Source organism: Palaemon carinicauda, chromosome 11, assembly GCF_036898095.1.
Source record: "Palaemon carinicauda isolate YSFRI2023 chromosome 11, ASM3689809v2, whole genome shotgun sequence".
In the NCBI taxonomy this organism is placed as follows: domain Eukaryota; kingdom Metazoa; phylum Arthropoda; class Malacostraca; order Decapoda; family Palaemonidae; genus Palaemon; species Palaemon carinicauda.
In genome coordinates this window covers 9,733,164-9,805,252 of record NC_090735.1, presented here as the reverse complement: position 1 = coordinate 9,805,252, position 72,089 = coordinate 9,733,164, and positions in this window count along the sequence as shown.

Sequence of the window (72,089 nt, the reverse complement as noted above, 5' to 3'; positions counted from 1 at the left end):
TCTAGTGTCTCTGGCTGTAGCAACCTCAGCGTCTGCTCAGCCATTCTGCGTTTGGTCTTCTTTGGCGGACGAACGTGAGAAGATGCAGACAAGTACCCCTCAGGGTTACCCATTGGGGCATCCCTCCGGGGTGAACCCAGAAACTAACTTCGGCTATGTTCTGCTGGCAGCGCCCGATGCCGACCTTCAGCCTGGGCTTGCCCAGTGTGCTGAAGGGAAGCAGAGCACACTGCCTGGAGGTCTGCCTCCAGGTGTCGGGCAACCTTCCTGTTCGCGAGAAGGGCGCCCTTCGCCAGCTGCAGCTGGGCAGCCTTCCCATTTGCGGGAGAGCCTCCCTCCTCAAGCCCCAGGTTTTGAACAACTCCTGTTTGCGCGATAGATGATAGATAGATATATATATAGATAGATAGATAGATAGATAGATAGGTATAGTAAAGACCTCAGGTTTGTATGGTTAGGAAAAATACAAATTTATCATGTTTAAAGAATAGGGTTGATATGAATGCACCAATCAAATATAATACAGTTTCAGATAATTATTAAAGTTTAACTGTTTTTTTTTTCACAAACTTTGGTTATTAGTAATGTTCTTCCTTCAGATGTTCTTGTTAATTACACCACAGCATGGTCAAGATTAATGTTCAAAAGTGTCTGTTATCTTGATCTCTAAAGATGAAGTTGAATATGCCAGTTATTGTAATGGATAATCCTAAAAAGTGACACTTAAGTATTGAATTAAATATCAACAGTTTAGTTATGACTTGGTAAAAAAAAATTGGAGTAACGATATTTTTCTTTTCTTTCAGAAGCGTTTATTTACCTGCACATTTGAAAACCAAATAGCATTGTCGGTAAACAAAAAAAACTTTATAGTGGGCAACCTGATTCCCCTATTAATATGAGAAGGAGAGGGAAGCTAATGGAACACTGATGCCGCAAGATTGAATTATCCATATCCAAATCAAAGCTGATAAGAGGGATGGAGGCTGTAATATTTAATTGACATCAGTTTAAAGATAAGTTAAAATTTTCATTACTTAAGTTTTTCAAAAGTTGATACCTTGGTTAGGTTACAGAGAAGGTAATAAATATTTATGGAAGGTAGCTTATAGTGATGAGCATATACTACAGTATCTGAAAAAGTCCAGTATTGCTGAACTTCCCTTGAAAGTTAGACTATTCTCAAATTATATTTTGGTGAGAAGGTCATAGATTTTTTGTTATTATTATGTATTATTAGTTTGTTCCTTAACCAAAATACAAACCACGCTATTTACATTGGGTTTACCTTTTAGCGCAGCTGAAATGACGAGCCAATAGTTTTAACAAGGGTTAATTACCCCCGCGCTAGTTAGCGGGGGGTAGGGGAAGGGTAGCTTGCTACCCCTCCCCCCCCCCCCACACACACCGGTGACTTGCTTCACTTCACTTTTGGCTCGGCGATGAACAGACGCGTCTGTCCATCGTCCTCGTTGACAGCCTTTAATCTTTTTTCTGCTTTTTCTTTACTACAGCTTGTGTGCGTGTTTGAAGTTGGCTGCCTTATATTATCTTTGCTATGCGTACGTGCCCTGGTGTTGCCGGCCGCCCTTGTGGGACCTTTATGTCGGCCTTGGATACGGATCCTCACACCCTTTGTCCTCAGTGTCGGGGCCGACGGTGTGACCAGGAAAACATGTGTAGTGAGTGTAGGGAGTGGTCTGCCTCCCAGTGGGAGAGGTTTGGTCGCCGGCGTAAGAAGAAGTCCAAGAGAGACCGTTCTCCTTCGGGGGTTGCCTTGAAGGAGGAAGGTTCTCGGGACTCTTCTTTCGCCGCCCAAACCTCCTCCGAAGCTCCCCCTCGTCCGGCTCCTAAGGAGAGTCGGCCGAGTGGTAGCGCAGGCCATAGTTCTGTTTCCCGACCTTGGGTGGGGGGAGAGGGTGTCGCCTCCCATAGCGGGGTGGTTCCCCCTCCTCCTCCGGGGGAGGTTGTTGATAATTCATTGTCTAATGATGATCTCTTACAGATTTGGGCTTCCCTGGGAGGGCTTGCCCTCCAGAGTTGCCTTGATTGACCTTGTCTCGTTGGGGGCCGCCGTTAAGCAGTCGCCGGTGGTAAGCAGAGGTAGACCCTCTGTCTATCGTCGACGTCGTGGTGGCAGAGGCCTCCGACGTGGCAGGCCAATCCTCTGCAGGTGCAGTGGAGGATGATGGTGCTGACGGCTCTCCTCCCCCTTCCGGACATCCTTCGAAGGGGGAAGTGAGTCCTACGGGCTCTTCTGCTGTTCAGCTTCCCTCTAAGGGAAGTGCTTTGACTGAGACTCCACTTCGGAGGACTGATGGTCCTGATGATCTTCCCCGTGGCCGCCTTCGCCATAAGGCTCACCGTCCGCTGCGTCTCAAGGGCCTCCCTTCCCCTTATAAGAGGGTTAAGAGGCGCCTTTTTGGATCCTCTTCTCCGAAGGGGACTCTCCTCGTCGTACTCAGCCTACAGCTCCTGCTCCTTTGGATCTCTCTGCAGACCGTTCTCCTACTCCTGCTAGAACTTCACCTTCTGGGGAACTCGTCACCCGACGGGCAACGGTCCCTTCGGGGCAAAGGGATTCTTCCCTTTCACGTGCAGTGTTAGCGCACAGGCGCTCTCCTGCTCGTCAGCGCTCTCCTGCTCGTCAGCATTCTCCTGCTCGTCAGCGCTCTCCTGCTCGTCAGCGCTCTCCGGCTCATCACTGCTCTCCTGCTCGTCAATGATCTCCTGCTCGTCAGCTCTCACCTGTTCGCCGGCGCTCTCCTGATATTCGCCCTCCTCGTCAGCGTTCTCCGGAGGACATCCTACATCCTGTGGTTCCTGAAGAGCGCTTAGCGTGCCAGCATTCTCCTGCTCGCCCTTCTGCAGTGTTAGCGCACAGGCGCTCTCCTGCTCGTCAGCGCTCTTCTGAGCGTCAACGCTCTCCAGTTCGTCAGCGCTCTTTTGAGGATCATCGCCCGCCTGCTCGCCAGCGCTCCCCTGTGGTCTCTGATCATCCTGCAGTCCCTGTTGGACACCCTGCACGCCATCAGTCTCCTGAGCTTTCTCGCGATCCTCATCCTGTGTCTACGCAACATCGTCCGCGTTCTCCAGCGCGTGTTTCAAAAGCACATGTTCGCCCACGCGCCTACGATCCTCCTGTTCCTGTTCGTGAACACGCCGCGCCACCTGTTCCTTCACAGGATCTCATGCGTCGCCCCCTTACTCGCCAGCGATCACCTGCTCGCCAGTGTTCACAGACGATCCTAGTATCGCCTGTTCGTCAGCGTTCTCCTACGCGTCAACGATCACCTGTTTATCGGCGATCTCCGGACCGCCCGCGTGATTTACAACCTGCGCGCACGTGTTCTCCTACGCGTCGTCGACTGGAGGTTCGGGAAGGACATGGTTTGCCATGTACTAGCTCGCCATGGCGCGATCATTCATCTGCGTGTCCTGCGCGCTATCGCTCGCCAGCGCGTCACCATGCGACAACGTGCCATCGCTCACCTGCGCGTCAGCGTTCGCCAGCTCACCACTGATCGCCTGCTGATCTACGCCGCCAGCGACCTTCCTCGCCCACGCGGCAACGTGTTCCCTCGCCATCGTGCCAACGCATTCGTTCGCCGACTTTGCCACGCGCTCGTTCTCCTGTAGACCCTCGAGCCCACTCGCCTGCGCGCCCGCGCAACCACTCGCCTGCGCGCCCGCGCAACCGCTCGCCTGCGCGCCCGCGCAACCGCGCGACCGCTCGCCTGCGCGCCCGCGCGATCACTCGCCCGCGCGACCGCTCGCCTGCGTGCCCACGCGATCATCCGCCTGCGCGACCGCTCGCCCTCGCGCGACCATCGTTCGGCGCGAATTTCGCAGCCAGTGGTAGCAGCAGGAGCGCGTGTTCCTAGACAGCGCTCGGGATCGCCCCCATCCAAACGCAGGACTGTAGTGCAGGACAAGGAAGACACTGCGGAGAGGTTAGTGCATCGTTCTTCCCCTCCTTCTTTTCAGGCAGGTACTGTGGTGTCCACTCCAAAGGATCGCCCGATCCCTTTCCCTCCAGCGAAGATTTCGGACTCTGTGTCCGTGGAGCAACAGACTTGGTTTGGTCCTCTGATGCGAGCGTTAGTGAGGGTGATGAAACCAGCACTCGTTGATCAGGGCAACAAACCAACGGCTGCCGCTGAAGAGAAAGAGAGGAGTGGACTTCGTGGTGACTTCCCCCAGGGCGAAGTTGGTTCCCAAGAGGTCTGTCGTGAAGCTCCCTTCTCCTGCTCGAGTGCTTTCTCCTTCTCCCGTGGACGAAGCCTTTCCGTCCTCGGGTGAGTCCAGTGAAGCGGTAGTCTTTCCCTTGGCACCAAGGGGGGAGACTTCGTTTCATGGAGGAGAGTCGTCTCGCGAGGAAGGGGCTCCTCGAACCTCTTTGTTGGGATCCTGTATCCCTCCCAGGAGGGAATCCAAAGACTCCAAAACCGTCCCGAAATCATCTTTGAGGATTCGCCAGGAACCTGCGGCTCCCCGGGGAACGTCCACGCTTCACCCCAGGAAGAGATTCCGGGGACAGGAGACTTAGCTGCCAGCCCGCAAGGAGGAGATCAGCAGGAATCCGAACATGCCTTCTGGCAGGTCCTGAGCCTGATAAGGCAACTTAACGGGCTTATGGACCCCGAGATCGCCCCCCATGAAGGCAGGGACACTATCTTAGATGAAGTGTTTGACGTTCAGAAGGCCCCTAAGTCTAGTGCGGCTCTGTCCTGGTCTCGGGGTCTGAAGAGTGCTAGAGCTAGGGCCAACGCTCAGCTCGCGATTCTTGCCTCCTCCAGTCGTTCCTCTGCCGGGAACAAGCTCATCCCTCCTCCTCGTCTCCAGCAGAGGAGGTATTTTGAGATATTGGGTGAGTCCAGCCTCGCTCTTCCCCTCCATCACTCCGTGGAGGAGCTGGCGAAGGGAGTTCCCCTTGAGAAGCTCTCTGCCAGGCAGGTGTCGTTCTCGGCGGCAGAGATCCTTAGCCATGAAAAGGTCGCTAAGTGTGCCATGCAGGCCACTTCGTGGCTGGACTTCTGGCTAGGAACTCTGGGCATCCTATTGCGCTCGGAGGATTTGTCCAAGGAGACCAATAGGAAGGCCCTGGAGACCTACTTACTCTCGGGCACCCGCTCCATCGAGTTTTTGGCGCACCAGGTTACCACCCTGTGGGCCAACTCGGTGTTGAAGCGGCGCGATGCTGTGGCCAAGAGATTCCATCCGAAGGTCCCCGCCGTGGATGTGTGTAGGCTCAGACATGCTTCCCTTCTGGGGGAGAACCTGTTTGAGCCTCAGGACATGGAGCGAACGGCTGAGCGGTGGAGGAAATCCAGCACGGACTCCCTCCTCCATAGGGCCCTTACAGCTCAGCCCTATAAGCCTCCAGCTCCGCCGCAACAGCAGCAGCAGCCTTGTAAGGCTCCGAAACAGGCACCGGCAGTTAAGAAGGTGGTGTCTAAGCCCCAGCCCTTTCCAGCCAAGGTCAAGAGGGGCGGTAAGTCCTCCAGGGGAGGCAAGACTCCTAGGGATGGCGGCCGCGGCCGCAAGCCCTAGGGGTGGCAGTCCCCCTGCGTGTCCACCTGTGGGGGGATGCCTTCAGCGTTGCGTCCGCAGGTGGCAGCAACACGGGGCCGATGCTTGGATGGTCTCAGTGATCGGCCAAGGCTATCGCGTCCCGTTCACATCTCCACCTCCCCTGACAGCAAATCCAGTGTCGTTGAGCTCCTATGCCACGGGATCGGCAAAGGGGCTGGGCCTTCGGGCCGAAGTCGAGACCATGCTCGAGAAGGGTGCTCTCCAGGAGGTCGTCGACGGCTCCCCAGACTTCTTCAGTCGACTCTTTCTTGTAAAGAAGGCGTCTGGAGGCTGGAGACCTGTCATCGACCTCTCAGCTCTGAACGGGTTTGTCAAGCAAACCCGGTTCAGCATGGAGACAGCAGACACGGTCAGACTTGCGGTGAGACCACAAGACTTCATGTGCACACTGGATCTAAAGAACGAGTACTTCCAGATCCCAATCCATCCGTCTTCCAGGACGTACCTGAGATTCTGCCTAGACGACAAGATCTACCAGTTCAAGGTGCTGTGTTTCGGTCTCTCCACAGCTCCTCAGGTGTTCACCAGAGTGTTCACCCTGATTTCATCTTGGGCGCACAGGAACGGCATTCGTCTCCTTCGTTATCTGGACGATTGGCTGATCCTAGCAGACTTGGAGTCGACCCTTCTTCGGCACCGAGACAGGCTTCTGGATCTTTGCCAGGATCTGGGGATTGTGGTAAACCTCAAGAAGTCCTCTCTGCAGCCGTCCCAACGACTGGTTTATCTAGGCATGCTAATAGACACCAATCTCCACAAAGCCTTTCCATCAGACGACCGGATAGCAAGGCTGAGGAGGGTGGCGGAACCCTTCCTCAGGCGAGAAGAGCTCCCCGCCCAGTCGTGGTTGCGTTCTTAGGTCACCTATCCTCCCTGGCTCGTCTGGTTTCAAACAACCGTCTCAGGATGAGATCCCTACAGTGGCGGCTCAAGTCCCGGTGGAATCAAGGATCCGATTTTCCGGACATTCTGATCCCAATGGGGTGTTTGGAACAGACGGACTTGCGGTGGTGGCTGGTCGACGAGAACCTGCGGAAGGGAGCGAGTCTTCTTGTCGTCCCCCCGGAATTGACTCTGTTTTCGGACGCGTCAAAAGAAGGGTGGGGGGCGCACATTCTGAACCAGAGGGCCTCAGGCCTTTGGTCAGAATCAGAATAGTGCCTACACATCAACCTGCTAGAATTGAAGGCCGTCTTTCTGGCTCTTCAGCAGTTCCAACGGTCCCTGGCGGGTCACTCCGTGGTGGTGATGAGTGACAACACCACGGTAGTGGCTTATATCAACAAGCAGGGAGGCACTTTTTCGCAGCAGCTATCCCATCTTGCAGTAGAGACTCTGAGGTGGACCGAAATCAACTCTATAACACTATCAGCTCGCTTCATTCCTGGCAAGAGGAATGTGCTCGCCGACAGTCTGAGCAGGGCCTCGCAGATAGTGAGTACCGAGTGGTCTTTGGATCCTCAGATAGCCAACAAAGTCCTGACTTTGTGGGGTTCCCCGACTGTGGACTTGTTCGCGACAGCATTGAACTTCAAGCTGCCCCTGTACTGCTCCCCAGTTCCGGACCCCAAGGCACTCTGGCAAGATGCTTTCCAACAACGGTGTCACAACATCGACGTGTACGCCTTCCCACCGTTCTGTCTGATGAGAGGGTGCTCAACAGGACCAGACTATCGGCCAACTGTTCGATGACTGGTAGCTCCGCTATGGCATCACGCGGAATGGTTCCTGGACCTTCTGCAGCTCCTGATGGAGCTCCCGAGGGAACTTCCTCCATGACACGAGCTTCTCAGACAACCCCACTCCGGCGTCCCTCACAAGGCCGTAGCCTCGCTTCGGCTTCACGCCTGGAGACTATCCAGCGTCTCCTCGCGGACAGAGGTTTTTTCAACAGGTTGCGGAGAGAATGTCTCGGCACCTGCGAAGGTCCTCTGAGGGAGTCTACCAAGCAAATTGGAGAGTCTTTTGTGGTTGGTGTCGTGGGAGGGATATCTCTCCACTCGATGCCACTATTCCAGCAATAGCGGACTTCCTCGTTTATCTGCGGGAAGAAATGCGCCTTTCTGTCTCGGCAGTGAAGGGCTATCGCTCAGCCTTAAGCTTGGCCTTCAGGCTGAAGGGCGTGGATATTTCTTCATCGCTAGAACTCTCTTTACTCATACGTAGCTATGAGCTTACCTGCCCCCAGTCGGAAGTGAGACCTCCTCCTTGGAACGTGGTTAGAGTCCTCAGGACTCTTAAGAGACCTCCCTTCGAACCATTACGCCAGGCCTCCGATCACCACCTGTCTTGGAAGACGGCTTTCCTACTCGCTTTGGCTTCCGCCAAGCGGGTTAGTGAACTTTATGGTCTCTCGTACGACATCGCCCATTCAAGGGGATGGGGGGAGGTAACGTTCAGGTTCGTCCCTGAGTTTGTTGCCAAGACTCAGAATCCTGGAGTGCCGGATCTTCGCTTCGACTCTTTCAGGATCGCGAGTCTCCGTTCTGTAACAAGCGACCCAGACCAGCTGCTACTATGTCCAGTGAGGTGTCTGAGGCACTACTTGGAGAGAACGGCTGCAGTCCGTCCTCAAGTGCGAGCTTTGTTTGTGAGCACAGGCAGGACTAAGAGGAGGGTCACCAGGAACACCATCTCAGCCTGGATTCGAAGGGTTATCCACCATGCCTTGAATCCAGACCCTCCTCCGTCACGTTGCCCTCGGGCACACGATGTCAGGGGTATTGCTACATCCCTGGCCTTCAAGAGAAACTTCTCTGTGACGCAGGTACTTCAAGCTGGGGTCTGGAAGCGTCAGATGACCTTCACAGACCACTACCTGCAAGAGGTGACCCACAGGAGCCTCGATACGTTTTCTATCGGCCCTGTGGTGGCTGCACAACAGCTGGTCTAACCTCAGGCTCCTTTTTGGACAAGTAGCAGTAGGTTGAGGGCGTTGTTACCCGGTCTTAGTCTGTGTGATTGAAAGAGTATGTCTGACCCTTACTTCTTTCTTCATTCTCCCCTCTCTTGGGGAAGCAGCATCCTGGTCCTCGCATAGCTGACCTCGACCTCTGCAGGTAACCCATGCTTCTTTGTGCTCCTAGTATTAAGCTTAATACTGTTGCGTCCCCCATACCCTGACGAGGTGGTATTGGGAACGTCCTATCCTAGATTCCTATCTAAAGGTCTCAAGGTCAACTTCATAGGACGAGTCACACTTCTCCACACACTGCTTATGTAGGCCACTCGTTCCTAGCGATGCTAGGAACTTGTGAGGTGCAGGGGCTCCTTTTCTCTAGTGCTGCTTACTGAGGGATTGAGCCCCCGGGCAAGCTGAAGTCAGTAAGGCTGGGGACTTTCCACCCTTCCTAAGGGGTAAGTCACCCAATGTAAATAGTGTGGTTTGTATTTCGGTTACGGAACAAATGACAAATTCGAAGATAATTTGTATTTTTCCTAACCATACAAACCTTAGCTATTTACACATGTGTGCCTGCCATCCCTGACCCCTAAGTCAAGTCCTACCTCTAAGTGAAGTGAAGCAAGTCACCGTTGTGTGTGTGTGTGGGGGGGGGGGTAGCAAGCTACCCTTCCCCTACCCCCCGCTAACTAGCGTGGGGGGTAATTAACCCTCGTTAAAACTATTGGCTCGTCATTTCAGCTGCGCTAAAAGGTAAACCCAATATAAATAGCTAAGGTTTGTGTGGTCAGGAAAAATGCAAATAATCTTCGAATTTGTCATTTTTAAATATAAAACTTACCTGCTGGTTATATAATGGCTAAAGTCCCCGATGCCCTCGGCAGAAAATTCAAAATCTCTTGCGCAGCTTAGCGCATATAAGCCAGGTGTACCCCAGCGCCCTCGCGGTACCACAGGTAGAACTATACTCAACCAATTCAGATTTTCTCTGCCGCCATAGCTGGCTGAACTATTGGAAATTCTCTCTTGTTTTCTTACTGTGTTTGGACGTTATTTGGTGATGTATTAACGTTTTTGAGTTTTGGCTTTCGCATATTTGTTTTATTTGATCTGTGATCACGTATTTATAACTTAAAAGGTAGGGTTGAAAGGTTTTTCAACCTATTTTAAACCTCACGAAAGCATAGGGGCGAAATGTAAACATTTCGACCATTGATGACATCACAGCCTCTTCCGTAGGCTAAAAGTCTGTCTTGCCTTTTACAAAGAATATAAGTGATTATGCTTTTAGAGTTTTTAAATATTTAACTTAGCCGGTGAATATATAATAGCTGCAACTCTGTTGCTCGACAGACACATACATAAAAAAACTCGCGAGCGATCGCTATGCAGGTTGCGGGTGTGCCCACCAGCGCCAACTGTCGGCCAGATACCACGCTCGGATGTAAACAAAACCTTCAATTTCTTCTCTGTCGACGTGTCGACAAGACGTACTTTTACTCGCTGTTGAACCTGGAGTTTTTCCCATCATATTTGGTGAAGTACTTTAATTTGGTTTGAGCTTTCGCAGTACAGGTGTTTTTCTTCAAATAAATCCTTGAACTCGTTTTTGGATAGATTTAATTTTTGATGACAAAGAGAGTATGGACTTTCTTTGACTTTTAAATGGCCGACCCTTCCCTTAGACGGAAGTGTGTTTAGGCTTTTAGCAATTATCTTATCACGTTATAAATTAATTATAGATTTTCCTCTATATTTTATATCTCACCGCCTTTATTAGGCCTCTTCGATTAACTTTCCATTTATAATAAACAAAAATAAATTTTAATGATTTGTTTATATGCGACCTTTCCTGAGAGTAGGCGGTCCTAACTTGGAAACCGAAGTTAAACAACGTTGAGCCCTTTCAATCGTAAATAGCTTTTAAAGAGCTAATGATTTAAAACTTTTTAAATGAATATTTTTTAATAGATATTTTATGAAAGATTTTCTTTGAATAGTCTTCGTACTGTTTCAAAGATGAACTAACGTTTAGTTTATTTATGCTACGCAGTTTGCGCTCTATCGTTACGATAGAGAGAGAGAGTATCACGGTTTCACTTTGCAGAAAGAGTAAATCGATTCTGACGTTTTGTTCATTCTTCTTTCAAAGCTTAAATGTTTTAAATTCTATTTTAAAGGAACTTTTTAATTGAAAAACCTTTCAGTTTTTTCCTTTGGTCAAATAACATGTTTTTTTGACGAAACGTAAGTGGGCTCTTCTCTTAGGTGCGAAATCAAGAGAGAGAGAGAGAGAAAGATAGAGACGGAGGGAGAGAGAGGAGAGAAAACGTTCCGTTCAAGCGGGTAACGTTGTTCTCGAGTTACTCTCGTCCCTAGTCTCTGTACAGGGAGAAAAGATAAAACGTTTTTAGTTTTTTATTCTCGTCCCCAGGCAATGTACGGTGAGAGATTGAAAACGTAGTTTTGAATGAACTAGTGTTTAGTCTCTTCCCCAGCCACTGAATTTTTTATCTTAAAATATGTTTACTGTTTTTTGCTGGTATTAATGTGCTTGCTTTATACGACTGATTTCGCAATTACTACCTTTTGATGAGGGTAGAATTGCGTGCTTCAGGTAGAAATCAGTAAAAGTTTCGATTTCAGTGAAATAAGTGCAAACAGGAAATCGTAGTGATAAAGTGATATTGCGCAAAGTGTTATCAGTGTTGCGACCGAGGGTTCGTCTGTTCGTGCCTGTCGTTCGCCTAGTCCGGGACCTCTTGCAAGCTCCCAAGCCCAGGGGAGAAGTAATGTCGTACGACTTATGGGTTCGAGAGGCCTTGATCAGCGAACAGACGTTCCCTCTATGGTATCGGGTGTATCTTACCAAGATCACCCCTACCATAAGGCGAGAGAGACGATTTTCTCCTCGTCATCCGAAGGCTTTTCGCATAAGAAACCTGAAACAAGGTTTCGAGGCCCTTAAGCGAAAGTCAGTCCTTTCAGGACAGGTCCAGCGTCCTGGTTGTAGCCATTAGGACAGCTCTGACCCTATGCAGTCATCGGAAGACTGCTCGCCGCCTAACAAAAGCGTAACACAGACTCCGAGAGTCTTTTTGTTGGCAAGGTTTTGCGGTCACAGACGTTACCCTCGTCTCTTACCGCAACCATTTCCGTTGATCCTAAAGGGGTTGTACGGCAAGACATGCAGAATAAGCTTGCCTCCCTTATGGAAGACTATTCTGCCGATAAGTCCGTTGAGCCTAGCCGTTTATCTCATCGAGATCCTGGCTTTCAGCCACCCTAACGTTCCTTTGTGCGTCCTGTTGACGTTGGCGTAGCTAAGTCACGTCAGTCAGGTTGTTTAGAACCACACTCGATGCGGTCTCGTGTGGATTTTCAGCCACATTTGGACGTTAGGCCACTTGCTGATGCTCCTGTTGACGTTCAGGACGTTCGCTAACAATCGGAGTTGACTTGTTTTGACGCTGAGCGTCAACCTCCGCATTCTAGAGTTGTTTTGACTGCTCAGTCTAGGCGGTCAAAGCAATCTCGAGTGGACGCTGTGCGTCCTCACGCACCTGTTGTTGTTGACAGTTCACAGACTGTCAAGCAGTTACATGACGTTGCGTCCTGGTCTCTCGCACCTGTTGTTGTTGACAGTTCACAGACTGTCAAGCAGTTACATGACGTTGCGTCCTGGTCCGCTACTAATGCATCAGTGCGTGTGGACTCTGCTTGTAAAGCATTGCCACCACGGTAGGTCTCTCCCTTGCTTGAGACTCAGCTATTATCGGACAAGGTTCCTTCAGATGAGGAAGTTGCTGTTCCCCCTCCTACTGATATTCCCTTGAGGACTCTGTCAGACGGAGAGGAGCCTAAAGCTGCTTAGCCCTCTATGGACTTTAAATAAATCATGCTGATTTTTAAGGATCTTTGTCCGGATCTTTTTGTAACTGCTGCTCCTCGTTCGCCTAAACGTCAGAGCTTACACTAGGCCTAGCTACTTCGAAGCCGTTGTTTTATAAGCTAGTGCTCTCTCGCTCTCCTAGAGAGCTTTACGTTTGCTAGGCGACTGGTTTATCACCAGGAGGAGTTTGGGGGATACAGCCTTTGCTTTCCCTTCTTTTAAACTGGCTTATAGAGCGAGAGTCTGTTATGACACGAGAGAAGTTCTCGGCTTGGGAGTTCCTGCCTCTGCCCAGATAGACTTCTCAAACCTCATAGACTCTCCCTGGCGCCTGGCCATGAGACGCTCCAAGATTTTACAGGTCAACTTCACAGCTGTTTTCGAGCCTTTGAAGTTTTGCTGTACAATTATGTCATGCATAAACAAGGCTTTCAGGGATGGCTCCAATGATCTGACAGCCACGTTCTCTGCAGGAACAAGTCCCTCAGGGATGGCTCCATGATTTGGCAGCCATGTTCTCTGCAGGAGTACGTAAGAGGCAAGTGCGCTCAATGTGTTCATTGTCAAGACAAACTTCACGATGAAGTCTTCCAGGCTGTCTTGACAGCATTTATGGAAGGCGACTGGATGGTCTCTCTCGACCTTCAGGAGGCATACTTCCACATTCCTATACACCCGGATTCCCAACCGTTTCTGAGGTTTGTTTACAGGAATGTGGGGTACCAGTTTCGAGCTATCGGGGATCCGAGCCTCCCTGTACTTGGACGACTAGCTTCTCAGAGCATCGTCCAGCCTTCGCTGTCTGCAGGATCTACATTGGACGTTGAGTCTGGCCAGGGAGTTGGGACTTGTGGTCAACCTAAAAGTCCCAACTGATCCCATCCCAGATTATTCTATTTTTGGGGATGGAGATTCGCAGTCAAGCCCTGCTCGAAGTCCAACTAATGCTGAAAAGAAAACGTTTATTCAGTCAGGAGTTGGAACAGTCTCGTAGGGACTCTCTCATCCCTGGAGCAGTTTGTCTCACTAGGGAGACTACCCCTTCTGCCTCTCCGGTTCCATCTAGCCTCTCACTGGAACTAGGACAAGACATTAGAGACGGTATCATTCCCAGTCTCCGAACCAATAAAGGCATGCCTGAAATGGTGGGACAGCAATATCAGTCTGAGAGAGGGACTATCCCTAGCAGTCAAGAACCCAAACCACGTGTTGTCCTCAGACGCGTCGGGTTTGGGTTGGGTGCGACCCTGGACGGTCGGGAATGCGCTGGTCTGTGGACCTCAAGTCAGAAGAGCATGCACATCAACGGCAAGGAGCTATTAGCAGTCCACTTGGCCTTGATGATATTAGGAAGCGTCTTCGAAACTAAGTGGTAGAGGTCAACTCAGACAACACCACAACTTTGGCGTACATCTCCAAGCAAGGAGGCACACACTCCTTCACGCTGCTCGAGATCGCAAGGGACCTTCTCTTATGGTCTAGAATTCGAGGCATCTCCCTGTTGACGAGATTCATCCAGGGGGACTTGAACGTCTTGGCAGACTGTCTCAGTCGGAGGGGTCAGGTGATACCCACGGAATGGACCCTCCACAAGGACGTGGGCAAGAGTCTTTGGGCTTCTTGGGGTCAACCAACCATAGACCTCTTTGCCTCCTCGTTGACCAAAAGGTTACCAATCTTTTGCTCTCCAGTCCTAGATTCAGAAGCAATCTACATAGACGCGTTTCTACTGGATTGGTCTTTTATGGACTTATATGCATTCCCACCATTCAAGATAGTCAACAAGGTACTGCAGAAGTTCGCCTCTCACGGAGGGACAAGGTTGACGTTGGTTGCTACCCTCTGGCCCGCGAGAGAGTGGTTCACCGAGGTACTTCAATGGCTGGTAGACTTTCCAAGAAGTCTTCCTCTAAGGGTAGATCTGTTACGTCAGCCCCACGTAAAGAATGTCCATCAAAGCCTCCCCGCTCTTCGTCTGACTTCCTTCACCCTATCGAAAGTCTCTCAAGAGCTAGAGGTTTTTCGAAGGAGGCAGTCAGTGCGATTGCAAGAGCTAGGAGAGCTTCTACCATTAGAGTATACCAGTCGAAGTGGGAAGTCTTTCGAGACTGGTGCAAGTCAGCATCTGTGTCCTCGTCCAGTAACTCTGTAGCCCAAATCGCAGATTTTCTTTTACATCTGAGAAAGGTTCGCTCCCTTTCAGCTCCCACGATTAAGGGCTACAGGAGCATGTTGGCTTCGGTCTTTCGACATAGAGGCTTAGATCTTTCCAACAATAAAGATCTCCAAGATCTCCTTAAGTCTTTCGAGACCTCTAAGGAACGTCGTTTGGCAACTCCTGGATGGAACTTAGACGTGGTCCTAAGGTTCCTCATGTCAGACAGGTTTGAGCCATTACATTCAGCCTCCCTGAAGGATCTCACCCTCAAGACACTTTTCCTAGTGTGCTTGGCTTCGGCTAAAAGGGTCAGTGAACTTCATGCCTTCAGTAAGAACATCGGCTTTTCTACAGAAAAAAGCCACTTGTTCACTTCAACTTGGTTTCCTGGCCAAAAATGAACTGCCTTCTCGTCCTTGGCCTAAATCTTTTGATATTCCTTGCTTATCAGAGATCGTAGGCAACGAACTGGAAAGAGTATTATGTCCTGTTAGAGCTCTTAAGTTCGATTTAGCTCGTACTAAGTCATTACGAGGGAAATCTGAGGCATTATGGTGCTCAGTTAAGAAACCTTCATTGCCTATGTCAAAGAATTCTTTGTCATATTTTATCAGATTTTTTTAATACGAGAAGCTCATTCTCACTTGAATGAGGAAGACCGATGTTTGCTTAAGGTTAAGACGCACGAAGTTAGAGATATAGCAACCTCCGTGGCCTTCAAGCAAAATAAATCTCTGCAAAGTATTATGGACGCGACTTCTTGGAGAAACAAGTCAGTGTTCGCGTCATTTTACTTAAAAGATGTCCAGACTCTTTACGAGGACTGCTACACACTGGGTCCATTCGTTGCAGCGAATGCAGTAGTGGGTGAGGGTTCTACCACTACACTTCCCTAATTCCAATATCCTTTTAATCTGTCTCTTGAAATGTTTTTAATATTGTTTTATGGGTTGTTCGGAAGGCTAAGAAGCCTTTCGCATCCTGATTGATTTGGCGGGTGGTCAAAGTCATTTCTTGAGAGCGCCCAGATTAGGGGTTTGATGAGGTCCTGTTGTATGGGTTGCAGCCCTTGATACTTCAGCTCCTGGGAGTCTGTCAGCATCCTAAGAGGATCGCTGGGCTCCGTGAGGAAGACAGACTTACAAGGCAGAGTAATCGTCTAAGTCAACTTCCTCACCAGGTACCTATTTATTTTGGTTTTGTTATATTGATAACTGCCAAAATGAAAAAACTCTTAGCTTATACGCTGTAAACATAATTAACTCTGGTCTCTACCCACCTCCTTGGGTGTGAATCAGCTATTATATATTCACCGGCTAAGTTAAATATTTAAAAATGATATTTTAATTATAAAATAAATTTTTGAATATACTTACCCGGTGAATATATAAATTAAATGACCCTCCCTTCCTCCCCAATAGAGACGCAGTGGGATGAGAAGAAATTGAAGGTTTTGTTTACATCCGAGAGTGGTATCTGGCCGACAGTTGGCGCTGGTGGGCACACCCGCAACCTGCATAGCGATCGCTCGCGAGTTTTTTTATGTATGTTTCTGTCGAGCAACAGAGTTGCAGCTATTATATATTCACCGGGTAAGTATATTCAAAAATTTATTTTATAATTAAAATATTTTAAGTTATAAATTAAATTAAAGGAATTATTTTGAGAAAATTTTATCCTTTTAATATTTTTCTTTAGATAATCTTCGATCTGTTTGCAAAGATTAGCTACCGTTCAGTTTATTTTTGTTACGCAATAATCAGTATCGTTACGATGTTACATATACTGTACAGTATTGTAGCGATTTCATGAATAGTACTTTCTTCTTACTTCCCAAGTCTTTAATTGGATTTTATAAAAGGAACATTTTCTTTTGCTATTAATTGGTCCTTTCAGTATTTTCCCTTAGTCAGAGATTAAAGGAAGTTACAGTTCAGTTTGTTTTATACGATGCAGTATTCTTTACATTCGTCGTAGCGCACGATTCTATGTATCGTTGTTGCTTTGGTGGTTTTCGGAATACCTGTACTAAATTGTTCGTATATTATTTATAGATGTTTCAATGATGCGAGTGATGATTCATCTTTTATTGGAACCCCTTAATTTAAGGGTTTATTTTAATTTATAATTATTATATCTATTAAGGTAGTATTTGATATTTAATATTTTGTTACATTTATATGGGATTCGGTACTTTTGCTTTCCCATTCAAACAATTGTCCAGTGACAGAATTATAAGTCTCTCCCTACAGAGTTCATTTCCTTTGAGAGAGTGTATACGTTGGCTTTCAGGTACAGTAATTATGAAACTATCTTTGTGCCAAAGAGTAAAGTGCAAATTTTTTAGTGATAAATTGTGCAGTGAATTTTATTCAGTGGAGAGTTCTTCTATTCGGACCTGTCGTTATCCTAGCCTTAGACCTCTGTCGAGCTCCCGGACCCAGGGGAGAAGTTAAGTCAAACGGCAAAAGGAATCGAGAGGGTAACCAGGCGTTAGAGTCTTTTAGACCCGAACTGAAGTCCTCTCGAGCGTTTTCTGTCGATCTCCAGAACGCTCACCCTCGCTATAGATAAAGCGAGGTATTAGTGTTTTCAAAGGCGCTAAGCTGAAAACAAAATTAGATTTGTTCTGCATGTGTTACGTTTCATGCGGCGCAGACGCAGTGCCGCCACCCCACCTAATGGGTGTCGTCTCTCGACAGTGGCTAGCGCTATGGTTCGACGAAGATAATGCTTAATACGTTTCGCCTAAGGGTTATCCTTGATCTTTGTAGTTAGGCATGAAACAGCATCTATCTTCGTTTATGCAGTCTTTTCAGCCTGCCGTTAACAGTGCGGTTGGGTGTCTCGATTCCAGTCTTTGACTCGGACGCACAGGCGTCGTGTCTTTAATGGTGAGGACTCATTGTCGCACAGGCGGCCTACCAACCGCAATGTTCAATGGTGGGGGAAATTGGATGCTTTACTTCGACTGCTCAACGCAAACCGACGGCTCATAGCACCTAGTATCAGTCTATACAGACGCACTGTCATTCGTCAGGCAGCAGAGCCGGCGAAGCGTCATCGGAACGGTGCGGCAGCGGAAACGGAACGTCGACGGAATGGAGCAAAGCCCCACGTCAGTGTGGACGCTTCAGCGTCAGTGTAGACACTTTCATTGTCAGTATGGACACTTCAGCGTCAGTATGGACGCTTCAGCACCAGGGTGGACGCTTCAGCGCTAGTGTGGGTGCTTCAGCATCAGTGTGGACGCTTCAGCGTCGGGGTGAACGCTTCGCTACCTATGACTATAGACTTTGATGTCTACTTGACCATGAACGTCTAGTGTTAAGTTATTGTTGCTCCAGGCGCTATATTAAGAAATAAATCTTAACTAGAAAGATATTATATTCTCGGACCAAGGCCTGCTGGGCTAACTCTTGGTTGTGAGAACTAGAATTAAAACCTCTAAGTATTGAGGTCTGAATTCAGAATCATAAGGAGTGGATTCCTAAGAATCAAGACTTCTCTTCCTAGGATAGAGATTGTAAAAGGAAGAGAATAACTTTCAGAAACTCATGAGAATTTTTCTAAAGAGTTTTCCTCATATATTTTACCTGCTGCTCCTCGTTTCGACTTCAGAGTTTTCGCTAGTTGAGTTGATGGTGTCGCTATTTATTTAATTTTATTTGTATTACAAGCCAGCTACAACCCTAATTGGGAAAGCAAGATGCTTTAACCCAAAGGGCTCTTTTAGGGAACGATGGCCTCGTAAATTAATGGTAAAATAAAGTAATGAATTAACATTAAATCATTCTCAGGAAAATAACAAACCTTACTGTAGAGATTGATACAGCGCTTGCAGCTGCTACAACAGAAAGGGCATTAAGGCCTTTATGAGAATAGAATGTAAAAGTATATCTCCCACCACGGGCAGATCTTTTATGTTTTATGTTTTTAAACCGCTCTTGTTAGTGACTCGTAAACATAGCGCAGTGCTCTGGAGGAGGTGTTTGTTCGTTTTCACCTTGCCCCTAGTCCTGTATCTCTAACTTACGTTCCAACCCTTGGGAGAAGGAAGGTCGGTAGGCTGAGGTTCTTCGCGGACCTTGTGCATTAAACGTTTGTTCCGCCGAGCGATATTGTTGATGCAGTCCAAGACGGTCTCTCTCCACTTTGGAATGATGAAGTAATGCTCTTTTCTTCGCCTATGATTCAGTTCGTCATCACTATGGTATCATGGATCTTATAACTGTTTTCTGCATACAGTATTAGAATGCAGTTCCCTGACGAGAATAACATTCTACATTTTCTCTGTCTACCAGACTAGGTAGTTCTTCGTCATGTATGCACGCGAACAGAACTTAGCTTCGCAGCAGTCGTGTTTTGATGCTTGAACAGGAAGCAATCGAGTGTGTTTTTTCTTCCGCGAGAGAAGCAGAAGTCAGACAAGTCACATACAATCCTAGCTCTTCCTCTGGATTCTGACTCACTTTCAGGGAGGAAGGACTTTGTCCTCATGGAAGGACGCATAACCTAGAATTGGTAGTCACCAATCAATTTTTCCAAGACCTTTCAGGAGTCGTACGTTTTCTATTAACTTATCCTGCAGTATCTAACGTTCGCTGGAAGTTTTTTTCTTTTCGGAAGAAGGCGACATGTCAGCACCAGAATCGTGTAAGACACATAGTTCTTCAGGGGAAAAGGTGCTCAGTTTGCTTCTGTTCACACTTCTTCTCCTTCCCCAGTTTGGAGAAAGGTCTATTACTATCTTCTGAGGTCTAGCGACTACTGTTGACGGTATCTCACAGCATTGGATACGTTCAGTTCGCGCACAAGGCGAGCTTGAAATGTCATAGGGACTCTCCCAGGGCGCTCACAGGACTGCGGTTGATGTTCTCTCCCAGCCTTCGCCCGTGCTTGAGTTGGCGCACTTGCTACCCCGTGAGTGTAGATTCGGTCTGAGCTAAAAGAGGTCTATTTCATCTGTGTTTAGCGTTTACGATTCTCGGGGGAAGAAAATTTTCTCCTAAAGAGTCTAAGGACTACCATAGATCAAAGAAATGGTTTTCCGATTAGTGTCAGAAGGCATAGTTCTCCTATGCTTAGTAACGCTTCCTCGCATAGATATGCTCGTGTTACGAGAAGCGTTAGAGCGGGTGCTTGTAGCAGTCTGGTGTCTCTCTTACGGCAGACGTCATGCAGACACAGACGCAAGTTCTGGTCTCTCCCTCACGCAGTCCCAGACGCAGACACCAGTCTGGTCGTATGTTGGACGCTAACAGTCAAAGTTGATCCTTTCAACAAGTTGTCCCATTTTTGCGGTCTGCGGGACGCGTGATTATCACTCATGCGGACGCATCCTACACGTGGTGAACTCTCGGCAATCAGTTCCGTCTTTCCGTCAATGACCGGACGCGATGCTGTCGCCTCCACGCAGCACGCTGTAGATTTACAACAAGCGGGGCACACACACAGCGCTGTACCCACACGACAAGGTGAATGCATACAACACGCTGGCACCTTACGGAAATGCAACCACATATGACATTATGGTCGCATGCTAGACGCATACAGTCAAGTCTTTTTCTCACAGCAGTTTAACCAGACTATTGTCTCTCCTTCGCGTCTCTCTGGCCTCGCAGCTAACGCTCCCTCTTGTCAAGCTTTGGCTTTAAGTTTGTTGAACACTCGCTGATTACACACGAATCAGGTCTTAACCTCACAGCATGAGGTACACGTGGTTGACGCTTCTTTTCAACAAGCCTAGTTTTAATATCGGTTTCTTGCGACCGTTATGGACGAGTTTTGGGAGGCGGTTCTAGATCCCGATTCTTTCTCACGACATGTTGAGTGTAGGCAGCATGCTGGAACCGTTCTGGACTCATGCTGGGACCATGCTGGGTGCATGCTGGAAGCATGTCTTTAGTCCTTTTCCCCGTGTCAGGTTCACGAACGTTTTATGTTAAACCATCAAGCTTTAGGTCTAGCTGCCTTCAGTATTTCGGAAAACCCCTAAGATCTAGAGGGTTGTTCGAAGGAGACAGCTGAGGCTTTCGCTTGTACAAAGGTCATTTGCCTCAAGGTTTTCCAACCCAATTAGAGTGCTTTATGGAGTGGTGTAGAGCTAGAGCCAGCTCTTCATTGGGTAACTCTAACACAAGTGGCCTATTTTTTCTTAGACCTTAGAAGAAAACACATTTTCTTCCCTCCTCGACCATCAAAGGGTACAGGAGTATGCGGGCATCTGTCTTCAGACGCAGAAGATTGGTTCTATCAAATAGAGACTTTATAGATCATCTCAGATCATTTGAGAGGACTTGGAGGCATCAGCAAGATGCTCCAGCCTGAAATTTAGGGTTCGTTTCTGGAGCTTCGCTGTAGTGACAGATGCGACCCTTTACACTTGGTTTCTTTTTAAGGCCTAACTTTGGAGACTTTCTGAATAAGTCTACCATAGTTGAGAGTCAGTGAAGTTCACTCTTTTAGCAAGAACACGGACTTCACATTGGTTAAGCCATAGGTACCTTGCAACCTGGATTCTTGGTCATTAATAAACATCTTTCTCATCCATAGCCTAAATCTTTAGGGATCACTATTCTCTCGAATTTGGTTTGTGATGGGCTGAGAAGAGTTTTTTGCCCGATTAAAATGATGAAGTTTTATTGGGACAAGAACAAAGAAGTTAAGAGTCTATTCATAACTCTTAGGTGCATGGTCAAGAAGCCTGTGCTATCCATGTCTAAACATTCTGTTATCTCGTATAGACTTTGATTACAAAGTTTCTTCCACACGGTTGGGTGACAGATCATAAGATGTTGAAAGAGTAAAGACTCACGAAGTTAGAGCTGTAGAAACTTCTGTAATTTTTAAACTAAACTGTTCTTTGCAAAGCATCGCGTATACAGTCTTGTGAAGGGGTAATCTTGTATTCGCCTTGCATTACTTTTACCGTGTCCAGTCTCTTTATGAAGACGTCTACGTTTTGGGATCACTTGCAACAACGAGTGCAGTAGTAGGTGAAACATTCTCCACTACATTTCCCTAAATTCCTAGTACCCCTGTTCTTCTCTTGGAACTGTTATATATATTTTTATGATTGTACGTGAAGATTGGTCGGCAATCTTCCGCAATCTTTGACCTAGTCAGGTGGTCATTTTGTTCCTAGAGAGCGCCCGGAACAAGGTATTAGTTGAGGTCCTGTCATGTTATAGGTTGTTGTACCGTTTGACAACTCCTAGAGATCATCAGCCACGAGTGGATCACCGGATCTCCTAAGGATAGCAGACAAAATGAGGCAGAGCATTGCTGTCAGCTTCCTTATCAGGTTAGAACCACTTAAGTTGTTTATGTAACTCTTAAGTGAATTTCCAATTATGCAGCTGTCTCTGACCGCCACCAATGGGTGTCAATCAGCCATTATATAACCAGCTGGTAAGTTTTATATTTAGAAATGATATTTTCATAATAAAATAGATTTTTTAATATACTTATTTAAAAATGATATTTCATAATAAAATAAATTTTTGAATATACTTATTTAAAAATGATATTTTCATAATAAAATAAATTTTTGAATATACTTACCCGCTGGTTATATAAGTTTTAGACCCATCCTCCTCCCCTCTATAGACCATGGGGCATGGAAAATCTGAATTGGTTGAGTATAGTTCTACCTGTGGTACCGCGAGGGCGCTGGGGTACACCTGGCTTATATGCGCTAAGCTGCGCAAGAGATTTTGAATTTTCTGTCGAGGGACTATAGCCATTATATAACCAGCGGGTAAGTATATTCAAAAATTTATTTTATTATGAAAATATAATTTTATGACTAATATTCCTATTAGTGTTGTAGTAGGTGATGTAAGATTAGATAGTCTACTTTTATTGGTCATGGAATTTAAACATTCTGCCTGAGGGCCATTGTATGATACTTGTCAAATAATTGATAATTGTAATATTGCCTTTAAATTCATAACATTTCATCAAAAAAAGAATAATATAGATTATTTGCAAGTCTAATACTGTATTTGACTCCCCATATACCCAAAAATTATTCAGAAACTGATTTGACATGGGACCCTTCGTTTGATGTTTGAGGCAATTCCAGCTGCTTGATTACTATAACAGAATTTTCCTTCCAACACTGAAGTATAACTATTTCTTTCAATAGACCTAAACTTCCAAATTCAATGGAAAATAGCATATGCCAATCAATTTACCAAATCCTTTTTCAAGTTAGTTCTTTCATAATCTTTATTATTTCACCCAACACCGAAAGTTAGCAAGTTGAATTATATAGAACAGGTTTAAACAGAAATGATTTAGTCTAGTTAAAGTTTTAAATGTACAAATTTATATAATCTGTAATATATAAGTTATAAGGGAAGTTTACCATGTTCCATGCATTCGCCATACATGGATTTTATGCTTGCAGGAAGAAAATTATTTAAATTTTCAGGATATAGTGGAGTTCTACTTTACATTCTTACTGTATAAATGATGTTTTATCAAGAGTGACAATGGAGGTACCATGCAAAGTGTTACAAATATAGATGTAGGATAACTTTTTCCTGAGAAATTTGCACTGCTTCTTTTTCGGATAAGAAGGAATAAAAAATTTTCAATCATCACTATGTTACCTTCAGCAAAGCCATTTTCGTACAGTCAGGTGCATGAATTTTAATTTGGAGTCTTTCATCTTTATACTTATGTATTTATTCATAAGAGATGAAAGATATATAAAATGAAAATGGCAATTAAATTAGGCTGCTACATTTTTTTAGTCTCAATGGTAGGTATTTAGAAAAGTACTTCAAAATACTGGTCCTAATAGCTTATATTAAGGGGAAGATGTTTAGATTAAGTCTGATTGCTAGAGCTTAGTTAGTTTTTTTTTTTTTTTTTTTTTTGAGTAGTTAGTTGTGTATGTTACAGGAAATTATATTAGGTAAACATTATAATGCACCGTAAATTAAATTTGTTCCGTAACTGAAATATAAACCACGCTATTTACATGGGGGTAATTACTTCGGCGTAGCTGAATGACGAGCCATAAGAATTTTAACGAGGGTTTACTACCCCTCCGCTAGTTAGCGGGGGTTAGGGAGGGGTAGCCTGCTACCCCTCCCCCTCACACACACACCGGTGAAAGGCCCACTTTACTTTTGGCTCGGATGGCGATCGGATGTCTCCGCTCCCATCCTCACTTGACGGCCATTATTGTTTTGTCTTTTTAACTTACCTTTTCTTATACTTAATATATTTAAACATTATTGATGTTTATATATATTTTTGTGTATAGAAAATAGTAAGTTTCCTTTGCTTTCGGTGTTGTGCGGTGTGTGTTGTGTACATCTACGAGAGTGATCGCCGGCTTAGCCAGGCCACCACGATTCTCTTCTTGATCACGGCCGTTCACTCCTAGGCCACCATGGTTGCCTTCGTGGAGTACGGCCCCTCTCTTGAGGTCGTTCACCTCTTACTCCATACTACGCCTACGATAGCTTCTCAGCCGAGTCGCTATTTCGTTTTATTTGTCTCTATTATTTTTATGAATATAATTGTATTTTTAACTTTTCAGCTCGGGGGTCGGTGATCCTTGGAACATTCAAAGTCAGTTGCAGAATTATAATGTTATAATTCTGTTTTTGTTAAATTTTTCGTCCCCCCCTCACCCGGGCATGCCGGGGGGGGGGGAGGCAGGCGCATACCTACTTTCGTTCTTATGTTTTACTTTCCTTCGGGGTTTCTCTTCAGAGTTTCACCCGGGGGAATTTCTGTTAAATTATTCTTTTTTATTTTCCAGTTTACGATGCTGTTTCTTCGTGCCTGTTGTGTGCCTTCGAAGCAGAGCTATCCTGTTTATGCCTGGGGAGTCGGCTGTCGCCGCCGTCTCTCGAGGCCATCGTCAGGGGCGTTCCCTTCTCTTAGACTTAGAAGTTCCCCCGTGACTACTGCCAGCTCTTCAGTGCATCCTAGAACGATAAGGAGGTTCGCCTCCAAGGTAGTTAGTTAACTTCCCTTTTTACTTTTCCCTGGTCCTTAGGCGGTTATGCTCTTGGGGCTGAGCGGTCGCCCTTGTGACTTGCTCAAGGGGCTGAGCGGTTGCAAGGCTGGACCATGGTACTAACAACTATGCTCTCAGGGCTGAGCGGTCGCTTCTGTAGCTACGCTCAAGGGGCTGAGCAGCTGCAAGATCAGTCTGGACCTCTCTCGTTCGCGAGGGAGGCCGCACTAAGGGCTCTTCTTCGGAGGATTGCTCCTTTTGTCTCTTCTACGAAGTGTCTCCTCCCGTTCGCGTGAGAGGACACTCACAGAGACTCCTCTTCGGAGGATTGTTCCTGTTTATGTCAGCTGATCTCACGGCCCTTCGGGGCTCCATCACCAGTCTCTTCTACGAAGTGCTCACCTCTCTCGTTCGTGAGAGAGGCCACTGATAGAGACTCCTCTTCGGAGGATTGTTCCTGTTGACAACAGCTTGCTGTCCAGTCACTAGCACTCCGGTGTTTAGTGACAGGGAAACTTCGGTTTCTCTTTTTCCCTGACCCATCGGGGTCTCGGAGCTTTAGTTACGCAGTTCCCTCGGGCTCTCGTAACTTTAGTCACTTCTACACCTCGGTGATTAGTGACGGAGAAACTTCGGTTTCTCGTTGCGCTGACCCTTCTGGGTCTTGCAACTAATCCCCTTGGGGCCTCGCTACTCAGGCTACGTTAGACCTTTGGTCTCTCGTGCGCTCAGTAGACCTGCTGCCTGCTGTATCCATTCCTGACTGCTGACGCGCCTTGGGCGCCCACGCCCCCGTTATCTAATGGGCTCCTCCCTCCGGGGTAGGAGAGACTTTCTCACACCGTGAGTAAGTCCCTAAAGTGCCAGGTATCCGCTGCGCGCCAACGTTCCCTTGCACGCTAGCGCTCGGCTGCTGTTCCTGCTGTTCCTGAGACTGCCTTCCAGAGACACCCTGTTCCAGTAATTCAATTAGGCTGCTACCAACGTTCCCTGCGCATTTGCGCACATCGTTGGGGTTCCTGAGATAGCGCACAGGCGCTAACCAGTGGTTCAGCCTACGGTGTCTCTAAGTCTCTTCTACGAAGGACACCTCTCCCGTTCGCGGGAAAGGTCCCTCACAGAGACCACTCCTCGGAGTGTTTAGCAGTAATTCAGTTGATTGTCGGCTCTGAAGCAGACCTGGTCCTCTTCAGGGGATGCCTTCCCTTTTAGGGACACATCCCAGTTCCTGATCTACGAGTTAGCCGATCCTTCAACCAAGCGCGCGTGCGCGCTCTCCGACGATCTTCTGTTGCACAGGGGCCTACGATCTTCACTCGCGCGTAAGCGCTGAAGATCGCCTGCGCGCGGGATGGTTTCCCGTGCGCGATCTTCGAGGCCCTTGCGCGGTTTTTCCGCTCGCGATCGTCGAAGATCGTTAGCTGACGATCTTCTGATACGCGCTAATGCGTAAGCACAGAAGATCGCCCGCGCGCGGGAAACCATCCCGCACGCGATCTTCGAGGCCCTTCCGCGCGCGATTTTCCTGCGCGCGATCGTCGAGGATCGTTAGCTGACGATCTTCTGATACGCGCTAGGCACGCAAGCACCGATGATCTTCATAATGCGCGTAAGTGCCGACAATCGTCCCGCGCGCGATCTTCGAGGCCGTCCGCGCGCGGTTTTCCTCACGCAATCGGCGACGGCCGTTAGCCGGCGATCTTCGGATCCGGCGCTAGGCGCGTAAGCACCAAAGATCGTTCTGTGCGCGGGATGGTTTCCCGCGCGCGACCATTAATGCTCACGCTGTCATCACGGATCGTCCGCGCGCGGTTTCCCGCGAGCGATCGTCATAGATCGTCCGCGCACGGGCACCGAGGTTTCCCGCGCACGGGCAACGAGGTTTCCCGCGAGCGATCGCCGACTATCTTCTCTCGCGCGGGAGCGCCGACGATCTTCGCACACTCGTGAGCGCCGAAGATCGTCCGTGCTCGCGCGAATCGCCGACGATCGTCTTACATAGTTGGAGATCGTATGCGTGCGGGCACCCATGGTCTCCCGCTCACTGTCTCCGACGATCTTCTCTCGCTCTAGCGCCGACGATCTTCGTACACGCGTAGGCGCCGAAGATTGTCGACGTTATTTCTTCCGCGCGTGGGATGGTTTCCCACACGTAATCTCCGATGGCGCAAGCACCGGCGATCTTTTGTCGCCGAGATCGTTCGCGCGTGGAATGGTTTCCCACGCTATCGTCCACGATCTTTCACGCGCAAGCGCCAGCGATCTTCATATGCGAGGAAGCGCGGGGATCGTTCACGCAGGCGCCGATATGCCCACGCTCACGCGGGTACGCGTGCATGCGGGCACGGTTATACTGCTACGCATGTTTTATTCACGCGCTACCCAGATCTGTGCTTTTAGCGCGATCACCAGCGTGATCGGCGCACCGTTCTCCGACACGATCGCGCCCTGATTACATCAGGGCTTATGGCGGTCAGGCCACCTTCGCGTTTCCCTCCCCTGCAGCGTAGAGCAGCGCCCTCTCCGGAGGGGGGAAGGTTTCCGAACAGGTCAAAGGTCTCTTCTCCCTTCATTGCAGATTCTCTACAGGCGAACCCTCATGTGTCAACTCCTCCAGGGGATCGAACGATCCTCTTCCCTCCAGAGGGACTCCCTGTCAGCGCGAGGGTCAGTCGGCATCCCTGGTGGGACGCTGTCGTCAGAGCGCTCATGCAGGCGATGAGCCTGTGCCTTCTGACTGGGGTCACTAATCAGTAGCTACTTCCTCTCCCCCTTAAGAGGGTGAGAGGAATCCCTGGCATGGTGTCTCCTCCAAGGACTATCCTGTCCCTTCGCGAGTCCTTACGCAGGCGATGAGCCCTCATCAGACTACTTCTCCCCTCCCCTGCGGATGAGCATTACCCATCCCCAGGAGGGTCGGAAGACCCGGTCCTCTCCCCCATCACTCCATAGGGAGAATCCCCGCCTCTTCCTGAGAAATCTTCTCGTGTGGAGGGGGCGAAAGCCTTACATCCTTCATCTCTGGGGTCCTGTTTCCCTCCTAGGAGGGATCCTAAGGCCCAGTCTTCCGCAAGGACCCGACAGGATCCAGATGGACCCTTGGGGCATGTCTACAAGTCTCCCCAGGAAGAGCCTCCGGGGATGAGAGACCTCGCTGCCAGTCCATCAGGAGGAGAAGCTCCAGGGGTTGGAACTTGCGTTCTGGCAGGTTCTGACCCTTAGGAGAAACCTCAAGGGGACCCCAGATTCAGAGATTCCTCTTCGGTAAGGGAAGGATACGGTCCGGGACCGAATCTACTCACCCAAGGGCTTCCTTGGACCAGTGCAGCTTGCCCTGGTCTCAGGGAATGAAGAGCGCCAGAGACTAGGCCGAGGGCCAGCTCTCCGAGCTTGTCTCCTTCAACATTCCCGGTCGGTATCGAGCCCCTCCCTCCTCCCTGGGTAGGGATCGGTGAGGGGACGGGCCCTCCGGGCAGAAGTCCAGTCCAGGTTGGAGATACGCTCCCTCCAAGAGGTGGCCAACGGGTTCCGTGGCCTCCTTAATCGTCTCCTTCCCTTCTCGACTCTGTACAGGGTTGTCAAACAGTCTCCGTTCAACATAGCGACAGCAGACGCGGTCAGTCTTGCGGTGAGACCACAAGACTTCATGTGTACACTGGTCCGGTTGGACACGTACTTCCGATCCCGGTTCACCCGTCTTCAAGGAAGTACTTTGGAGTTTGCCTGGAAGGCGGATATACCAGTTCAAAGTGCTGTGCTTCGGTCTCTCCACAGCACCTCAACAGTTCACCGATGCTTCCACTCTGATCTCTTCACGGGCTCTCAGGATCGGCATCCGTCCCCTCCGTCTCCTGGGTGACTGGCCGATCCTAGTAGACTTGAAGGCATGCCTTCTTCGTCATCGGGACAAGTTCCTCGGACTTTGCCAAGTTCTAAGGATCATGGTGGTCCTCGAGGAGTCCTCCCCGCAGCCCTCTCAGAGTCTGGTATACCTAGGCCTGGTCTTAGACACCAATCTCCCGAAGCCTTCCCTTCAGGCTACAGGATAGCAAGGCGGAGGAAGGTCGCGAGACCTTTCCCCACACGAGAAGAACCTCCAACCCAATGTTGTTACGTTTCTCCTCCCTGGCCCGTCTGGTTTCCAACAGTCGCCTCAGGATGAGTTCTCCCCAGTGGCGACTCGGGGCGCGGGGGGGTCAGGGGCACGACTCTCCGGACGCTGGGACCCCTAGGGGACAACCGGAACAGACGGACCCCCAGGGGTGGGAAGCAGACGAGGATCTACAATAGGGAGTGGACCTTCTCGTCCTTCCCCCAAACTTGATGCTGTTTTCGGACGTGTCAAAGAAAACCACGGGACCTCAGGCCGGTGGTCAGAACCAGGAAGTACCTTCTCTAGACCTACTAGAGATGGAAACCGTGTTTCTGGCACTTCAGTAGCTCCACCTAGCCTGGCGGACTACTCTGTGGTTGTGAGGATCAACAACACCACAGTGATGGCTTACTTGCCCAGACAAGGAGGTACTTTTCAGTATAGCCATCCCATCCTGCGGTAGAGATACCGGGATGGTCCGAGTTCCCCTCGATCTCCTTAGCAGCTCGTTTGATTCCAGGCAAAGGAATGGGCTCGCCGACAGTCTGAGCAGTGCGACACGGACCCCACATTCCGAGTGGTCTTTGGATCCTCAAGTAGCCTACAAAGTCCTGACTCGGTGGGGCTCCCTCTGTGGACCGGTTCGCTACAGCACTGAGCTGCAAGCTCCCGCTGTACTGCTCCCCGGTCCCGGACCCCAAGTCCCTCTGGTAGGATGCCTTCCAGCAACGGTGGAACAACATCGATGTGTTTGCCTTCCCCCGTTCTGGCGGATGAGGAGAGTACTCTACAGGACCAGAATATTGGCTCACCAGTCCCTCTGTAACTCCTTACGGAGCCTCCGAGGGAACCCCCCCCCCACATCACCGGTTACTCACACAGCCACATGCCATCATCCTCCGCAAAGCCGTAGCTTGCTCCAACTTCCCGCCGGGAGACTATCCAGCATCTCCTCCAAGAGAGAGGATTTTCGCAACAAGTTGCGAAAAGGAGGCCTGGATACCTGCGCAAATCTTTCGCAGTAGTCTCCCAGGCGAAGGGGCGAGTTACTGTGGTCGGTGTCGTGGAGAGGGTATCCCTCCACACGATGCCGCTTCCAGCAATAGCGGAGCTCCTCGTGGGATTGCGGGATGAAATGTGCTTTTCAGTTTCGCCTGTGAAAGGCTATCCCTCAGCCTTAGGTCTTGCCTCCAGGCTCTAGGGATAGACATTTCTCCCTCGCTGGAACTCTTCCTTCTCATACGAAGCCTTGTCCTCTCCTGCCCTCGGTCGAAGGTGAGACTTCCTCCTTGGGACGTGGTTCGAGTCCTCAAGTCTCTAAAGAGACCCCCTGACGAACCACTACGTAAGGCCCCAGATCACCACCTTACTGGGTAGACAGTGTTCCTGCTAGCCTTATCTTCAGCCAAGCGAGTCACATGGTCTCTCATACAACTTCGCCCATTCAGGGGGATATGGGGAGGCAACATTCAGGTTCGTCCCTGAGGTTTGTTGCCAAGACTCAGAACCTGGGAGTGCTGGACCCGCTGTTCAACTCTTTCCAGGTTTTGAGCCTCCGTCCTGTAGCAGATGACCCAGACCATCTCCTACCTTGCCGGTGGGGAGCCTGAGGTGGCGTCTTAAGAGAACGGCTGCAGTTCGTCTCCAGGCTCAAGTCTCGTTCGTGGACCCTGGAAAATGAAGAGAAGGGTCTCTAGGAATACCATCTCGGCCCGGATTCGCAGGTTGTTACACTCGGCCTTGAATCCTGACCCTTCTCCGTTGCATCGCCCTAGAGCCCATGATGTCAGGGGCGTAGCTACGTCCCTGCCCTTCATGGACCATCATTCAGTGACGCAGGTCCTACAAGCGGGGATGTTGAAGCATCAGACCATCTTCTCAGCCCCTTACCTGCAAGACATGACCCACAGGAGGCTCGATATGTTTCTATCGGCCCTGTGGTGGCTTCACAACAGCTGGTCTAAACCTCAGGCTCCTTGATGGACAAGTAGCAGAAGGTTGAGGGCATTGTTACCTAGTGTTAGTCTGCATGAATGAAAAGATCTGTCTGGCCCTTATTCTTTTCTTCATCCTCTCCTCCCTTGGAGAGAAAGCAGCATCCTGGGTTCTCTGCACAGCTGACCTCAAACCACTGCAGGTAGACCATGCTTCCTTGTGTTATTAGTATTAGGTGTAATACTGTCATGTCCCCATACCCTGACGAGGTGGTATTGGGAGAGTCCTGGCCTGGATTTCCTTCTGAGGAACTCCAGGGCAACTGCCTAGGACAAGTCACTTTTCACCTTCGCACACACCTTACGTAGGCCGCGGCAGTTTCACAACCGCCAGCGAGGAGCAGGGATTCCCTATTGTCCGAGTACTTGATCGCTCGAATATGGAATCCCCGGGCAAGCCAAAGCCAGTATGGCCGGGACTTACCACCCTTCCTAAGGGTTAAGTCACCCCATGTAAATAGCGTGGTTTGTATTTCAGTTACGGAACAAATGACAAATTCGTAGATAATTTGTATTTTTCCTAACTATACAAACCTTAGCTATTTACACATATTTGCTCGTCAGCCCTGTCCCCCAAGATAAGTCCCACCTCTAAGTAAAGTGAGCCTTTCACCGGTGTGTGTGAGGGGGAGGGGTAGCAGGCTACCCCTCCCTACCCCCCGCTAACTAGCGGAGGGGTAGTAAACCCTCGTTAAAATTCTTATGGCTCGTCATTCAGCTTCGCCGAAGTAATTACCCCCATGTAAATAACTAAGGTTTGTATAGTTAGGAAAAATACAAATTATCTACAAATTTGTCATTTTACATGGCCTCTTCCCGTTCAGTAACTTAATGACATTAGATGTTTTGTTATGTAAAGGAGTAAAGGTCGGTAAATAATCTTTCTGGGTTTGTCTAAAAACCAGTAATCGTGGTACCTATTTGGAAGTATAAGTTCTAGTTCTATTTTGCTGATAATACCATACTAAGCTTGTTATTCCAAGTGAAGTAGATCAAAAAACCCTCAAGGAATAGAATAAATATAAAAGGGTTCTTAGAATAGAATCGTCCTTTATGGTAAAAATTCTATATTTTTATTAAATCTATGTTTGGGGTTCCCTTGCTGAATGTCTAGATTATCACCTTTAGAATTACCTGGTATTGTAATCTGAAAACATCTCCTCGAGTGATAAATGACAAACGATATTTAGGAGTACAGTAGTAAAAAATCGGTAATATTAGTTGAAACAGGAATAAATGAGATCTACTTTAAAGAAAATCTTGCAAGTGATTAGGAATTTTGAAGATTGAAAGATTAATACATATACATAAAGGTATGAAATCTGTTGATTAATGAAATTTAACATTTGTGCAACTTGGATCTTTTGTATATTGAACATTTTACTAATTCATGTTTGTCAATTTAGTAATTGAAACATTCCCTATAATTCCAGATAGTTTTGTGCATACCAATAGATACCATAATTTCCATTTGTTAAAGTTAATTTTCAATATTTAACTTAGCCGGTGATTATATAAGCTGCAACTCTGTTGCTCGACAGAAAACTCTACGTTAAAAATCCGCCAGCGATCGCTATGTAGGTAGGGGGTGTACTTCAACAGCGCCATCTGTCGTGCAGGTACTCAGTACTCGATGTAAACAAAGAACTCAATTTTCTCTCTGTCGGGCTACCGGCAAGACCTACTAATTCGCTGTTGCTAACTGGATTTGTTTTCACAACTATTGGTGAAGTACACCATTCTAGTTTTGAGCTTTCGCTATGCAGGTGTTTTATCTTCATCTCAAAACTTGAACTCGTTTTGGATAGATTTAATTATGGTGACAAAGAGAGTATGGACTTTCTTTCACTTTTAAATGGCCGACCCTTCCCTTAGACGGAAGTGTGTTTAGGCTTTTAGTAATTATCTTATCACGTTATAGATTTTCCTCTATATATTTTATATCTCTCCGCCTTTATTAGGCCTCTTCAATTAACTTTCCATTTTTTATAAACATATAAAATAAATTTTAATGCTTTGTTTATATAGACCTTTCCTAGAGTAGGCGGTCCTAACTTGGAAACCGAAGTTAATCAACATTGAGCCCTTTATATCATCTTTAGCTTTTAAAGGATTTAAAACTTTTTAAATGTAATATTTTATGAAAGAATTTCTTTGATAGTCTTCGTACTGTTTTCAAAGATGAACTAACGTTTAGTTTTTTATGCTACGCAGTTGTTGACGTTCAGGACGTTCAACATGCGCTCTATCGTTACGATAGAGAGAGAGTGTATCACGGTTTCACTTTGCAGTAAGAGTAAATCGATTCTGACGTTTTGTTCATTCTTTCTTAGCTTAAATGTTTTAAATTCTAATTTAAAGGAACTTTTTATTTGAAAAACCTTTCAGTTTTTTCCTTTAGTCAAATAACATGTTTTTTTGACGATATATAATTGGGCTCTTCTCTTAGGTGCGAAATCAAGAGAGAAAGAGAGAGAGATAGAGACGGAGGGTGAGAGAGGAGAGAAAACGTTCCGTTCAAGCGGGTAACGTTGTTCTCGTGTTACTCTCGTCCCTAGTCTCTGTACGGGGAGGAAGGATAAAACGTTTTTAGGTTTTTATTCTCGTCCCCAGGCTATGTGCGGTGAGAGATTGAAAACGTAGTTATATGAACTAGTGTTTAGTCTCTTTCCCAGCCACTGATTTTTCTTTTTATCTTAAAATATGTTTTCTGTTTTTTGCTGGTATTATGAGCTTGCATTATACGACTAATTTCGCTATTACTACCTTTTAATGAAGGGTAGAATTGCGTGTTTCAGGTAGAAATAAGTGCAAAACAGAAAATCGAAGTGATAAAGTGATATGCGCAAAATGTTACAGTGTTGCGTCCGAGGCGCAAAGTGTTACAGTGTTGCGTCCGAGGGTTCGTCTGTTCGTGCCTGTCGTTCACCTAGTCCGGGACCTCTTGCAAGCTCCCAAGCCCAGGGGAGAAGTAATGTCAAAAGACTTATGGGTTCGAGAGGCCTTGACCAACGAACAGACGTTTTCCCTCTATGGTATCGGGTGTTTCTTACCAAGATCTCCCCTACCATAAGACGAGAGAGACGTTGTTTCTCCTCGCCATCCGTAGGCTTTTCGCATAAGAAACCTGTCACAAGGTTTCGAAGCCCTTAAGCGAAAGTCAGTCCTTTCAGGACAGGTCCAGCGTCCTGGTTACAGCCATTAGGACAGCTCTGACCCTATGCAGTCATCGGATAACTGCTCGCCGCCTAACAAAAGCGTAACACAGACTCTGAAAGTCTTTTTTTGTAGGCAAAATGTTGCGGTCACAGACGTTACCCTCGTCTATTACCTCAACCATTTCCGTTGATCCTTAAGGGGTTGTATGGCAAAACATGCAGTATATGCTTGCCTCCCTTATGGAAGACTATTCTGTCGATTAGTCCGTTGAGTCTAGCCGTTTATCTCATCGATATCCTGGCTTTCAGCCAACCTAACGTTCCTTTGTGCTTACTGTTGACGTTGGCGTAGCTTAGTCACGTCAGTCAGGTTGTTTAGAACCACACTCGATGCGGTCTCGTGTGGTTTTTCAGCCGCATTTGGACGTTAGGCCACTGGCTGATGCTCCTGTTGACGTTCTAGACGTTCACTAACAATCGGAGTTGACTTGTTTTGACGCTGTGCGTCAACCTCCGCATTCTAGAGTTGTTTTGACTGCTCAGTCTAGGCAGTCAAAGCAGTCTCGAGTGGACGCTGTACGTCCTCACGCACCTGTTGTGGTTGACAGTTCAGTTGTTGACAGTTCACAGACTGTCAAGCAGTTACATGACGTTGCGTTCTGGTCCGCTACTAATGCACCAGTGAGAGACTCAGCTTTTATCGGACAAGGTTCCTGTAGATGAGGAAGTTGCTGTTCTCCCTCCTACTGATATTCCCTTGAGGACTCTGTCAGATGGAGAGGAGCCTTAAGCTGCTTAGCCTCCTATGGACTTTAATTAAATCATGATGATTTTTTTAAGGATCTTCGTCCGGATCTTGTAACTGCTGCTCCTCGTTCGCCTAAATGTCAGAACTTACACTAGGCCTAGCTACTTCAAAGCCGTTGTTTTTAAGCTAGTGCTCTCTCGCTCTCCTAGAGAGCGTTACGTTGGCTAGGCGACTGGTTTTTCACCAGGAGGAGTTTGGGGGATACAGCCTTTGCTTTCCCTTCTTTTAAACTGGTTTATAGAGCGAGAGTCTGATATGACACGAGAGAAGTTCTCGGCTTGGGAGTTCATGCCTCTGCCCAGATAGACTTCTCAATTCTGGTAGACTTTCCCTGGCGCCTAGCCAGGAGACGCTCCAAGTTGTTTACAGGTCAACTTCTCAGCTGTTGTCGAGCCTTTGAAGTTTTGCTGTACTATTATGTCACGCATAACAAGGCTTTCAGGGATGGTAAACGGTTCCGCCTCAGTCGCTAACCCCGTCTGTTGCCACACCTGCTCCCGTAGACCCTAAATGGGCTTTGCTGCAAGACATGCAGTCCAAGCTTGCGTCCTTGATAGAGGACTTAAATGCGGAGAAGAACCTTCTGGCCAACAACCTTCCAACCGGTCGGTTGTGCGCCCTGTTGACGCTGAGGTAACCTACTCGCGTCTGCCAGTTGAGGTGGTTCCTCCACCGATGCGACCCAGTGTGGGTTGCCAGCCGCACGTTGACGTTAAGCGACGCTCGGAGGTGGTTGTTGACGTTCAGGACGTTCAACAACCAGCAGAGGTGACTTGTTGTGACGCAGTGCGTCAACCTCAGCAACCCGGTAGGGTGTTGACTGCACAACCCAAACGGTCTAGACAGTTTCGGGTTGACGCTGTGCTTCCTCGCGCACCCATGGTTGTTGACAGTTCACAGACTGTGCAGCAGTTCCATGATATTGCGTCCGGCTCCGTCACGCATCCACCAGTGCGACCGGATTCAGCGAGTCAGACGTTGCCCACTCCGTTGCCGTTTCCTCATCAGTTTCGGATGAGGAACCCTCTGATGAGGACGTTGCTGAACAAGACGATCAGCCCCCAGCCCTGCTATCCATCCAGAAGATGCTGAAGAAGGATCGCTGCTCAGTCAGGCTGTGGATGAGTCTGGTAGGGACGCTGTCATCCGTGGATCAATTTGTGTCACTAGGAAGACTACACCTCCGTCCTCTTCTATACCATCTAGCTTTTCACTGGAAAAAGGACAAGACGCTAGAAGCGGTCTCGATCCCGGTTTCCGAAAAGATAAAGTCTTGTCTGACTTGGTGAAAGGACTATATCAACCTAAGAGAGGGTCTTCCCCTGACTGTTCAGACTCCCAACCACGTTCTCTTCTCGGACGCATCGGACGTAGGCTGGGGTGCGACATTAGACGGTCGGGAATGCTCGGGATTATGGAACTCGAGTCAAAGGACAATGCATTTCAACTGCAAGGAGCTACTGGCAGTACGTCTGGCCTGGAAAAGCTTCAGGTCTCTCCTTCAAGACAAAGTGGTGGAGGTGAACTCGGACAACACCACGGCTTTGGCGTACATCTCCAAGCAAGGAGGGACCTACTCTCTGACGTTGTACGAGATCGCAAGGGACCTCCTCACCTGGTCAAAAGGTCTAGACATATCAGTAGTAACGAGGTTCATCCAAGGCAACTTGAATGTCATGGCAGATTGTCTCAGTCGGAAGGGACAAATAATTCCAACAGAATGGACCCTCCACAAGGATGTATGCAAGAGACTTTGGGCCACCTGGGGCCAGCCAACCATAGATCTCTTCGCAACCTCGATGACCAAGAGGCTCCCAATATTTTGCTCACCAATCCCGGACCCAGCAGCAGTTCATATAGATGCCTTTCTCCTAGATTGGTCACATCTAGATCTATATGCATTCCCTCCGTTCAAGATTGTCAACAAGGTACTGCAGAAGTTTGCCTCTCACGAAGGGACAAGGTTGACGCTAGTTGCTTCCCTCTGGCCCGCGAGAGAATGGTTCACCGAGGTACTTCGATGGCTAGTAGACATTCCCAGAACACTTCCCCTAAGGGTGGACCTTCTACGTCAGCCACACGTAAAGAAGGTACACCAAGGCCTCCACGCTCTTCGTCTGACTGCCTTCAGACTATCGAAAGACTCTCGAGAGCTAGAGGCTTTTCGAAGGAGGCAGCCAGAGCGATTGCTAGAGCAAGGAGAACATCCACCCTTAGAGTCTACCAATCGAAGTGGGAAATCTTCCGAAACTGGTGCAAGTCAGTATCCGTATCCTCGACCAGTACCTCTGTAACTCAAATAGCTGACTTCCTCTTATATCTGAGGAAAGAACGATCTCTTTCAGCTCCCACTATCAAGGGTTACAGAAGCATGTTGGCATCAGTCTTCCGTCACAGAGGCTTAGATTTTTCCAACAATAAAGATCTACAGGACCTCCTTAAGTCTTTTGAGACCACGAAGGAGCGTCGTTTGGTTACACCTGGTTGGAATTTAGACGTGGTACTAAGATTCCTTATGTCAGACAGGTTCGAACCGCTACAATCAGCCTCCCTGAAAGATCTCACCTTAAAGACTCTTTTCCTGGTATGCTTAGCCACAGCTAAAAGAGTCAGTGAGATTCATGCCTTCAGCAAGAACATCGGATTCTCATCCGAAACGGCTACATGTTCTACAACTTGGTTTTCTAGCCAAAAACGAGCTGCCTTCTCGGCCTTGGCCAATATCGTTCGATATTCCAAACTTATCGTATGGTTGGAAATGAACTAGAAAGAGTCTTATGCCCTGTAAGAGCTCTTAAGTTCTATTTAAAACGAACTAAACCTTTACGAGGCCCGTCTGAAGCTTTATGGTGTTCAGTTAAGAAACCATCTTTGCCTATGTCAAAGAATGCTTTATCCTATTTTATCAGACTGTTAATATGAGAAGCTCATTCCCATCTGAATGAGGAAGACCAAGCTTTGCTGAAGGTAAGGACACACGAAGTTAGAGCTGTCGCAACTTCCGTGGCCTTTAAACAAAATAGATCTCTGCAAAGTATAATCGACGCAACCTATTGGAAAAGCAAGTCAGTGTTCGCGTCTTTTTATCTTAAGAATGTCCAGTCTCTTTACGAGAACTGCTACACTCTGGGACCATTCGTAGCAACGAGTGCAGTAGTGGGTGAGGGCTCAACCACTACAATTCCCTAATTCCATAACCTTTTTAATCTTTCTCTTGAAATGTTTTATTATTGTTTTTGGGTTGTCCGGAAGGCTAAGAAGCCTTTCGCATCCTACTTGATTTGGCGGGTGGTCAAAGTCATTTCTTGAGAAGCGCCTAGATTAGAGGTTTTGATGAGGTCCTGTTGTATGGGTTGCAACCCTTGATACTTCAGCTCCTAGGGGTCGCTCAGCATCCTAAGAGGATCGCGAGGCTCCGTAAGGAAGACGTACTTAAAAAGGCAGAGTAATTGTTCAAGTCGACTTCCTTACCAGGTACTTATTTATTTTAAGTTTGTTATTTTGATAACTGCTAAAATGAAATAAAAAATCCTTAGCTCATAATAATGTAAACATTTATTGCTGGTCTCTAGCCACCCCCCTGGGTGTGAATCAGCTTATATAATCACCGGCTAAGTTAAATATTGAAAAATGTTATTTTTATAATAAAATAAATTTTTGAATATACTTACCCGGTGATTATATATTAAAGGACCCTCCCTTCCTCCCCAATAGAGACGCAGTGGACCGAGGAGAAAATTGAGTTCTTTGTTTACATTGAGTAGGCTACTGAGTACCTGCACGACAGATGGCGCTGTTGAAGTACACCCCCTACCTGCATAACGATCGCTGGCGGATTTTTAACGTAGAGTTTTCTGTCGAGCAACAGAGTTGCAGCTTATATAATCACCGGGTAAGTATATTCAAAAATTTATTTTATTATAAAAATAACATTTTCCATCTAAGAACACTATTTTTTAGCAAATGCACGAATCAAATCTTTTGTATACATATAATTTTAATTATTCATTTAGATTACATGTTAGAATATTGGTTTTTTAAACTGAATCTATTAAATGCACGTGTGCTTATTTCTGTTGGTTTTTATGAAAGAATAGCTATGAAAAAATAATTATTATTGTTTTTTGTAATCTTTTCTAATAGTAGTTTTTATATGTTATATGTTTCAATTTTTCTACTAAAAGCATCTTATTTGTCCTCAAATGTAAGAGGAGTTATTGATAAGATATTTTTTTTTTCAGGATACAGTTAAGTGTTTGCTTGGTATTAACAACTAACTGGTGGCAGATATAATGGAGACATCCATTAATCAAAGGAAAACTACTGTTCTGCAGTGCAAGTGAAATTACTGTTCTACAGTGCAAGTGAAATTACTGTTCTACAGTGCAAGTGAAATTTAGGATATGTGACTTCATGAAAAAAAATACATGCCATCGGTTTAGGTGTGGGAGAAACTGTCATTTTCAAAATTCTTGTGTAGATCTGTTTACAGTGAGGCTCTAAGTACCTTGATATTGCCTTATTAATCTGTTAAATCGAGTGTTAGAATTCATCTGCACAACTAATATTTTACTATAAATCCTAAAATCTGTTGCCGTTTATGCCATACAGTTTTCTTTTTACATTATACTAAGTTTTTAAATATTTAACTTAGCCGGTGAATATATAATAGCTGCAACTCTGTTGCTCGACAGACAAAAAACAGTAAAAACTCGCCAGCGATCGCTATACAGGTTGCGGGTGTGCCCACCAGCGCCAACTGTCGGCCAGATACCACTCTCTCGATGTAAACAAAGACTCAATTTCTTCTCTGTCGACGTGTCGACAAGACGTACTTTTACTCGCTGTAGAACCTGGAGTTTTCTCAACACATTTGGTGAAGTACTTCATTTTGGTTTGAGCTTTCGCAGTGCAGGTGTTTTATCTTCATCTTAAATCTTGAACTCGTTTTGGATAGATTTAATTTTTGGTGACAAAGAGAGTATGGACTTTCTTTGACTTTTAAATGGCCGACCCTTCCCTTAGACGGAAGTGTGTTTAGGCTTTTAGTAATTATCTTATCACGTTATAAATTAATTATAGGTTTTCCTCTATATATTTTATATCTCACCGCCTTTATTAGGCCTCTTCGATTAACTTTCCATTTATAATAAACATAAAAAATAAATTTTAATGTTTTGTTTATATGCGACCTTTCCTGAGAGTAGGCGGTCCTAACTTGGAAACCGAAGTTAAACAACGTTGAGCCCTTTCAATCGTAAATAGCTTTTAAAGAGCTAATGATTTAAAACTTTTTAAATGAATATTTTTAATAAATATTTTATGAAAGAATTTCTTTGAATAGTCTTCGTACTGTTTTCAAAGATGAACTAACGTTTAGTTTATTTATGCTACGCAGTTTGCGCTCTATCGTTACGATAGAGAGAGAGAGTATCACGGTTTCACTTTGCAGAAAGAGTAAATCGATTCTAACGTTTTGTTCATTCTTCTTTCAAAGCTTAAATGTTTTAAATTCTATTTTAAAGGAACTTTTTAATTGAAAAACCTTTCAGTTTTTTCCTTTGGTCAAATAACATGTTTTTTTGACGAAACGTAATTGGGCTCTTCTCTTAGGTGCGAAATCAAGAGAGAAAGAGAGAGAGAGAGAGAGACGGAGGGAGAGAGAGGAGAGAAAACGTTCCGTTCAAGCGGGTAACGTTGTTCTCGAGTTACTCTCGTCCCTAGTCTCTGTACGGGGAGAAAGGATAAAACGTTTTTAGTTTTATTCTCGTCCCCAGGCAATGTACGGTGAGAGATTGAAAACGTAGTTTTGAATGAACTAGTGTTTATTCTCTTCCCCAACCACTGAATTTTTTTATCTTAAAAGATGTTTACTGTTTTTTTGCTGGTATTAATGTGCTTGCATTATACGACTGATTTCGCATTTACTACCTTTTGATGAGGGTAGAATTGCGTGCTTCAGGTAGAAATCAGTAAAAGTTTCGATTTCAGTGAAATAAGTGCAAAACAGAAAATCGTAGTGATAAAGTGATATTGCGCAAAGTGTTACAGTGTTGCGTCCGAGGGTTCGTCTGTTCGTGCCTGTCGTTCACCTAGTCCGGGACCTCTTGCAAGCTCCCAAGCCCAGGGGAGAAGTAATGTCGTACGACTTATGGGTTCGAGAGGCCTTGATCAGCGAACAGACGTTTCCCTCTATGGTATCGGGTGTATCTTGCCAAGATCTCCCCTACCATAAGGCGAGAGAGACAATTTTCTCCTCGTCATCCGAAGGCTTTTCGCATAAGAAACCTGAAACAAGGTTTCGAGGCCCTTAAGCGAAAGTCAGTCCTTTCAGGACAGGTCCAGCGTCCTGGTTGCAGCCATTAGGACAGCTCTGACCCTATGCAGTCATCGGAAAACTGCTCGCCGCCTAACAAAAGCGTAACACAGACTCCGAGAGTCTTTTTTGTTGGCAAAATGTTGCGGTCACAGACGTTACCCTCGTCTCTTACCGCAACCATTTCCGTTGATCCTAAATGGGTTGTACGGCAAAACATGCAGAATAAGCTTGCCTCCCTTATGGAAGACTATTCTGCCGATTAGTCCGTTGAGCCTAGCCGTTTATCTCATCGAGATCCTGGCTTTCAGCCAACCTAACGTTCCTTTGTGCGTCCTGTTGACGTTGGCGTAGCTAAGTCACGTCAGTCAGGTTGTTTAGAACCACACTCGATGCGGTCTCGTGTGGATTTTCAGCCACATTTGGACGTTAGGCCACTTGCTGATGCTCCTGTTGACGTTCAGGACGTTCGCTAACAATCGAAGTTGACTTGTTTTGACGCTGTGCGTCAACCTCCGCATTCTAGAGTTGTTTTGACTGCTCAGTCTAGGCAGTCAAAGCAGTCTCGAGTGGACGCTATGCGTCCTCACGCACCTGTTGTTGTTGACAGTTCACAGACTGTCAAGCAGTTACATGACGTTGCGTCCTGGTCTCTCGCACCTGTTGTTGTTGACAGTTCACAGACTGTCAAGCAGTTACATGACGTTGCGTCCTGGTCCGCTACTAATGCACCAGTGCGTGTGGACTCTGCTTGTAAAGCATTGCCACCACGGTAGGTCTCTCCCTTGCTTGAGACTCGGCTATTATCGGACAAGGTTCCTTTAGATGAGGAAGTTGCTGTTCCCCCTCCTACTGATATTCCCTTGAGGACTCTGTCAGACGGAGAGGAGCCTAAAGCTGCTTAGCCCTCTATGGACTTTAATTAAATCATGCTGATTTTTAAGGATCTTTGTCCGGATCTTTTTGTAACTGCTGCTCCTCGTTCGCCTAAACGTCAGAGCTTACACTAGGCCTAGCTACTTCGAAGCCGTTGTTTATAAGCTAGTGCTCTCTCGCTCTCCTAGAGAGCTTTACGTTTGCTAGGCGACTGGTTTATCACCAGGAGGAGTTTGGGGGATACAGCCTTTGCTTTCCCTTCTTTTAAACTGGCTTATAGAGCGAGAGTCTGATATGACACGAGAGAAGTTCTCGGCTTGGGAGTTCCTGCCTCTGCCCAGATAGACTTCTCAAATCTCGTAGACTCTCCCTGGCGCCTGGCCAGGAGATGCTCCAAGATTTTACAGGTCAACTTCACAGCTGTTTTCGAGCCTTTGAAGTTTTGCTGTACAATTATGTCATGCATAAACAAGGCTTTCAGGGATGGCTCCAATGATCTGTCAGCCACGTTCTCTGCAGGGACAAGTCCCTCAGGGATGGCTCCATGATTTGGCAGCCATGTTCACTGCAGGAGTACGTAAGAGGCAAGTGCGCTCAATGTGTTCATTGTCAAGACAAACTTCACGATGAAGTCTACTAGGCTGTCTTGACAGCATTTATGGAAGGCGACTGGATGGTCTCTCTCGACCTTCAGGAGGCATACTTCCACATTCCTATACACCCGGATTCCCAACCGTTTCTGAGGTTTGTTCACAGGAATGTGGGGTACCAGTTTCGAGCTATCGGAGATCAGAGCCTCCCTGTACTTGGACGACTGGCTTCTCAGAACCTCTTCCAGTCATCGCTGTCTGAAGGATCTCAATTGGACTCTAGATCTGGCCAAGGAATTGGGACTCCTAGTCAATTTGGAAAAGTCACAGCTGGTCCCATCCCAAACTATTCTGTATTTAGGGATGGAGATTCACTGTCAAGTTTTTCGGGCTTTTCCGTCGGCCCCCAGAATAGATCAAGCCCTGCTCTCCATCCAGAAGATGCTGAAGAAAGAGCGCTGCTCAGTCAGGCTGTGGATGAGTCTGGTAGGGACGCTATCATCCCTGGAGCAATTTGTCTCGCTAGGAAGGCTACACCTCCGTCCTCTTCAATTCCATCTGGCTTTTCACTGGAAAAAGGACAAGACGCTAGAGGCGGTCTCGATCCTGATTTCCGGAAAGATAAAGTCTTGTCTGACTTGGTGGAAGGACAATATCAACCTACGAGAGGGTCTTCCCCTGGCAGTTCAGATACCCAACCACGTTCTCTTCTCGGACGCATCGGACTTGAGCTGGGGTGCGACGCTGGACGGTCGGGAATGCTCAGGTCTGTGGAACTCGAGTCAGAGGAGCATGCATATCAACAGCAAGGAGCTTTTGGCGGTTCATCTGGCCTTGATAAGCTTCGAGAATCTCCTTCGAGGCAAGGTGGTGGAGGTAAACTCGGACAACACCACGGCCTTGGCGTACATTTACAAACAGGGAGGTACCCACTCACTGACTTTATACGAGGTCGCAAGGGACCTGCTCATCTGGTCAAAAGATCGAGGCATCTCCCTAGTAACGAGGTTCATCCAGGGCGACTTGAACATCCTAGCAGATTGTCTCAGTCGGAAAGGTCAAGTAATTCCAATCGAATGGACCCTCCACAAGGATGTGTGCAAGAGACTTTGGTCGACTTGGGGTCAACCCACCATAGATCTCTTTGCAACCTCGCTGACCAAGAGGCTTCCAATCTATTGCTCTCCAGTCCCGGACCCAGCAGCAATACATATAGATGCCTTCCTCCTAGATTGGTCACATCTGGATCTTTACGCATTCCCACCATTCAAGATTGTCAACAAGGTACTGCAGAAGTTCGCCTCTCACGAAGGGACAAGGTTGACGTTAGTTGCTCCCCTCTGGCCCGCGAGAGAATGGTTCACCGAGGTACTTCGATGGTTAGTAGACGTTCCCAGAAGTCTTCCTCTAAGAGTAGACCTTCTACGTCAGCCACACGTAAAGAAGGTACACCAAAGCCTCCACGCTCTTCGTCTGACTGCCTTCAGACTATCGAAAGGCTCTCGAGAGCTAGAGGCTTTTCGAAGGAGGCAGCCAGTGCGATTGCTAGAGCAAGGAGAGCTTCTACCATTAGAGTCTACCAATCGAAGTGGGAAGTCTTCCGAGACTGGTGCAAGTCAGTTTCTGTATCCTCGACCAGTACCTCTGTAGCCCAAATAGCTGATTTTCTCTTATACCTGAGAAAAGGACGATCCCTTTCAGCTCCCACTATCAAGGGCTACAGAAGCATGTTGGCATCGGTCTTCCGGCATAGAGGCTTAGATCTTTCCAACAATAAAGATCTGCAAGACCTCCTTAAGTCTTTCGAGACCACTAAGGAGCGTCATTTGGCTACTCCTGGGTGGAATTTAGACGTGGTCCTAAGATTCCTCATGTCAGACAGGTTTGAGCCTTTACAGTCAGCCTCCCTGAAAGATCTCACTCTTAAGACACTTTTCCTGGTATGCTTAGCCTCAGCTAAAAGAGTCAGTGAGATTCATGCCTTCAGCAAGAACATCGGATTTTCGTCAGAAAAGGCCACTTGTTCTCTGCAACTTGGTTTTCTAGCCAAAAATGAGCTACCTTCTCGTCCTTGGCCTAAATCTTTCGATATTCCCAGCTTATCGGAGATCGTAGGCAATGAACTAGAAAGAGTCTTATGCCCTGTTAGAGCTCTTAAGTTCTACTTAGCTCGTACTAAACCTTTACGAGGCCAATCTGAAGCGTTATGGTGTTCGGTTAAGAAACCATCCTTGCCTATGTCAAAGAATGCTTTGTCATGTTCTATCAGATTGTTAATACGAGAAGCTCATTCACACTTGAGTGAGGAAGACCGATCTTTGCTTAAGGTTAAGACGCACGAGGTTAGAGCTGTAGCAACTTCCGTGGCGTTTAAGCAAAATAGATCTCTGCAAAGTATCATGGACGCAACCTATTGGAGAAGCAAGTCAGTGTTCGCGTCATGTTACTTAACCCTGGATAGGTACGGTCCTCGGACACCCCTTTAAGGGTATACTCGGACGCGAACGACCCCGACGCCAAAAAAAATTCTTGAAAAATCAGTTTTTGCAGTAACCTCCTTTTTTCTTTTGCCAAAAAAAACTTCAATGAATGCTTAAAACAACTGTATAGATAAATACTACTCATCTGCAGAAAAACTATTTATTATAAATATTTTAAAAAATTAAGTAGAAAAAAAAAAAGACCTGACATAAAAATTCATAAAAAAAAAGTTTATACATATATACACAAATCCTTTTAGGAATTGATTCTTGAATGTTTAGGACACATCTTGATGTATTTTGGATGAAGTCAGACCCATGGAGGTGAAGATCTGAAATGAGAAAAAAAGGGTAACTTTTTTTGGCCAAAAAAATTTGTCCAAATTTCATGAATTTTTTTGGGTACCCAAATGAAATAGGAAGTGGCTAATTTTTTTAGGGAATAAACATATGTTATCCTAAAATAGAAATATGTAAAAAAATCTTCATTATTTTGTAAATTACATTTATATCAGGGGCCATATCTAAAGGTAATTTTTTGAGTACTTAGAAATTCCGTAAAAAAATACATATATTTAATATATAATATGATATTTATGCAGGTAAAAATATACCAAAATATCACAAATTCTATAGGGAACAAGAATATATATAGATAGGGCAGCTTACGCTTCGGATATGTCCACAAAATGGCCGCCAACCACACTGACTCAGACTCCCTAATCTGCCACTTGAAATGTAGGAAGGGTATGTCAATTTCAAGGTGTTATTTACTAATCTAATTATTATTGGATATGCATAAAAATTGTATGGTGGGTTGCTGGATAATTGTCGATTATTTTACGAATATAAAATTAAAATTCTGACCCAAAAAAATTTTTTTGAAGGGAAATAAAATCGAAAAAAAAAATGTAAAACAATATTTTAGCTAAAAAAATTTGATGATATTCAATCAAAAAAAAAGTAAACAAAATTTTCCGACAAATAAACATCTAGAGGAATCATTACTCTGTGATAGTTCCTTAGTACGTAGTAATTTTGAAAGAATTGGGAAAAAACGAAAAAATGGCAATCACCGGAAAATCGAACACATACCTATATATACGCCATATCTGGCTAAAAAAAAGATAGGCATGGGTAGCCAGATCATCTAGAAACACTTTCCAACACTATAAAAATATAAGTTTTGCGACACTACTTGCCAATTCCTTACGGTAACATGACTAAGCAAAAAAATGCAAAACAAATAAAAAGGGGCACTCGAGGAAAAATGGCTAACATTCTAATATACGGCATTTCAGAAAAAAAAAAATTCAGCCACGTGCTAGTCAAACCATCAAGGCACATTTTCCGACAAATAAACATCTAAATGAATAATTACTCTGTGATAGTTCCTTAGTACGTAGTAATTTTGAAAGAAATGGGAAAAAACGAAAAAATGGCAATCACAGGAAAATCGAACACATACCTATATATACGCCATATCTGGCTAAAAAAAGAAGATAGGCATGGGTAGCCAGATCATCTAGAAACACTTTCCAACACTATAAAATTATAAGTTTTGCGACACTACTTGCCAATTCCTTACGGTAACATGACTAAGCAAAAAAATGCAAAACAAATAAAAAGGGGCACTCGTGGAAAAATGGCCATTCTAATATACGGCATTTCAGAAAAAAAAAATTTCAGCCACGTGCTAGGCAAACCATCAAGGCATATTTTCCGACAAATAAACATATAAATGAAATATTACTCTGTGATAGTTCCTTAGTACGTAGTAATTTTGAAAGAAATGGGAAAAAACGAAAAAATGGCAATCACAGGAAAATCGAACACATACTTATATATACGCCATATCTGGCTAAAAAAAAAATAGGCATGGGTAGCCAGATCATCTAAAAACACTTTCCAACACTATAAAAATATAAGTTTTGCGACACTACTTGCCAATTCCTTACGGTAACATGACTAAGCAAAAAAATGCAAAACAAATAATAAGGGGCACTCGCGGAAAAATGCCCAACATTCTAATATACGGGATCTCAGATAAAAAAAAAGACATGCACGTGTTAGCCCAACCATCAAGGCACACTTTCTAACACATAAACATGAAAAAAAAAATCAATAATATACGGCAATTCCTTACTACGTAGTAAATTTTTACAAATATTGAAAAAAAACAGAAATTGGCAACCGCAGTTAAATACCCAATATACCAATAACTACGTCGTATCTGACAAAAACAAAATCACGCATGGGTAGCCAGATCATCTAGACACACTTTCCAACACTAAAAAAGCAAAAGTTTTACGACACTATTTCGCAATATCTTACGGAAAAATGACTTGGCAAAAAAATGAAAAAAAAGGAAAAAGGGACACTCGCGGTAAAATGCCCGACATTCTAATATACGACATCTCAGATAAAAAAAAAGACATGCACGTGTTAGCCCAACCATCAAGGCACACTTTCTAACACATAAACATGAAAAAAAAATGAATAATATACGGCAATTCCTTACTACGTAGTAATTTTTACAAATATTGAAAAAAAAACAGAAATTGGTAACCGCAGTTAAATACCCAATATACCAATAACTACGTCGTATCTGACAAAAACAAAGTCATGCATGGGTAGCCAGATCATCTAGACACACTTTCCAACACTAAACAAGCAAAAGTTTTACGACACTATTTGGCAATATCTTACGGAAAAATGACTTGGCAAAAAAATGAAAAAAAATGAAAAAGGGGCACTCGCGGTAAAATGGTCCTCGTGGTGATGAACGACATTTTAACTAAAAAAAAAAACATGCACATGGTAGCCAAACAATCCACCAAGACTTTCCACAACTGATAACCTATACAAGTTGCACCATTCTACGACAATTTCATAATACGTAATAACTTTGATAATTATGCAAACTACCCTGGAAGGGTAAACTCGGACGCGAACGACCCCGACGCGTCTCAGAAATCGGGGAAGGAGTACAGCTACAGCAATGCACATCTGGACACTACTAGAGCGTGTAGGGGAGACACCTCCTGCAGGTCGATCACCCACAAATTCAGTCACGGGGGTGAGTCACGTGAGAAAAACCTGTTTTTTTTTTACGCTCGGGGTCGCAAACGACCCACCGTACCTATCCAGGGTTAAAAGGTGTCCAGTCTCTTTACGAGAACTGCTACACACTGGGACCATTCGTAGCAGCGAGTGCAGTAGTGGGTGAGGGCTCAACCACTACAATTCCCTAATTCCATATCCTTTTAATCTGTCTCTTGAAATGTTTTAATGTTTTTATGGGTTGTCCGGAAGGCTAAGAAGCCTTTCGCATCCTGGTTGATTTGGCGGGTGGTCAAAGTCATTTCTTGAGAGCGCCCAGATTAGGGGTTTGATGAGGTCCTGTTGTATGGGTTGCAGCCCTTGATACTTCAGCTCCTGGGGGTCTGTCAGCATCCTAAGAGGATCGCGGGGCTCCGTAAGGAAGACGTACTTATAAGGCAGAGTAATCGTCTAAGTCGACTTCCTTACCAGGTACCTATTTATTTTGGTTTTGTTATATTGATAACTGTCAAAATGAAATAAAAAACTCTTAGCTTTTACGATGTAAACATATTTAACTGGTCTCTACCCACCACCCTGGGTGTGAATCAGCTATTATATATTCACCGGCTAAGTTAAATATTTAAAAATAATATTTTAATTATAAAATAAATTTTTGAATATACTTACCCGGTGAATATATAAATTAAACGACCCTCCCTTCCTCCCCAATAGAGACGCAGTGGGATGAGAAGAAATTGAGTCTTTGTTTACATCGAGAGAGTGGTATCTGGCCGACAGTTGGCGCTGGTGGGCACACCCGCAACCTGCATAGCGATCGCTCGCGAGTTTTTTGAGTATGTTGTCTGTCGAGCCGCAGAGTTGCAGCTATTATATATTCACCGGGTAAGTATATTCAAAAATTTATTTTATAATTAAAATATCATAATTCTCAACTTTTGTAAATGCTACCGTCAGATTTTTATTTGAAAATTCAACAAAGAACAAAGCGTAAGATTAAGTTGATACTTCATTTGTAACTTAAGCTATCACTGAATCACCACTTGAATAACTTTGTTCACCATCTCAGTCTTTTAGTATCTTGTGTCATACTAGATTTATTAGAAGCCTCAATATTAAATCTCTTACTAATGTATTGTCATCAATTGAGAATTTTACTCAATATTTTTTTCTTATACGAGGTATAAGAATGCTGGTAATATCTTGTTTTATCAAGACTATAGAGCAAGGTTATATGATTCTCAATTGTGTACCACTTGGTTGTAATTTAATTAGACCACATTCCTTGTATGTTTGCCATTCTTCTAAGCACATTTGGAATAATGTTTTTATGCTATCTGAATTTGTACTTCCAAATATTTAATAGATATCATTTTTATATAGCATTTGAAGTGATACAAACTCTTGATCATAGTACTATTACAAGTCAGAAAACATTTAACTAAAACTTTCAGTACTAATGTTAAATAGCTAATTTTTTACAACCATTCATTGTGGAATTTTATGCCAATTTTTTCTTCTTTTTATGGAAACGACAGAAAATCTTCAATCTGATTGTGGTGTAATATATGGTTTTAAAACTATATATTACCACAAGCCAAGATATATATTTATGACCTAAAGTTCAGCTGATGACCATTTTCTGAATCAGTTGAGGTCCAGGTGGGTAAAGACCTTTTTATACAGTGAATTCTATTGTTCATTGCATTTCTAAGATATCGTTCTCTTGGTGGCACTTGTGGCCATTGGACTAAGGCAGATAGATCAGAAAGCTACTTAATAATTCTGGGTTTGACCCTGTGTTTTAGCTTATGATATTATAAGGTTTATTCTATCCTTACTTTCCATTAGGGCTTCTTATTCTGTAAAAATTCGTAGGTCATTAAGCTTTGCCTTTAATTAGAATACATCATATAGTAGGTAGTAGGTAGGCCAAGACACCAGCTACCTGTTGGGATACTACTGCTAGAGAGTTATTGGGTCCTTTGATTAACCGGATAGTACTACATTTGATCCCTCTTTAATTACGACACATTTTCCCTTTGCCTACACACACATCAAATTGTCTGACTTATTCTTTACACATTTTCCTCTTTCCTCATATACCTATCAACACTGAGATAACCGAAAAATTCTTCTTCACTCAAGTTAACTACTGTACTTTAATTGTTTAGTGGCTCCTTCCCACATGGTAAGGGTAGAAGAGACTCTTTAGCTATGGTAAGCAACTCTTCCTGGAGAAGGACACTCCAAAATCAAACCATTGTTCTCTGGTCTTGGGTAGTACCATAGCCTATGTACCATGGTCTTCCACTGTCTTGGATCAAGAGTTCTCTTGCTTGAGGGTACACTCAGGCACACCTTTCTATGTTTCCTTATTTCCTTCCCTCACTTGGCCATTTTCCCTTTTGGGATTATAGCACCCTAGTTTTCCAACTAGAGTTATAGCTTGGCTAATGATATGATAATATGCACCTTGATGACATAAAGCTATGATGACTTGTCATTCTTATTTTTAGTTCTCTGTTTAGAAGCTGCTTTTTTTGTGAATAACTAATTTTCAATATTAAACTTACCCGATAATCATGTAGCTGTCAACTCCGTTGCCCGACAGAATTCTATGGAGGGATACGCCAGCTATCACAATACTAGAAGGGGGTGTACTTACCAGCGCCACCTGTGGCCAGGTACTCAATCATTTGTTGTTGACACCTCCTCAATTATTCCTCGGTCGTGCTTCCGGCTAGACGTTCTGGGATACGCTTATGGTCTTCGAGTTTATTCACGGATATTTGGTGAAGTATTCTCTCAGATTAACGGCTGTCGCTTTACTGGAATCCTTCTTATATTAGCTAGATAGCTTTTATATAATACTGATATTAACGGTTAAAGAATTTTGCTTGTTTTTGGATCCCCCTTTGGCTAACTCTTTGGATTACAAGATGTCTGACATTTCGCAAGCCCCCTCCCATAGACGATGTAGGTCTTGCAATAGGCGTATTCCGAAGGCCTCGGTAGATCCTCACACCGCTTGTTCTGACTGTAGGGACAGGCCCTGTCAGTTAGAAAATCGATGTGAGGAATGCGCCGGACTTTCGGAATTGGAATTTGTCCGTCTTTTAAAATATTCATCTAAGTTAGAGAGAGGTAGAGTTAGGAGGAGTTCTTCTCACTCTTCTATGTTTTCCTCACCTCATGATCCCCTACCTTTTCCTACCCCTGTAGTGGCTACCCCCGAACCTACTGTGTGCCCTCCGCCTGATATGTCAGTTGTTTTGCGTGCTATTCAGGCTTTAGGCGATAAAGTAGAATCAGTGGTAAGTGACCATAAGTCTCTGATGGCCGAAGTTAAAGAACTGAAGGTCAAGAGTGCAGTGGGTGGAGTTAGTGCCAGTGCTGTGACGAGTGCTAGTGTCGGTGCAGTGCCAAGTGCTAGTGGTGCCAGTGTGGTGCGTGAGGATTTTTCTGTGCGAGCCAGTCGTCCTCCCAGTCCGGGACCTCTTGCAAGCTCCCATGCCCAGGGGAGAAGCAATGTCGAAGGGCTTAAGGGTTCGACAGGCCTTGTTAGGCGCACAGAACTATCCTCGGTGGTTGCGGGCGTGTCTTCCTTAGACCGTCACTCCCACCTGCAGACGATTGAGCCCGTCTTATTCTCGTCCGCTGATCAACTGGCAGGGAAGAAACGTTGGTCTCAGGTCTCGAGACCGCTTAAACGTAGAGTCCAGTCCGCGAGTGCTCAGCCAGGTTGCAGTCATTGGCTCAGCTCTGACTCGCCTCAGTCATCTGTCGACTGTACTCCGCCCAAGAGGAGTAAGGTTCTGCCAAAACAGAGCTCGACTGTTAAGACTTTACCTCAGTCTGTTATCGTTTCTGCCGATCCCAAGTGGACCCTGCTTCAGTCCATGCAAGCTCAGCTTTCGGACTTGATGCGTGAGTGTCGGGCTGAGAGTGTTGCACCTCCGCCTCCGCCTACACTCCCTCCGCCTGTGCTCGCCCCGCCTGCGCTTGCTCCGCCTGGTCGCAGCACCATCTGCCAGGCGTACGATGTTGAGCCACTTTCGGAGTTCGCTGTTCCCAGTGGTGTTCAGCCTCAGCCTTCTTTAAGGCAACCCTTGCTTTGGGATCAGGAGAGTTATTCCACTCTTCCTCCGCCTCCCCTTGCTGCTCCACCAGTGGTGCAACTCTCGGTTGGGGTACAACAACCTCTCCCCTCCGTGAGTCAGTCTGCTCAGCCATCGCTGCAGCGAGCTCAACCCTCCTCAAGGCAAGCTCCTCTACACCCTGGACTTGCGCCTCAGGAGCCTCAGCTTGCGAGAACTTTACCTTGTTCTGCGCAGCCTCAACCTCTTCATGCTCCGCTCATCTCTCAGGAACAGGAACGGACTACTCCGCCTCCGTCCTCCGCTCAGCTAGTGCAATCCTTGGGTTCAACCTCTCTTGCTAGGAGTCAACCTCCTTCACCCATGCGCCTGCCTTCTGCTTCGTCTGTTGTTCAGCCTTTGCAGTCTGAGCCTCAGGTTTTCCCTCAACAGTTACTGGAAGAGGAAACCACTGTTATTGTTCCTACCCGTTCTGACTCTGCGGTTCAGCATTCTTGTCCGATCGCTTCGCTACACTCTGCTGATGAGGTGTCGGATGATGAGGAGGCACACCTTGATCCCTCATCAGACGTGGACGAATCTAAGCTTTCTCCACCGTCGATTGATTTTCGTAAGGTCTTGGCTCTACTCAGGGAGATTTACCCAGACCACTTTGTCTCTGCTATTCCCCGCTCTCCTCCATCTGAGTTTTCGCTGGGCATACAACAAGCTAAGTCCAACTATACTAAGCTTGTCCTAGCTAGATCCTCCAAGAGGGCTTTAAGGATCTTAGGGGAGTGGCTGCAGTCTAAACAACACCTTGGCAAGACTTCCTTCATGTTCCCTCCAACAAAGCTCGCTTCGAAAGCTAGCGTTTGGTATGCCACAGGGGAAGCACCAGGCTTAGGAGTACCTGCCTCTGCCCAGGCTGACTTCTCAAGTCTGGTGGACTCGCCTCGGAGAACTGCTATGAGACGCTCGAAGGTTTGTTGGACCTTCTCAGACCTGGATCATTTACTGAAAGGGTTGTTCAGAGCATTTGAAATGTTCAACTTTCTCGACTGGTGCCTGGGGGCCCTCAGCAAGAAAACCTCTCCTGCGGACAAAGATTCTGCCATGCTATTAATGTCCTGCATGGATAAGGCCATCAGAGATGGATCGGGCGAGCTAGCGTCGTTATTTGTATCAGGGGTGTTGAAGAAAAGGGAACAACTGTGTACCTTCCTTTCCGCCAGCATTACACCTTGCCAACGGTCACAACTCCTTTTTGCTCCACTCTCAAAGTTCCTCTTTCCCGAGGAGCTAGTTAAGGACTTGTCTGCTGCCCTGATACAAAAGGACACGCACGATCTTGTAGCCTCATCGGCTCGTAAGTCTAAGGTTGCCACCTCAGTCCCCAAGACTTATCGCTCCCCAGTGGCTGATACCCCGGCTACGAGGTTCATACCGCCCTTTCGTGGTAGAGCCCCCAGCCGAGGAAGCTCCCGTCCAGACTCTCACAGGAGCAAGTCTAGGAAAGGATCCAGGACATCTAAGGGAAAGAACTGACTCTCAGTTTCTCCAGACAACAGTAGGAGCCAGACTCAAGATCTTCTGGCGAGCCTGGGAGAAGAGAGGTGCAGACGCACAGTCTGTCAGTTGGCTGAGGTACGGTTACAGGATTCCATTCTGCCTCAAACCACCTCTGACCACTTCGCCCATCAACCTCTCTCCCAACTACAAAGAAGAGGACAAGAGGCTAGCATTGCAACAGGAGGTGTCGCTACTTGTGCAAAAGAAGGCAGTGGTTATAGTCCGGGACCATCAATCCCCGGGCTTCTACAACCGTCTCTTTCTTGTGGCCAAGAAGACAGGAGGTTGGAGACCGGTGCTGGACGTCAGCTCTCTCAACGAGTATGTCACCAAGCAGACGTTCACGATGGAGACGACCAAGTCGGTCTTAGCAGCGGTCAGACAGGAGGACTGGATGGTCTCGTTGGACTTGAAAGATGCATACTTTCACGTTCCCATTCATCCAGACTCCCAACCTTTCCTGAGATTCGTTTTCGGAAAGGTTGTCTATCAGTTCCAAGCCCTGTGTTTTGGCCTAAGCACAGCTCCTATGGTCTTTACTCATCTGATGAGGAATGTAGCGAAATTCCTACACTTATCGAACATCAGAGCCTCCCTCTACCTAGACGACTGGCTGTTGAGAGCCTCCACGAGTCGTCGTTGTCTGGAGAACCTCAATTGGACTTTAGACTTAATCAGAGACCTAGGTCTATTAGTCAATATAGAGAAATCTCAACTCATTCCCTCCCAATCCATTGTGTACCTGGGAATGGAGATTCAGAGTCAGGATTTTCGGGCTTTTCCATCGGCCCCCAGGATAAACCAAGCCCTAGAGTGCATCATGAGCATGCTGAAGAGGAGCAATTGCTCAGTGAGACAGTGGATGAGTCTCACAGGGACCCTCTCATCACTGGCCCTGTTTGTCGAGCTAGGAAGACTCCACCTCCGCCCTCTTCAATTCCATCTTGCTGCTCATTGGGACAAGGGCTCGACTCTAGAAGCAGTCTCTATCCCTATCAACCAAGAGATGAAGACCACTCTCCTGTGGTGGAAGCACAATCTCCTTCTCAAGGAGGGTCTATCATTGGCCATCCAGACCCCCAATCTTCATCTCTTCTCAGATGCATCGGACTCGGGCTGGGGTGCGACCTTGGACGGACGGGAATGCTCAGGAGTATGGAACAAGGAACAAGGATTACTCCACATCAACTGCAAGGAACTGTTAGCAGTTCATCTAGCCCTGTTGAACTTCAAGTCCCTCCTGCTAGGCAAAGTGGTGGAGGTGAATTCAGACAACACCACAGCCTTGGCTTACATCTCCAAGCAAGGAGGGACCCATTCGAGGAGCCTTTACGAGATCGCAAGGGACCTCCTCATTTGGTCAAGAGGTCTAAACCTCACTCTGGTCACGAGGTTCATCCAGGGCGATATGAATGTTTCAGCGGATCGCCTCAGCAGAAGGAATCAGGTCATTCCCACGGAATGGACCCTCCACAAGAGTGTGTGCAACAGACTTTGGACCTTGTGGGGTCAACCTACCATAGATCTGTTTGCCACCTCCATAACCAAGAGACTTCCGCTTTATTGTTCCCCTGTTCCAGACCCTGCAGCGGTTCATGTGGATGCTTTTCTTCTGAACTGGTCCCATCTCGACCTGTACGCATTCCCTCCGTTCAAGATAATAAACAAAGTTCTGCAGAAATTCGTCTCGCACGAAGGGACACGGCTGACGCTGGTTGCTCCCCTTTGGCCTGCAAGAGAATGGTACACAGAGGTACTTCAATGGCTAGTCGACTTCCCCAGGACTCTACCTCTAAGAGTGGACCTTCTACGTCAACCTCACGTAGACAGGTTGCACCCAAACCTCCACGCTCTTCGGCTGACTGCCTTCAGACTGTCGAAAGATTCGCTAGAGCTAGAGGCTTTTCGAAGGAGGCAGCCAGTGCGATTGCCAGAGCTAGAAGAGTTTCCACTCGTAGAGTCTACCAGTCTAAGTGGGAGGTCTTCCGAAGCTGGTGTAGAGCCAATTCAATATCCTCTACCAATACCTCTGTGATCCAAATAGCTGACTTCCTTCTACATCTTAGGAATGAGAGATCCCTTTCAACACCTACGATTAAAGGATATAGGAGCATGTTGGCCTCAGTTCTCCGCCACAGAGGTTTGGACCTGTCTTCCAACAAGGACCTTCAAGACATTCTCAAGTCTTTTGAGACGTCTAAAGAACGTCGTCTTTCCACTCCAGGCTGGAATCTAGACGTAGTCTTAAGGTTCCTTATGACATCTAGGTTCGAACCTCTCCAGTCAGCTTCCTTCAAGGATCTTACCCTCAAGACTGCTTTTCTCGTTTGCCTTGCAACAGCTAAGAGAGTCAGTGAGGTTCATGCCTTCAGCAAGAACATTGGTTTCACAACCGAATCTGCAACATGTTCTTTTCAGCTTGGATTCCTAGCAAAGAACGAGCTTCCTTCACGTCCTTGGCCTAGATCGTTCGAAATACCTAGCCTCTCCAACATGGTAGGTAACGAACTAGAGAGAGTTCTTTGCCCTGTCAGAGCTCTCAAATATTATCTGAAAAGGTCTAAACCTATTCGAGGACAGTCAGAAGCCTTATGGTGTGCCATCAAGAAACCCTCGAGACCTATGTCCAAGAATGGGCTTTCGTACTATATAAGGCTTCTGATCAGAGAAGCACATTCTCACTTAAAGGAGGAAGACCTTGCATTGCTGAAGGTAAGGACCCACGAAGTAAGAGCTGTAGCTACTTCGTTGGCCTTTAATAAAAACCGTTCTCTGCAGAGCATAATGGATGCAACCTATTGGAGGAGCAAGTCAGTGTTTGCATCATTTTATCTGAAAGATGTCCAGTCTCTTTACGAGAACTGCTACACCCTGGGACCATTCGTAGCAGCGAGTGCAGTAGTAGGTGAGGGCTCAGCCACTACATTCCCTTAATCCCATAACCTTTTTTAACCTTTCTCTTGAATACTTTTATTGTTGTTTTTTATGGTTGTTACGGTAGGCTAAGAAGCCTTCCGCATCCTTGGATTTGGCGGGTGGTCTATTCATTCTTGAGAAGCGCCTGGGTTAAAGGTTTGGTAGAGGTCCTTTAGTAGGGGTTGCAACCCCGTGTACTTTGGCACCTTTGGGTTGATTCAGCCTCCAAGAGGAACGCTGCGCTCAGTAAGGAAGACGAACTTTAAATAAAGAGGCAGAGTAACGGTTCTATTCGACTTCCTTACCAGGTACTTATTATTTCATTGTTATTTGAGATAACTGTTATATGAAATATGGGATACTTAGCTATCCTTTAATCTTGTACACTGGTTTTCACCCACCTCCCTGGGTGTGAATCAGCTACATGATTATCGGGTAAGTTTAATATTGAAAAATGTTATTTTTATTAATAAAATAAATTTTTGAATATACTTACCCGATAATCATGATTTAATCGACCCTCCCTTTCCTCCCCAGAGAGAACCAGTGGACCGAGGAATAATTGAGGAGGTGTCAACAACAAATGATTGAGTACCTGGCCACAGGTGGCGCTGGTAAGTACACCCCCTTCTAGTATTGTGATAGCTGGCGTATCCCTCCATAGAATTCTGTCGGGCAACGGAGTTGACAGCTACATGATTATCGGGTAAGTATATTCAAAAATTTATTTTATTAATAAAAATAACATGTTTCAGCAGCAGTAATTTAGTTCCATTTTTTATGCTCTGTTTAATGTGAAGTTTACTCATGATTTTGAATACCTTTAATCTGTAGAATTGCACATGATATACATTATTTGGTTAGATCATAATTCTTTCATTATGTTAATTGACTGGCTTGTACGTAGGGGGTAAATTTGGCTAAGCTATCGAGTTTGTTGCCAATAAGTGATTATACATGGAGGGTCTGCCCAGAAAGTTATTCGCTCAGAGAATCTGTAGTTGGATAATTTTACCAAAATTCCTTTGAAGTCTCTTTTTGTATCTTATTGAAAACTGATGTTTTATCATTGGTTAATTTTAGATGGCTTTATGAGTTGGAAATACTATCGTTATTTAGGAATTAAGGCCTACAAAATTCAAAGGTTATTTTGCATGAAAATTTAGTCTCAATCAAGTTCAGAAACATGATAATTTAGACTTGATTTGCTTCTCTTTTCATGGTAGATTTATTGAGTTTTATCTGGAAAATGTGGATCTCATTTGGAAACATAAGGATGATTTTACAGCTTAATTTCCTTTAGATCTCATATTTTCTGAAGACTTTCTGTCAAGTACTGTACTTACAATCATTTTGCTCCAATGGTTACTTGGGGAAAGTATTGAAATTGAATTTGAATTTAGAATTTTTAAATAATAAACTTAGCCGGTGAATATATAATAGCTGACGTCTCCGACGGCTCGACAGATTCCAAAAACTCGCGAGCGATCGCCATGAAGGTTGCGGGTGTGCCCACCAGCGCCGACTATCGGCCAGATACCGCATATACTTGTAAACAGCTCCAGTTCTTCTCTGTCGGTTTCATCGACAAGTTGATTCCACTTGCTTTATGACCTCGAGTTTTCTACCGAATTGGTGAAGTACTTGGTTTTGGTTTTATTGCTTTCGCCGTGTTGGATTATTCAATACTATCTTCAAAAGAAATGCTTTTGAAAGGAGAGGAAAAGTGTTTTGCCCTTGCTTTTTTAACTCTGGTTTTTCCATAGAGTAAAGATGGCCGACCCTTCCCTTAGTGTACGGAAGTGTGTTTAAGGCTTTTAGTAATTATTTTATCACGTTATAAATTATTGTTGATAATTATAGATTTTCCTCTATATATTTTATATCTCACCCGCCTTTATTAGGCCTCTTCGATTAGCTTTCCATTTATACTAAACATCAAGATAAATTTTATGTTTTGTTTATATGCGGCCTTTACCTATTCCTCCCCTAGTCCGAGATGTAGGCGGTCCTAACTTGGAAACCGAAGTTAAACAACGTTGAGCCCATTCAACTTTTATTTTCGTTAAGTTTAAATCATTTGCTCTGTAAGAGTTATGAAATGAATATTTTTTAGAAAATATTTTAAGAAATATATTCTTTGAATAGTCTTCGTGCTGTTTTTTTTTTCCAAGATGAACTAACGTTTGGTTTATTTATGCTACGCAGTTTGCGCTCTATCGTTACGATAGAGAAAGAGAATCACGGTTTCACTTTGCAGAAAGAGTAAATCGATTTTGACGTTTTGTTCATTCTTCTTTCAAACTGAAGTGTTTTAAATACTAATTTAAAGGAACTTGTTAATTTTCAATTTCTTAGTCCTTTCAGTTTTTTCCTTTGGTCAAATAACCTGTTTATTGACGAAGGGTGAGTGGGCAATTCTCTTGTGTGTGACAAGAGAAAGAGAGAACGATCCGATCTTTATTCTCGTCCCAAGTAAGGAGTTTGGGAGCGAGTAACGTTGTTCTCGATTCAGTTTTTTACTCTCGTCCCAAGTCTCTGTACGGGGAGAGAGGATAAAACGTTTTTTGTTTTTATTCTCGTCCCAAGGCACTGTACGGTGAGAGATTGAAAACGTAGTCTTTAGTGAACTAGTGTTTAGTCTCCTCACCAGTCACTGATCCTTTTTAACTTTATATATTTCCGTTTTATTCGATATATATGTATATGTTTTTTGATTTTTGCATGTGTGTTTCATTTTGTACTAATGTGCTTACATTATACGACTCATTTCGCAATTATAACCTTTTGATGTAAGGGAGAATTGCGTGCTTCAGGTAGATATCAGTTTTATTCATGCCTAATGTGAAATTATTGAAAGATACGATATCAGTGAAGTAAGTGCAAGAAAACATGTTCTGTGTTGCGGAGGGTTCGTTTGTTCGTGCTTGTCGCTCCCCTAGTCCGAGACCTCTTTCAGGCTCCCCTGCACCAGGGAGAAGTAATGTAGTAGGACTTAAGGGGACGAGAGGCTTTAACCAACGTACAGACGTTCCCTCTTTGGTATCGGACGTTTCTCGTCAAGATCGCCCTTACCATAAGACGGGTGAGACTGTGTTCTCCTCGTCATCCGAAGACTTTTCGCAAAAGAAACCTTGGCGCAAGGTTTCTAGACCCTTTAAGCGAAAGTCAGTCCCTTCAGGACAGGTCCAGCGTCCTGGCTGTAGCCATGGGGACAGCTCTGACCCTTTGCAGTCGTCGGAAGACTGTTCGCCTATTAAACGCAAGCGTAACACGGGGTCCGAGGGTCACGGTAAAGGCAATGTTTTGCCAACAGAGACATTACCGTCGTCTCGGCCCATTCCGACTCCCGTTGATCCTAAATGGGTTGTCCTGCAGGACATGCAGACTAAGCTTGCCTCCCTTATGGAGAAGTATGACGTTGAGCAGGTTCACGATGAACCTTCGCTTTCGAGTCGCCGTTACGCTAAACGAGACTCTGGCCGTCAGCCGCCCAAACGAGCATTTACTCGTCCGTTTGACGTTAGTGCTGACGTTTCTTGTACTTTGAAACGTGATGTCAGTAGTTTTTCACGTCAGTCACGTGACATGGATCCTCCCTCGCTGCAGTCTCGTGTTGACTTTCAGCCGCTGCCGCAGTCTCGTGTTGACGTTCAGCCGCTGCCGCAGTCTCGTGTTGACGTTCAGGACGTTCGCCAACCAGCTCAGTTGCCTCGACTTGACGTTGAGCGTCAATCACCGCAGTCGAAGGTTGTTTTGACTGCTCAGTCTAGGCAGTCAATGCAGTTCCGACGTGACGTCGAGCGTCCATCAACTCCTGTTGTTGTTGTTGGACAGTCACAAGGTTTTCAGTCCTTTCAGCAGCGACCTGACGTCGCTTCCTCTACTGCTACTGCTGCTCCTTTGCTTGTTGACATTGCCTGTCAAGCATTGCCGCCGCGGCAGGTCTCTCCTTTTCATGAGACTAGACAATTGTCGGACGAGGTTCCTTCAGATGAGGAAGTGGCTGATCCTCCTCCTACTGATATTCCTTTGGGGATTTTTTCAGACGGAGAGGAGCCTAAAGCTGCTCAGACCTCTATGGACTTTAAAAAAAATCATGCTGATTTTTAAGGATCTTTTTCCGGTCCATTTTGTAACTGCTGCTCCTCGTTCGCCTTCGTCAGAGTTTACGCTAGGCCTAGCTACTTCGAAGCCGTCGTTTTCTAAGCTAGTGCTCTCTCGCTCTTCTAAGAGAGCTTTACGTTTGCTAGGCAACTGGTTGATCACCAGGAGGAGTTTGGGGGAGACAGCCTTTGCTTTCCCTCCTTTTAAACTGGCTTCTAGAGCGAGCGTCTGGTATGACACGGGAGAAGTTCTCGGCTTGGGAGTTCCTGCCTCTGCCCAGGGAGACTTCTCAAGCCTCATAGACTCTCCCCGTCGCCTGGCCATGAGACGCTCCAAGATTTTATGGTCGGCTTCAGAGCTAGACCATCTCCTGTTAGGAGTTTTTTCGAGCGTTTGAAGTTTTTATTTGTTGGTTGGTCCCTGGGAGCCTTAAGTCAGAAGGTCTCTCCAGCTGTCAGTGTTTTGCTGTACAATTATGTCATGCAGGAACAAGGCTATCAGGGATGGCTCCAATGATCTGGCAGCCACGTTCACTGCAGGAGTACTTAAGATGTAAGTGCGCTCAATGTGTTCATTGTTAAGACAAACTTCACGATGAAGACTACCAAATCTGTCTTGGCAGCAGTAAGGGAAGGCGACTGGATGGTCTCTCTCGACCTTCAGGATGCATACTTCCACATCCCGATTCATCCAAACTTTCAACAACATCTGAGGTTTGTGGACGGGAAAGTAATGTACCAATGTCGAGCACTGTACTTCGGCCTCATTCCTGCTCCTCTTGTTTTTACAAGGCCCTTGCAAAATGTAGCAAGCTTTCTACATTTTTTGAGGATTCAGAGCCTCCCTTTATTTTGACGACTGGCTAATCAGGGCGTCGTCATTATATCACTGTCTGGAGAGCCTCTAATGGACATTAGACCTAACCAAGGAGCTAGGTCTCATAGTGAACGTAGAGAAGTCGTAACTTACAGTACCCCATCCCAGACTATTCTTTATTTGGGAATGGAGATACAGTGTCTGATTTTTCGGGCCTTTTCGTCTCCCACAAGAATGGAACAAGCTCTGTTAAAAGTCCTTCACTTGCAAGAGGAAAACAGTTGCTCTGTAAGAGTTTGAACTAGCCTCGTGGGAACTCTTTCATTGCTGGAGTAGTTTATCTCTCTGAGGAGACTCAACCTATGCCCTCTCCAATTTCACCTAAACCATTGGAACAAGGAGAAGGGCTTAGAGAGTATCTCTTTCCCAATCTCCAACCCAGTCTAGACATGTCTGACTTGGTGGGACAGCAACATCAGACTTCGAGAAGGTCTTTCTCTTGCAATCAAGAACCCAAACCATGTGTTGTATTCAGATGCTTCGGTTTGGGGTTAGGGAGCTCCACTGGACAGTCTGGAATGCTCGGGTCTTTGATCCACGGATCAGAAGGAACTCCATTTAAGGCAAGTAACATCTCTCCTTTGGCGAGATTTGTGCAAGGAAAAATGAATGTCTTGGCGGACTGCCTCAGCAGAAGAGGACAAGTCATCTCCATGGAGTGGACGTTGCATAAGACTGTGTGCGAGAAGCTATGGATGACATGGGGTCAACCCACCATAGATCTTTTTGCGACTTCTCTGACAAAGAGGCTCTCGACTTACTGCTTTCCAGTTCCAGATCCAGAGGCAGCCCACATAGACGCTTTCCTGCTGGATTGGTCTCACCTGGACGTTTATGCCTTTCCACCTTTCAAGATCCTATACAAGGTGCTGCAGAAGTTCACCTCTCACGAAGGGACCAGGTTGACATTGGTTGCTCCACTCTGGCCCGCGAGATAGTGGTTCACAGAGGTACTTCTATGGCTGGTAGACGTTCCAAGGAGTCTGCCTTTAAGGATGGATCTCTTACGACAGCCCCACGTAAGGAGTCTTCATCAAAGCCTCCCCGCGCTTCGTCTGATAGCCTTCAGACTATCGAAAGACTCTCAAGAGCTCGAGGATTTTCGAAGGAGGCAGCCAGAGCGATTGCGAGAGCCAGGAGAGCATCTACCATCAAGGTCTACCAGTCGAAGTGGAAAGTCTTTAGAGACTGGTGCAAGTCATCATCCATTTCCTCTTCCAGTACCTCTGTAGCCCAAATTGCAGACTTTCTCCTGCATCTGAGAAATGTTCGCTCCCTCTCTGCTCCCACTATTAAGGGCTACAGGAGCATGTTGGCTTCTGTGTTCAGACATAGAGGCTTAGATCTGTCCAATAATAAAGATCTCCAAGATCTCCTTAAGTCCTTCGAGACCTCTAAGGAGCGTCGTATGGCAACTCCTGGATGGAACTTAGACGTGGTCCTAAGGTTCCTAATGTCCGACAGGTTTGAGCCATTACATTCAGCCTCCCTGAAGGATCTCACCCTCAAGACGCTTTTTTTGGTGTGCTTGGCTTCGGCTAAAAGGGTCAGTGAGATCCATGCCTTTAGTAAAAACATCGGCTTTTCTACAGATAAAGCCACATGTTCGCTTCAGCTTGATTTCTTGGCCAAAAATGAACTGCCTTCTCGTCCTTGGCCTAAATCTTTTGATATACCTTGCCTATCAGAGATCGTAGGCAACGAGCTTGAAAGAGTACTTGCCCAGTTAGAGCTCTTAAGTTTTATTTAGCTCGTACCAGATCTTTACGAGGTGGATCTGAGGCCTTATGGTGCTCCGTTAAGAAGCCCTCATTGCCTATGTCTAAAAATGCTTTATCGTATTTTATTAGATTTTTAATCCGAGAGGCTCATTCTCACTTAAGTGAAAAAGATCGTTGTTTACTTAAGGTCAAGACGCACGAAGTAAGAGCGATAGCAACTTCCGTGGCTTTTAAGCAAAACAGATCTCTGCGAAGTATTATGGACGCGACCTTTTGGAGGAGCAAGTCGGTGTTCGCTTCATTTTACTTAAAAAACGTCCAGACTCTTTATGAGGACTGCTACACACTGGGTCCATTCGTTGCAGCGAGTGCAGTAGTGGGTGAGGGTTCTACCACTACATTCCCTTAATTCCAATACCCTTTTAATCTTCTCTTGAAATGTTTTTAATCTTGTTTTGGGTTGTACGGAAGGCTGAGAAGTCTTTCGCATCCTTTTTGATTTGGCGGGTGGTCAAATGTCGTTTCTTGAGAGCGCCCAGATTAAGGGTTTTGATGAGGTCCTGTTGTATGGGTGGTCGCCCTGGATATAACAGCTCATGGGAGTCTTTCAGCATCCTGAGAGGATGGCTGGGCTTCGTGAGGAAAGCGGACTAATAAGGCAGAGTAATCATCAGAGTCAGCTTCCTTACCAGGTACCTATATTTAATTGGGTTTTGTTATGATATAATTGTCAAAAACTCTAAGCATATACGCCTTTATTGTATTAACCCTGGATAGGTACGGTCCTCGGACACCCCTTTAAGGGTATACTCGGACGCGAACGACCCCGACGCCAAAAAAAAATTCTTGAAAAATCAGTTTTTGCAGTAACCTCCTTTTTTCTTTTGCCAAAAAAAACTTCAATGAATGCTTAAAACAACTGTAAAGATAAATACTACTCATCTGCAGAAAAACTATTTATTATAAATATTTTAAAAAATTAAGTAGAAAAAAAAAAAGACCTGATATAAAAATTCATAAAAAAAAAGTTTATACATATATACACAAATCCTTTTAGGAATTGATTCTTGAATGTTTAGGACACATCTTGATGTATTTTGGATGAAGTCAGACCCATGGAGGTGAAGATCTGAAATGAGAAAAAAAGGGTAACTTTTTTTGGCCAAAAAAAATTGTCCAAATTTCATGAATTTTTTTGGGTACCCAAATGAAATAGGAAGTGGCTAATTTTTTTAGGGAATAAACATATGTTATCCTAAAATAGAAATATGTAAAAAAATCTTCATTATTTTGTAAATTACATTTATATCAGGGGCCATATCTAAAGGTAATTTTTTGAGTACTTGGAAATTTCGTAAAAAAATACATATATTTAATATATAATATGATATTTATGCAGGTAAAAATATACCAAAATATCACAAATTCTATAGGGAACAAGAATATATATAGATAGGGCAGCTTACGCTTCGGATATGTCCACAAAATGGCCGCCAACCACACTGACTCAGACTCCCTAATCTGCCACTTGAAATGTAGGAAGGGTATGTCAATTTCAAGGTGTTATTTACTAATCTAATTATTATTGGATATGCATAAAAATTGTATGGTGGGTTGCTGGATAATTGTCGATTATTTTACGTTTATAAAATTAAAATTCTGACCCAAAAAAATTTTTTTGAAGGGAAATAAAATCGAAAAAAAAAAATGTAAAACAATATTTTAGCTAAAAAAATTTGATGATATTCAATCAAAAAAAAAGTAAACAAAATTTTCCGACAAATAAACATCTAGAGGAATCATTACTCTGTGATAGTTCCTTAGTACGTAGTAATTTTGAAAGAATTGAGAAAAAACGAAAAAATGGCAATCACCGGAAAATCGAACACATACCTATATATACGCCATATCTGGCTAAAAAAAAGATAGGCATGGGTAGCCAGATCATCTAAAAACACTTTCCAACACTATAAAAATATAAGTTTTGCAACACTACTTGCCAATTCCTTACGGTAACATGACTAAGCAAAAAAATGCAAAACAAATAAAAAGGGGCACTCGTGGAAAAATGGCCATTCTAATATACGGCATTTCAGAAAAAAAAAATTTCAGCCACGTGCTAGGCAAACCATCAAGGCATATTTTCCGACAAATAAACATATAAATGAAATATTACTCTGTGATAGTTCCTTAGTACGTAGTAATTTTGAAAGAAATGGGAAAAAACGAAAAAATGGCAATCACAGGAAAATCGAACACATACTTATATATATGCCATATCTGGCTAAAAAAAAAATAGGCATGGGTAGCCAGATCATCTAGAAACACTTTCCAACACTATAAATATATAAGTTTTGCGACACTACTTGCCAATTCCTTACGGTAACATGACTAAGCAAAAAAATGCAAAACAAATAATAAGGGGCACTCGCGGAAAAATGCCCAACATTCTAATATACGGGATCTCAGATAAAAAAAAAGACATGCACGTGTTAGCCCAACCATCAAGGCACACTTTCTAACACATAAACATGAAAAAAAAATCAATAATATACGGCAATTCCTTACTACGTAGTAAATTTTTACAAATATTGAAAAAAAACAGAAATTGGCAACCGCAGTTAAATACCCAATATACCAATAACTACGTCGTATCTGACAAAAACAAAATCACGCATGGGTAGCCAGATCATCTAGACACACTTTCCAACACTAAAAAAGCAAAAGTTTTACGACACTATTTCGCAATATCTTACGGAAAAATGACTTGGCAAAAAAATGAAAAAAAATGAAAAAGGGACACTCGCGGTAAAATGCCCGACATTCTAATATACGACATCTCAGATAAAAAAAAAGACATGCACGTGTTAGCCCAACAATCAAGGCACACTTTCTAACACATAAACATGAAAAAAAAATGAATAATATACGGCAATTCCTTACTACGTAGTAATTTTTACAAATATTGAAAAAAAAACAGAAATTGGTAACCGCAGTTAAATACCCAATATACCAATAACTACGTCGTATCTGACAAAAACAAAGTCATGCATGGGTAGCCAGATCATCTAGACACACTTTCCAACACTAAACAAGCAAAAGTTTTACGACACTATTTGGCAATATCTTACGGAAAAATGACTTGGCAAAAAAATGAAAAAAAATGAAAAAGGGGCACTCGCGGTAAAATGGTCCTCGTGGTGATGAACGACATTTTAACTAAAAAAAAAAACATGCACATGGTAGCCAAACAATCCACCAAGACTTTCCACAACTGATAACCTATACAAGTTGCACCATTCTACGAAAATTTCATAATACGTAATAACTTTGATAATTATGCAAACTACCTCAGAAGGGTAAACTCGGACGCGAACGACCCCGATGCGTCTCAGAAATCGGGGAAGGAGTACAGCTACAGCAATGCACATCTGGACACTACTAGAGCGTGTAGGGGAGACACCTCCTGCAGGTCGATCACCCACAAATTCAGTCACAGGGGTGAGTCACGTGAGAAAAACCTGTTTTTTTTTGACGCTCGGGGTCGCAAACGACCCACCGTACCTATCCAGGGTTAATACTGGTCTCTACCCACCACCATGGGTGTGAATCAGCTATTATATATTCACCGGCTAAGTTTAATATTTAAAAATGATATTTTGATTATAAAATAAATTTCTGGGCTCCGACCTGTGCCGCGCAGTGAAATACTCCTAGAGCACTATTTCTAAGGAATATAACTGCTATATATACCAGAGAAAAAAAGCATAGGAATGCCAGGTTGAACCCAGCTCGCTCACCTATATAAGGTGTCGGTATAAAATACTGGGGCGTGATAATTCACAACCAGAGGTCTCGCACCATTTAGATATCTCCTCTTCAAAATCCCCGCCACAGCGAGGTGCCGTTCAACACTACTACCACTAACCCAACCCACGCCAGTGACGTCACTCCTTTATAGCACTTGTTGTTATTAAGTCCAACATGTTTTTTTCTTGTGTTTACCCTTGGATTTATCATTATTTTATAATCGATGGCCGATTCCCATGATACCCCATCGAAGTTAAGTACTTTATCCATGAGTTTTAGCGAGATTGGGCAGTGTAACCTCTGTTTTTATTAATTGAGAAGTGTTTATATATGAACGGCGTCCCCGTTCTTACCGTTCATGGTTCGGCTCTGCTCTTTTTCTCGTTAGTTCGTCCGTCATTAATATTTGTTCGAACTTTTAGGAGTTTTTTCCTTACATTTATATAGTACACTATCTTTATGCTTTCATCTAGCATTAATTTTAAGTTATCCTATGATATCAGTGTTAGCGTTTCATCAAGGAGTAGGTTATGTTGGTATGCCTGCATTCGTGCATGTGGTGGATTGCGTCACCTTTGAGATTGTTTCGCTAGTTCTAGGAAGACGACCATCTCACTTATTATTATTAAACCTTTTAGTTTTATTACGCTCCACCTAGTTTTACATTTGGTTCGAGTGGGACTCTCGCGTATTTTGTTGTTTTTACTGTTCGATCTACCGCTTCAGTAACTAGGTTGGTACCCCTGCTTTCCATCTGCTGATGGCGTCATGCTCCTCCCTTACCACTCGCCCTGGTCCCTCTCTCGCCATATTATTTCTGCATGCCTAACCTTACTTACGTGATTTCGCTTTTAATTCATTAATTATTTTTATGTATTTGTGCATTGATATTATATTTATTGCTTTACTCCGTTATGATCATATTTTTGGGATTTTCATGTCATGTTGAGGGGATCTCCAGTTGGTAGCCCTGTCTACCACTACGCACTGGTGATTCCCCGGTACCATACCCCCCCCCACAGGTTGGGGAGGCTATTCCATCCCCCCCTCCTCCAGTGTATACCCATCCTCTCACTCGATGGTTGTTGGTTATGACATACGGGTCAAGTATGCTTGTTCCTCAGTCTTCCCTCAACGTTCCGACATATTGAGGACTGAGTGTACCCACGGGGTGTGACTTAGTCTCATTCATTCATACCGGGCGGTTTCGTCTCCCCCCCTCCCGTTGCCCCGATTGGCCATCGGTCGGGGGAGGGGGAGGGCCGGGACCACCGGGGACTATCACACGTGATTAGTCGGTATGACTGCACCTTGGTGTAAATTTTGCTTTTAGCTATGGTTGTAAGAATGAGCACTTATATTAGGAGTGTCCCCACCTACGGTACCTCCTGCTATTATCGTCCGCATAGGACTTATTAATATCCCATATCATTATATTATATTCTACATGAATCATTACCTTCGTCCCGGTACCTCCGGTTGGGTAGTGGGGGTTCCATTGGCTCCCCCCGCGCTCTCCCGTGGTACCCATCGTCATCAGACATCGGAGCCTTCGGGCTCTTAAATACAAGATCTGTTGACACTGACACAGTTTTGATTAATATCCTCCCTCCGGGAGCCCTATTCAATTACAGACATTAGTTTTAGATCATAACTGGAGTTTTCTATTTATGTATTTTAAGGATGTATCTTCGGTTACTTTAAGTTTACTTTAAGTTACTTTAAGTTTACTTTACCAACCCTGTTCCCCGGCCCCGGAACTAGTTTTGATTATATTTATTCATCACTGTTTTTTTTTGCATCCTTTTTCATCCCTTTTTATTTTATACCTCCCTGGTAATGACGGGATGGTATATTCCTCGCCATGACAATATTATTTCATTGATAATCTTAACTTATTACGGAATTGTTTCAACAATGTCTGTTAATTTTTATAATTTTTTCCCCGGTTCCTATACCGGTTCGAAATTTTGTTCATAGCCTTTTGTCCCGATTTCATATCGGTCTATTTTAAGAATCCGGAACACCCGGATCTTTTTAGGTTATTAACCTATTATGGGATACTCACGTATCTGTATTTTATTCTATACTTCCCAAGTAGCGACGGGATAGTGTATTTCAAGCTATGACAATATTATTTCATTGATAACCTTAACTTATTACGGGATTGTTTTAACAATGTCAGTTTATTTATAAGTTTTTCCCCGGTTACTAAACCGGTCCTAGAGTTGTTCATAGCCTTTTGTCCCGGTTTCATATCGGTCTACTTTAAGAACCCGGAACACCCGGATCCTTTTAGGTTACTAACCTGTTGTGGGACGCTCACGTGTTTTTGTTTTGTTCTGTACTTCCCAAGTAGTAACGGGATAGTGTGTTTCTCGCTATGACAATATTTTTTCATTGATAGCCTTAACTTATTATGGAATTGTTTTAACAAAGTCAGTTAATTTATGATAAGTTTTTCCCCGGTTACTGTACCGATCTGAATTTTGTTCATAGTCTTTTGTCCCGATTTCATATTGGTCTAATTCAAGAATTCGGAGCATCCGGATCTCTTTAGGTTACTGACCTGCTATGGGATACTTATGTATCTTTATGTTATTCTATACTTCCCCAGTACCGACGGGATAGTATATTTCGCGCTATGACAATATTATTTCATTGATAATCTTCACCTTTTATGGAATTATTTTGACAATGTCAGTTAATTTATGAAAGTTTTCTCCCCGGTTATTATACCGGTCCGAAATTTTGTTCATAGCCTTTTGTCCCGGTTTCATACCGGTCTATTTTAAGAATTCGGAACACCCGGATATTTTTGGGTTACTACCCTACTATGGGACACTGTAGGTGCCCCTGTCGTTACTATCTATAATTATAACTTCGGATATATTATTTTGGGATTTTCATTTTATTTCCTTTGTGATTGATCGATTTAAACATTTATTCTCGATCTATTTATTTTACATTCCCAACGGAGTTACCTTGTTCATTAGTAACGATATACCCTCTTTCGGAGCTCGCAGTCTCTTCTACCTTGGCGACTCTTTAGATCTGGGTTGGCGGGTTTGCCTGGAGTGTCAGGGCAAAGAGACCCTGTGTCTCTTCCTTTTAGGGTTTTCAAGGAAGCACGTGGCTGATGTCGGGCCACGTCCCGTTGTCCCTAAAGTTAAAGCTACCTGCCAGCCCTACCAAAGACTCACAGGTCTTCCAAATCACCAAACCAGTTAAGACTTCTCTTGGGTCGAGAGCGAAGCCCGGCCTGAAACCTACGACCCCGGAGGCTCCCTTCGATCCGGCAACCCTTTCCAGATTGATGCATGGCCTCTCGTGGCATGGTTAGTTTCAACCTGACCTTTCATTAGAAGAGGCCAGCGACCGATCCCAGGGATGAGGTAGAAATTTATTTCTATTTGAACACGATGTTGTGCTGATATTTATCCATATATATACATATATATATAAATTACGGACCTCTGTAGCTCACTGGCTCAAACCTCGTGTTACATACCGAGTCACCACGAATTATAGGATGGAAGATTCCTGGTGCCTCTGTGAACTTGACAATTGAATGGAATTATTGCCCATTAGGGGGAAGAGAGAGTGCTAAACCAGATAGCCTCTTACAGGGTCTCATTTGTTATGGGCTACCTCAACAGCACAATATATCATCCCGGATGCCTCTAAGCTCCCGGAATTCGTCGAAAGCAATCCGTGGAAGGGGGCCTTGCGCTCTCCCTTCAAAGATGGTATGTTAACCATCGAAGGGTTTGGCACCCGGACTGTAGAAGATTTTGAATTCTCCCGCCGGGTCTACAGTTCCCTCTCTCTGGTTTCGCATGCCTTACCGAGGAGACACTCGTAAGGTTTGACAAGGTCCCCAAAGAAACCAAAATGTACCCAAAGGGGCAGGCTCAGTCCACCTGGGTCCGGCCCTTAAACGAGTGGGAGTGTGTTAACACTACGTTAACACCTCACAAGAGCCCGTACACGATGTTTCTAGTGGAGGAGTAAACCCCTACTCCGTGTGTCACTAAGATATCGGACCTTGCTCAGCAGGCAATAAACGAGGACAAGCCGTTACCGCAGCTGAAGGAAACGCATCCGACCTCCCTCCTGTCCCTGGGGGATCACGATTGCTGGACTAACGCCCCGGCGACCTTCACATCGGGTAAATTAAGCGCTGACTGTGCTCCCATTCAGTTCAGTGAGTGGCTACCCAGGCTTCCGGAATCTCTGATATGCCTCGAGCTCGAAGCCTGTATGCGCCTGAGTAGACATATCAACTCGGCTACAATGGCAGAAAAGACCTCTTTAATGTATGAAGAAGAACCACCTTTTAAGGTCTTGACGAAGTCATTACTTCAAACCTTACTGTCTGATTCCTTCGACTTCTTTGCGGCCAGACGTCGTTGCTGTAGGCATGTCTTGTCTGAGGCCACTATCAGACATGAGCCTAACAAGCTCATTAAAGCCCCAGTCTGGAGCTGCTAGGGGCAATCAGAGACTCGAGGTTTGATGGGCTTAGTCCCCAAGCACAAGTTCGAACCGGCCAGCAACCAATCTCGAGGTAGAAAGAGTCTGAGATCTTTCCATTCCTTCCAAACCGGCAGTCCCAACAGGTGGTTCAAACCATCCCGATGGCACAAGGGAGTCAACCTTTCACTTCGAAGGGTCAACCCCAACAGCAATACGTGCTGGTTCCTCAGTCCCAAGTAGCAACTACCTCCTATGCTACTTCCCCAGCCCTTAGGCCCACCTTTGAAACTCAGGGTGCTTTCCAGGGTTACCAGCGCCCCAGAGGCGCTAGCTCGAGAGGAACTTTTCGCAACAGCTACTCTCGAGGCCGAGGAGGTAAATCCGCAGCAAATCATTGGGAGTTCTTAGGTAGGGGTAGGACTTTACATCTTCCGGAACCGTTGAACGTTCAACATTTGGGCTTCCAGTATAATTTCCAAAGGTCTGGGGTGGAGTTGGATAGAATGGCCCCCTCCACCAACCAGTTTTCATCAACATCCAACGGAAGAGCTAGTCTTATATGAAAACGATTTATTGCAAAAGGAAGCAATAAAGAAAGTAAATCGTTTGTAATTTC